This window comes from Aegilops tauschii, chromosome 6, assembly GCF_002575655.3.
Source record: "Aegilops tauschii subsp. strangulata cultivar AL8/78 chromosome 6, Aet v6.0, whole genome shotgun sequence".
NCBI classification, from domain to species: Eukaryota; Viridiplantae; Streptophyta; class Magnoliopsida; order Poales; family Poaceae; genus Aegilops; species Aegilops tauschii.
The window spans coordinates 452,692,194-452,764,282 of NC_053040.3; the positions used below are offsets into that span (position 1 = coordinate 452,692,194).

The 72,089-nt window shown below is 44.1% G+C and overlaps 1 protein-coding gene, 1 long non-coding RNA gene and 1 other non-coding gene across 3 annotated transcripts; 2 read left to right on the forward strand and 1 right to left on the reverse strand.

The window, feature by feature from the left end:
- Nucleotides 1–21,457: 21,457 nt before the first annotated feature.
- LOC120965929 (uncharacterized) lies at nucleotides 21,458–21,986 on the reverse strand. The gene is made up of 2 exons (XR_005758900.2): nucleotides 21,828–21,986; nucleotides 21,458–21,700 (listed from the first exon to the last, which is right to left on the reverse strand). It is a non-coding gene; the product is annotated as an uncharacterized lncRNA (long non-coding RNA).
- Nucleotides 21,987–51,620: 29,634 nt separating this feature from the next.
- Nucleotides 51,621–51,780, forward strand: LOC120967724 (U1 spliceosomal RNA). The gene has a single exon (XR_005761444.2). It is a non-coding gene; the product is annotated as a U1 spliceosomal RNA (small nuclear RNA).
- A 1,581-nt stretch (nucleotides 51,781–53,361) lies between these two features.
- Nucleotides 53,362–54,300, forward strand: LOC109751366 (uncharacterized). Its single transcript, XM_020310262.4, has one exon. It carries the CDS (start codon nucleotides 53,476–53,478, stop codon nucleotides 54,067–54,069), a length of 594 nt encoding a protein of 197 aa, XP_020165851.1. The 5' UTR covers nucleotides 53,362–53,475; the 3' UTR covers nucleotides 54,070–54,300.
- The last annotated feature ends 17,789 nt before the right edge of the window (nucleotides 54,301–72,089 follow it).

Sequence of the window (72,089 nt, forward strand, 5' to 3'; positions counted from 1 at the left end):
GAGCCCATCTGGGCCCGCGCGGACCCGAGTCGCCGCCGCCGCCCGAGGCGCCCGCCTCTGCCCGACCGCGCCCGAGCGCCGCCGCGTCGCGCCTCCCGCGTCCCGTCGCCGTCCTCCGGCCGCCGCCGCCCGCGCCGCCCCGGCACCTCGCCGCCCCGCCGCCATGGCGCCTCGCCGCCCGCCGCCGGCCGGATCCGGGCCGGGGTCGTCTCCCAGCGCCTCCCCGCGCCTCCCCGGCCGCCGCGCGTCCTTCTCCGGCGAGATCCGCCGCCACCTCGCCCGCGTTGACTTTGTCCCGAGGTTGATTTTTCTACTAAGTCCCCGTATCTGTAACATTACATGCATCTGTTCATCATGGCATAACTCTCTGCATGTAGCTCCGATTCGCGCGTGTAATATATCAAAATGTTCGTCTCGTGATGCTCTACATTTTGTTCCATTGCACCATGTTTATTTGAGTTCATCTTGATGCCCAAATCAGTAAGGGACTTTTGTCATATGCATTTAGTAGAATACTGCCATGCCTTGTTTTGCCATGTTAAGTTCCTGTAGCATGTTGATTTCGTGCTCTGAACTTTGCAACCTGATGTTATTTCTGTCATGTCCAGTAATTTCGGCCAAGTCTGTGAACCTGTTATTATTTGCAATCTTGTCATGTCCTTTTGAGCATGTTCTAGTGATTTCTGGAGATATCTCAGTGTTCATGTTTTGTTGTGCTTTACCTGTACATCATGCCCATGCCTTTTTTTCATGTTGAGTTGTGTAGCATGTTGTTTTGATGCTTGCTAGTTGCATAGTTGCTGTTTTGGACAGATTGTTGCTATGTCTTGTTTGGAGTGTATGTGTTGCACCGTTGCTCCGTTTTGAGCATGCTCTATATGAAACTTGCTTAGATTTGCATGTAGTTTCATATTATCATGTTGCATCCTTGTTTTGAGGTGTTTGCTTGATGTTTTTATGCATTTTGCATCAATACCATGTTTAACTTGTTTTGCTCATATCTTTTAAACCGTAGCTCCGAATCTAATGAACCTTATATGTAACTTGACTAGAATTTCGTGTAGATCATCATGATGCTCTTTAACTTGCTGTTTAATAACTTGAACATAAGGTTTATTCAGTTCTGGACTAATTTCGAAATTTGCATATGAGGTCTTACCGGATTTGTTATATGTTGTTTTCGGCCTCATTTAAACTTGCCTTGATGTGTTGTGCTTGTATGCATCATCTCTTGTCATGAGTAGCTTCATATAGTCTTGTCATGCATCATTCTTGGTTGTGCATCATTCCTTGTTCATGTGTGGTGTGTTTACCTTGTTGTGTGCTTCTTCTCGATAGTTCCCGTGTCGTTGCGATCGTGAGGATTCGTTCGTCTTCGTGGCTTCATCTTCTTCATGGACTCGTTCTTCTTCCTAGCGGGATTTCAGGCAAGATGACCGTCACCTTGGATCTCATTACTATCATTGCTATGCTAGTTACTTCGTTCTATCGCTATGTTGTGCTACCTATTCACTTGCTCCTCCAGCCTCCCAAATTGCCATGAACCTCTAACCCTTCTCACCCTTCCTAGCAAACCGTTGTTTGGCTATGTTACCGCTTTGCTCAGCCCCTCTTATAGCGTTGTTAGTTGCAGGTGAAGATGAAGATTTCTCCATGTTGGATTATGTTTATTTTGGGATATCACAATATCTCTTATATTATTGATGCATCTATATACTTGGTAAAGGGTGGAAGTCTTGGCCTTATGCCTGGTGTTCTGTTCCACTCTTGCCGCCCTAGCTTCCGTCATACCGGTGTTATGTTCCTTGATTTTGCGTCCCTTACGCGGTCGGGTGATTTATGGGACCCCCTTGACAGTTCGCTTTGAATAAAACTCTTCCAGCAAGGCCCAACCTTGGTTTTACCCATTTGCCCAGCCTATTTCTTTTCCCTAGGGAGTCGCTCTCTCGAGGGTCATCTTATTTTACCCCCCCCCCCCCCCCGGGGCCAGTGCTCCTCGGAGTGTTGGTCCAAACTAGAGCCACTTGCAGCGCCACCTCGGGGAAACTTGAGGTCTGGTTTTAGTTGTACGTAGTGTTCATCCGGTGTTGCCCTGAGAACGAGATATGTGCAGCTCCTATCAGGATGTCGGCGCATCGGGCGGTCTTGCTGGTTTTGTTTTACCATTGTCAAAATGTCTTGTAACCGGGATTCTGAGACGGATCGGGTCTTCCCGGGAGAAGGAATATCCTTCGTTGACCGTGAGAGCTTATAATGGGCTAAGTTGGGACACCCCTGTAGGGTATTATCTTTCGAAAGCCGTGCCCGCGGTTATGTGGCAGCTGGGAATTTGTTAATATTCGGTTGTAGAGAACTTGACACTGGACCTGATTAAAACGCATCAACCGCGTGTGTAGCCGTGATGGTCTCTTCTCGGCGGAGTCCGTGAAGTGAACACGGTTTCTGGGTTATGTTTGACGTAAGTAGGAGTTCAGGATCACTTCTTGATCATTGTTAGTTTCACGACCGTTCCTTTGCTTCTCTTCTCGCTCTCTTTTGCGTAAGTTAGCCACCATACATTGCTTAGACGCTGCTGCAACCTCACCACTTATCCTTTCCATACCCCTTAAGCTTTGCTAGTCTTGATACCCATGGTAATGGGATTGCTGAGTCCTCGTGGCTCACAGATTACTATAACACCAGTTGCAGGTACAGGTTATGCGATGATCATGACGCGAGAGCGATGTTTCTTGATTTGGAGTTCTTCTTCTGCTTCTTCGATCAGGGGATAGGTTCCAGGTCGGCAGCCTGGGCTAGCAGGGTGGATGTCGTTCGAGTTTCTGTTTATGTTTCATCCTTAGTCGGATGTTGAGCTTATGTATGATGTATTGTTGTATTCTTGCGGCATTTGTATGCCTTGTATGTATCCCCAAATATTATGTAATGTTGATGTAATGATATCCACCTTGCAAAAGCGTCTTCAAGATGCGCTTCTATCCTTGGTGGGACCTTCCTGTTCCTTTAGGATAGGGTCGCATCTTGGGCGTGACGCACGCGCACTCATCAATATGCCGCCGCCGCCGTTGCGCATGCCGACGCCCGCCTGCTCCGGCCAACAATTTCTCGCCCATCACCGCCGTGTCGCCGCCATCCCTGTGCCATGAAGCCGAAGGCTCGCCCGCTCACATCGTCTGCAGTCCCTCCTCGCGATGCCGCCGCGCTGCCAAGCACGCGAGCAGCTGGTGGAGCCGCGTCTATGCATGCAGCATACGAAGAGGAGGACGAGCGCGTGCTCCAGCACGCCGGCGAGGAGGAACTAGCATGTCATTGTCGTCTCCGCCCGCGCGGAGGAGGCGCGCATGGTGGCTGTCGGGGCGGAAGCCGGTCGCGCGCGCGTCGAGCCCGCAAACCGGGTGCGGACGCGGAATCTACCTTCGAGACCTTGAATGCCACGTGCATCCTGCAATCTGAAGGAGCAATTTGGGTCAGTCGACTCATGTGAGCCGTTTGATGCAACATGGATGGCTAGAAGGGCTTCTTCCACCTCTTCCGCCGTCTTCTTCCTTCGCTCCGTCGAACTTCTTTCACAAATCGGCTGACCCAAATTATACTACTAGTACGAACGTATTAAGTACAGTAGGAACACGAAGATACGAGCAGTAGTACCAACTGCAAGAAGAACAGTAGTAAGACATAGTACTAGTACTACTGTATGTACTAAAGAGTTCAAATAACGAGAAAGAACATAAACATAGTTCTGTTGGGGCCTCAGCACAACACACCCTTGAAAATAAACTAAGCAACTAGTCTGCTTGACACTGCAGTAGAACCAGCATGAGCGACAGCACTGCCACCTACTCGGAGTCCGAGTCCACGTCCTCGACTTCGTCCTCGTCCCTCTTCCTCTTCCTCTTTGCTGACGCTTCTTTGCTTGAACCGGACACTGGGCTCTGCTTCTTCATCCAACCCTTGTAGATATTTAAACAAAGGTAGGCATCCATTGCTGCGTACAGGATGTGATCTTCATCTAATGTCTTCGACTCCCATGCATGATGAAACTCGTGATGAGGTTTTTTCAGTTTAGCGTACGAAGGATCAATCATGGTTGCTGCCAGGGTCAGCATTGAAGGTTGAGAGGAGGACACCAGGCTTGCCTTCTGGAGATCGAAGGGCTGGCCTACAACGAGACCTATCCGACGCAGGACATCCCTGTCGTTCTTAAAGCCTACAGTAACGAATTTCACTCTTTTGTCCTTGAGGAAGTTCTTAAAATCCTGGCACTCAATGTCGGCATGGCATATGTGGTAGACCAAGCAAAAGTTATGTACGCAAACCTAGATCACGGCGGGCTTCTTCCTCTCTTCGTCCTTTAGATCCTTCTCTCGTCCCAGGACTGTGGTGTACTCAACATCTAGCCCAGCGACCCACTCATCCGTTGAACTATTGAACATGCGTAGGAAGCGAGCAAGCCATGCTTTCACCGTCTCGGATCCACGTGTGTAGATGACGATGAACTGATCGCCGGTGATGGCTCTAACCTGGTACTCAGCGGCGACCATGGAGATTTGGGAGGCCATGGATTTTGGAGGAGGGTTAGGAGAAGTTGAACTGTTGTACCTTGCAAAAAAACTGGGAGCGAACTAATGTGAAAGGACGGGATGACTGGGAGCGAACTGTTGTAAGGTAGAAGACGGGGACGAGTTGGGCGTGCGAACGGCGTGGGGTTGCTGGCTTGCCCGGTGGATAAACGGCTGCAAGCCCCCAAAGAGTTCTCGAGAACTATGCGGGACCCACTAGATGTCATGTCTACTAGACCCATATCGTAGGCCTGACGGTATAGCTTCTGCCTGTTCGCACGCCATGCCGGCGCGTGGATGTAACTTCACTTAATTCCGTCAACTGTCGCGCCTCCCACGACCTTTGCCTCCCTCGTGCGGTCGCGCCCTTTGAGACTTCGACCGGCTATAAATGAGCAAAAAAATTTGCCTTTTTTTAGACAAGCAATTTTTTTTGCCTACTCCGCATGCATGATACGCCCTCTGGTCCTTTTTACTCCCGTCAACCGTTTGCAAAGTGTTTGACCAAATTTACACTTTTTTTGAACACCACCTTATATTAATTAACCAGCCACACTAGTACACTCATTCGATACAATATTCACCACACAGGGCGGTATGTTATTTACAAGAATACCATCTAATCTATTGTCAAAGCTATACTTAGCGATTAAGTGTGCCACCTTATTGGCCGAACGGCTAATCTTTGACAATTGAAGATTGTTGATCAACTTCGAGATGCTCAACGCTTTCATCTTCAGGTCATGTATAGCAGACCTGTCATAGTCCCCCGATGCAAGAGACGCTACCACAAAAGCGCAATCAGTCTCTAAAATTACAGGATTATGAAGAGAAATACCTATGTAGAGACCGGCAATGCAAGCCCTAAGCTCCGCTTCCTCCACGCTTTGACAGGCATCAATGAAATCCCACGACCAAATTTATACTAAAAATATCAATATCTACAATACTGATTATAATGAGTATAAGAACTACATTTTATAATGAGTGTAAAAATATTGATTTGACATTGTGAATGTTGACACATTTTTCTATAAGTGGTGAAAGTAGAGGTATATTGACTTCAGACAAAACTTAAATGCACAATGCAGACTAGTTCCTCCGTCCAGGTGCGTGCCATGTCCTATCTTGTCATCACAACAAGGTTAGCTATTAGGCTGGCCATAGTGGGGGTAACATAAGTAGTATCATGCACTTGGGACTCACAAACATGCTAATGTGGTATGCAATTAAAGAAGAGAGAGATGGTTATAGTAACATAGGTAGATACCGTAACATAATAAATGTGATGCTACTATGTGTCATGCATGGCAATAAATGAGACCACCTATGATACTAATCTATGATACTATGCACTATAGAGGTAGTAACATAGACTAGTAACATATGCATGTTACTAGTCTAAGTTACTCCCCACTATGACCAGCCTTAGAGTACCAGTACCTCCCTTCTAGTTTAAAGGGCTCAATTCAAAAATTTCACCTACTCTTAGCAAGATAGTAGAGGCGGTGGAATAGTTTTTGAAGTCTGCAAAAGTACTCAACTAGTGATGTCGTTCTTCACAAAAAAATGTGTTTACCAATGCATGCATGAACACTAGTTACTCTAACCCCCTTTCTTCTTTAATTCTTTGCCACATCAGCATGTTTGCTATTCCCGTGTGCATGATACCAGCTAAGATACCACCATTATGGCCAGCCTTAATCATCGCATGCAATAATTTAGTGCACCTTGAAATATGAACATGTGTGGGGCGTGTATGTTTTTAATGACTTGAGACTATACCTAGCCCGGCATGCAAGATGACTTATTATGCACCGTTCCCCATACCTGCAGGAAGCCCGTTCGTCTCCAAATCTTTTCCTCTCCATGTGTGGAAACAATATGCCTACCAAACTCTCCTTCTCCCTCCTGCGGTCCCACCACTCCACCCCGTGTGAAAAAATCTGCATGCATGACTCTCCTCCCCCCACGCTCATCCAATCCGTTGTGACCAGCAATATTTCCACCCCTTCGTACGCATTTTGTAAGTACGTGCCTATAGCACAAACTTTACTATATACTATCGCACTACACGTCTCTCTCTCGATATATGCTTGCAGACTGTGCTACTCCCTCCGTCTAGGTCAATAAGTCATCTTTGGTTGTGCACCGTGATCAAGAAGGAGGGAAGACTTATACACCTAGACGGAGGGAGTACTACTATTACTTATGTACGTGCAAATGCACGTTTTAACATTATGATGCGGTTTTTGTAAAAGTAGAAAAACAACACTAGTCAAGCTTGTGAAACGATTCAATGCAAAACAAATGCAAAAATGCTCGTTTGATTGTTTACTTTTAGCTTCCTTCTCTGTGGTTATTTCTCTGTCGTACTTTGTACGGAGTATCTCACTGGTTGGAAAGGCATGCAAATTCCCAAACCGCTTCCTACACCATGTATTGATTTTTCTGCCTAACAAGTTGTGCCGTGCAATTGGAATTCCAACTTGAGTACTACTACTAGTAGGAGTACCAGGGGCCAGTTCTTTTAGGCTTCTAGATTAATAATCCCATAACTACTACCTCCGTCCTGGTTTATTGGTCCCCATTGTAATCTGTGTCAGATTTTGATCATAAATTTAACTAATGAAATGTTAGTGCATGTCACATGCACTACTCCATCCGTCTAGGTGAGTAAGTCATCTTAGGCTATGCACCGTGACCAAGGAGGAGGAGAAAATGAGAAACGTTAATGTTTATTTGCTAATTAATAGTATTGCATGCAATGAACTAACCACTGCATGTCGTGTTTGATATCTCAAGTCATTAAAAGCATGCACACTCTTTATCTCTTATTGGTTGATATGTCAAGAAACAAGAAACGAGGTACGGAGTAGAAGTTAATGCACCATGCCTAAGTGTTTTGGGATTATTTGGTTTTCGTAAGATGACTTACACACCTAGACGGAGGGATTACAATGGTGAGGAATAAACCAGTTAAATCTTTGGTCAAAATTTAGCACAAATTACAATGATGAGTAATAAACCAGGACGGAGTAGTAGTTTAGAAGCCCAAATAAATGAGTGAGGCGCCTTATTGTAACTCTCCACTGTGACTAGTCTTGTGGGAAAAGCTGGGGAAGCCGCCAAAAGAACTGGCCCTAGGAGTAGTAGCTAGGGATCGAGTGTGCGAGATGAACCGGAGAAAGTAAATGCAGAGAGATGAAGTGCAAAAAAGACGGAGGGATGTGATGGTTGCTTGTCCGTTTATTTTACCAGGCCACTTATTACTGGGAGTCGTTGGGTTTTGTGATATGACGGCTTTACTGCCGCGCCACGAGCGGGGTGAGAGGTGAGACTCCCGTGCAGCGCCGCCCTCTACACTTGTACTACATCGGTCATGGTTTATTAGTCCCCCATTGAATTTGACTGAAGATTTAACTGACAAAATGTTAGTGCATGTCAACAAAAACTATATCGTTGGATTTGTATTTGAACATAGTTTTGAATGATATAATTTTAGGTGACATGCATCAGCATTTATCGTACTATATATAATGTTAGTTCAATTTTTGGTCGTACTAATCTATAGTAGTAAGGTGCCCGTGCGTTGCACCGAAGAGTGAAATGCATTGATCGGGGAGTTGTTTATTTTGACAAAGGATGTGGGGGTCATCTCATGTGTAACGGGTATCGATAGGTTTCTTCGGATATTATTTCATCTCTAGAGCTCACAAACATCCGGGTGAAATATATAAAATGGTATCTTTTGCAAACAAAAGCGTTCAACTGTTCAACCTGCATCCAAAACTTGTGAAGAAATAACACTTATTGTGCTTTGCAAGAAATGATCTTTAAGAATTAGTTTTTGAGTATCGATTGTTATACATGTTGGCTATAGATGACATGGCACTTTCTTATAGTCAATAGTTGGCTATACTATTAAGTAATATTAACCATGCCCTTATACACCTAGACGGAGGGATTAAATCAGGATGACTTGCAAGCGGGCAGAGGAGATGTAAGAAATGGTTCATCGTAAGGCTTTCACCAGTACTGTAGAAAAATTCATACATGGAAGATTCTAGACTAAATCATAAACGGATACACTTTTATTCATGCGCGATACTCCAATAGAGCAAGATCCTGCATGGAAGTCTCCACATGCTTAGACAGTGGATTACATTGAGCGAAGACTAATGATCAACATTTAACTTGATAATGCGTATGTCCAGGTGAACCTCCTTGGAGTCCCCATGCACCGCGTCGGCGGGTAAAGGATGCCATGGGTTTTCCAAGTCCACATTGGCGGGATAGTCCCAGCTCCCTAGAGTCCAAGTCCGTTCGATGAGGCCGGTGTCGCCGCCCACGCGACCCGGAGGGGTAGTAACACTGACCACGCACCCGTACATCGGCCTCATGTCAGTGTCAGCGTCAGCGGCGTCGCCCCTGACGCACATTACAGAGACAGGGTGGCGTCCTGCGCGGGCCTCGCCGGTGCCCACGATCAAGAGGAAGACGCTGCCGTCCTCCTCCGAGACTAGCAGGCGGCGGTGATCCTCCAGCGTACTTGATGAACGGGTAGCACGTCTCGTACTTGATGTTCTCCGCCAAGGGCCAGCAGTGACCACTGCACGCATCCATGAGGTGATGCACCATGTCCGCCGGCGAGCCACAAAACGGCATCGGGCACTCATAGCAGTGGACGAAGGGCTCCTTGGAGGCATCGACCAGGCCGTCCATGAAACGGGAGTGGCTGTAGGGGACGTTGCGCCAGTTGAATATATGAGCTAGTTACTACGAGATTTAATCCAAATAAGCACAAAATAAATCATGACGGCTATAACAGAGATGAAACTAATCATGTCACTAGTAGAGAACAGGGCTTTGGTCACAGGGCAGTATTCACATTAGTCCCGGTTCAGTCACGAACCGGGACTAATGTGAGCATTCGTCCCGGTTCGTGTGGCTAAGGCATTAGTCCCGGTTCACCTGGGCCCTTTAGTCCCGGTTGGTGCCACGAACCGGGACTAAAGGGTGTGATGCCCATTAGTCCCGGTTGGTGCCACCAACCGGTACTAATGGGCTTTGAGGCATTAGTACCGGTTCATGGCATGAACCGGTACTAAAGGTCCCATTTTCAAACTCTACCCCCCCTGTGGACCGCCTTTTCAGTTTTAGAAAAAACAAAAGAAAATGATGGAAATGTCAAAAAAATAAAATAAAATAAGTTTCCCATGTGATATGTGGTCTAGTTGTTGGGAAAAATAACAAATATGAATTTCGACTTTATTTGCAAAATCTCTCTGGAATTTGTAAAATGGGCATAACTTTTGCATACGAACTCGGATGAAAAAGTTTTTTATATGAAAAATCATCTACTCGAAAAGTTAAACATTTTCGTTAAACATTTTCAAAATCCCGTTAAACATTTTCAAAATCCTCAAAAACCTAACAGAAAAAAGTTACGGGGCTTTTAAGATCTAGAGTGGAAAAAATCAAAAAAAATTCAAACTGTGGTCAAACAATGGTCAAACTAATTATTTTAGAATATTAGTGTTACTAAATAATTATTTTAGTTATTTTGAATTTTGGTCAAATCTGGTCAAACTGTGGTCAAACAATGGTCAAACTAATTATTCAAGAAATATTAGTGTTACTAAATAATTATTGTTTTTTAAAACAATAGTTTCAAACTCAAACAGTGAAATGTGTCACTTCATGCTCAAGCAAAATTCCTGAGGGTTAATAGGATTGACATCTTACTATTGTCAGGAAAACAACAAGTGCAGACTTGGAAACGAGGGAGAATAGAACCCGGAAGTTAAGCGTGCTCAGGCTGGGGGAGTGGGAGGATGGGTGACCGTTCGGAAAGTTAGATGATTTGAAATGATGAGGGGTGATTAGAGATTAGAGGATAAATTGAGCAGTGATGAGGGGTGATGATTAGAGATTAGAGGTTAAAATAATTCAGAAATTTGAAAATCCAAAAAAAAATTCAAAAAAAAATTTCAAAAAAAAAATTCATAAAATTTCCTTTAGTCCCGGTTGGTGTTACCAACCGGGACTAAAGGTGGAGCTCCACGTGGCCGCGGCCTTTAGTCCCGGTTCGTGTAAGAACCGGGACTAAAGGGGAGAGGCATTAGTAACGACCCTTTAGTCCCGGTTCAAAAACCGGGACTAAAGGGCCTTACCAACCGGGACAAAAGCCCCTTTTTCTACTAGTGTATGGACTAGCATAGTAGTAGGATACAGAGTAGAAACATGAATTCTACCATGATTTCGAACAGGAAGGACAGAAACACATACGGTGCAACGGGAGCAGCACCGTTGGCGTTGAGGTTGTCGCCCATGTCCAAACACCACGTAGACACGGTCTTTGAGCATGGTTCGTAGTCGTTCCACGCTCGGGCATTGAAGTTTGTAACTATTTTAGATTAGAATATACTACTCCTCCGGTGCTAGTAGTAGAGCAGAGTCCTACTCTACTACTCTACTCAAGCAAGTTAGGGCATAGCACTGTAGGGAGTACCAGTTCTGTGATCACTCAAGCAAGTTGTCTGGCATCGACATGACCCTACGCTGCTGGTATGTGTCTCGTAAGTCAAGCGGCGTGCTGTAGTCATCATCACCTGTCCACTTCCCGCAGCACATATTCGCTTCTCCATCTTTGTCCGCACATAATCTCGTCCAATCTTCCATCCCCGCTAAGGCGCCTCCCCCCCTCGTCCGAAACCCAAGCACTAACAATGGCAGAACCGAGCAGCGTCCGCCGAAAGAGTGGCTGGAATTTGCTCCCCACAGAGGTAATCAAGCTCATTGTTTCGCGTGTGGACAATCTCAGTACCATGCCGCTCGCCGCATGCTCGTCGGGGCTGTACCGTTTACTCAAAGCCCTCAGGCCGGAGCTTTTTAAGCTAGCTCCTTGCTTGCTGATGCTGCCTGATCTTCAGGAACGGCGTGTCACGCAGCATAACGATCGTAGGGTGGCGAGCATCAACCCCCTTGACTGCGATCCGATCCCCTTCAGCCTCAACTACATTAACGGTATGTACTGGGTCGGCATGAACACGTCTTGGATGGTGCTCGTCGACGGTCGCGGCAGCTGGATGCTCGTGGAGGTCTACACCCGACGATTGATCCCCCTTCCTTCGATTAACACTGCACTGCTTTGGCACCGCGGCCCAGAATACTCGGAATCTTAAGTAGCCAACATGATACCAAGTTTGATTTGCTCAAGGTTGTAATCTGCCAAGTGCCCACAAGATCTGCGAATTATAAAGACTTCAGGCTAATTGCGTTCTTCAACCGCGGTCTCGCCTATCTGACAGGTCACTGCGGTAAGTGGATAAATCTGCACGTCCATCGCAGGATCATACATCCTCCATGGTTCTCTGATGCCATTGAACACAAGGGCTTCATTTATGCTGTCGACTCCTTCTATGGCTGGACGTATTGCTGGCCTACTCCAGTCATCGCTACAAACGGCTGTTACAGCAGTATGTTACTTTCCTATGATATCATGATGGCTTGCTTATATTACTATCAACATTTGCTGAAAAAATATTCATGCTCATAACATGCTGTTCTTAAGATTGACTAAATCAAGAGGCCTTTTTTATTTGACTCCAACTTGATATGATGTTGTAGGCCGCCTGGTGTCCCTACCCTTCCTAATCCCAGAACCTTTCAAAGAAAAGCGGCATGGCAATTGCAGGTGGTTCCTGGCTCGATCAGACAACGGCGAAAGATCACTGCAAGGTCTTTGAGCAGGATCCCAGCTTCTCTGGGCCTTCAGGAATTTTTGACTGGAGGCTGGTAAGTAGCCTTGGTACACGCTCTCTGTTTGTCGGACTGAATTATCCGATTAACCAGGAGATAACCGACGGCAAGGATCATGATGGCAGCGCGGTTTCGTTCATCAGGCAAAATTGTGTGTACACAGCGTACCATGCGTCTCTGCATGCACCATACCCTGATATGTGCCGCCATGCTCTGCAGCCCAAAGTAGGAGAGAGGGTCGCAAGTATCAGACTTCGACCTGCTGGCTGGAGTTTCCCCCGTCAGGCACCCATCTGGTTCAAGCCGTCAGCCAATCTCCACAGCTTAATAAATAGTAACGTCTAACTGAGCCAGTTAGTTAGATGCGTACACTTGGTGTAGTAGGATCTTTATTTAGTTTGATGCATACACTTGTTCTTTTTTGGTAGCCCTTTTGTAATGATGGCTGATGTTTGGTTTGGAAGAGAGAGCTGCGTCTTCACTCTTCTGGCCTACTTACTGCTTCTGTTGCACCCCCAGCCCTGGTTGCTGCTGCTGCTGTTTTCAATGTACAATCAGTAGTATATTTCGTTTGTTGGTTGAATAAATGTGTTGTTAGAACGACAGACACAATGTTTTGGAAGTCGTTGCACGGTTCGATCCTTTAGTGCCCCGTACCGTACGTAGCGCATACTATTTTTCGTACGGAACACATTTTCCACTTGTTGATAACATGCAGCCCACTGATGAAGGCCCAATAGAAAAGCCCATAGTTAACTGCAAGGGAGGCTCTCACATGAATCCGGCCCAAGTACATGCTCATGGTCCCCTAAACATAAATAAGTAAATAAATAAATAAATAAAGCTAAATGCTCAATAAATAAATAAATAAATAAAGCTAAATGCTCATGCACCAGTTCTTTGGGAAAATAGGTAGCCCGGTATTTCTTTTTGAAGAATACCCAAGCTAGGCCTATTTGTTTTCTCCGAATTACTGGGCTGCAAATGTTTCAAGACGAGGAGGGATGCATTCGGCCTGGCTTAAGAGTATGGTCAATGTCTGTTAAAAGTAATATCAAAAGGGTTGAAAATTCCAAAAAAATTATAGCAAATGGGATATAAGTTTCTTTTTTTTGTTTTTGTTCTTCACTGATATCTTATACGTATTTCATTGGATTTAACATGACATAGTACTAATTTATTTTTAAATTTGTTTTAGTATGGCTATTAATTTTTGGATTAAGAATATTTCGTTCCCCAGCAAAAATTTGCGAATATTCAAAATTTCCCACATATTTAGTTAATTTTTTGACCCTGGTACTGACCAGAAAATGGCCAGCAATTCTAAAAATGGAAAACGGGCTGCAATAAATTCTATATGAATTAGAAAATGAGTAAAAATTATAAAAATAATAGCAAATGGGTTGTACACGCCACAGATTTTGAGGCTGACTTGTTTACGCAAGGCTTTGTCAGTGCACACGATTCTAGCAGCAGTGACTGTTGGATGTCCATCCAACAGCCGACGTGCTTCTTCAATCTCTGATCTTCCTGCTCCAGCCGCCTAAACTAGCGCCGGCTGGACTGCCTACTCCCTCCTCTTGTGGCCCGCTGTGATGCCGCGCAGGCTTCCCCGGCCCACCCTACTCCCTCCGCTGGTCTGGCGGCACGCAATCAACTGCCTCCTTCTTACGCGAAAAAAATGATTCCTCCCACTGACATCTGGGGCGCACCGGTTGGGAGGTTGACCTGTGGGCCTACTAAGTTGACGCGTACGCAGGGCTTGTCAACTTAGTCAACAAACAATTCTAGCAGCAGTAACCGTTGGATTTGAATCGAACGGTCCTGCTGCTTCTTCAATCGCTGCTCTTCTTGCACCAGCCGCCCAAACCAGCACCGGGGAGACCGCCTGTTCCTGCCTCCAGTGGCCGGCTGTACTGCCATTGAGGCCTCATCGCCCCCTACTACTCCCACCGCTAGCCAGGCCCTGCGGTGACGGCAGCCTCACACCGCAGCCGAACCAGTGAACCCTCGTACTCCTCTCCGCGTGGGCATCCACTGCCGCGTCTTCCCCGGCTCCGCGTCGTCCCCTTCCCCGGCCTCGCCGTCGTCCACCGCCTTGGTGCTCTCGGTGCGGCGTGGTCAACGTGGTCAACGACATTCCATCAGAAGAGTACTGTACGTGGAGAGGCTGACGGATGGGCCCACGGCCACAGCCCAGTTTTTTTGTGATTTGCCAAGTAAGTCGCTTTGCCAGGCCTGTTGGGCTGCAAATCTTTCAGGACGAGGAGAGCTTTCATTCGTCTGGCCGAGAAAATAGCCCATCAGTAATGAGAAATGGGTTGTACATTTTTAAAACACATCAAACTGGCAATTAGTTTCAAATATCTTTTTTTTCATTTCGAGATTTTAAATTACATTAATTTTTATGCGTGGAGAATTTGTTGGATTTTATATTGATATACATTTATTTTTAAAATTAGTTTGAATGTGAGTCAAAATTTCGGGATTAAAAACAGTTCGGACCGCACCGAAATATGCAAAATTTCGTATAATTTTTTAACCGTGGCCACAATATGGGCTGTAATGCTAACAAAAAGAATATGGGCTCCAAAAAAACCTTAATAATTAGCAAATGGGCTGTAAATTATTAGAAATAATGGCAGATGGGTTGTATGCTGTTTTCCATAGATTTGAGGTTTTCCTAAAAAAAGGTTGACGCACAAGCAGTGACTGTTGGATGGCCATCCAACGGCCGTCGTGCTTCTTCAATCTCCGCTCTTCCTGCTCCAGCCGCTCAAACAAGCGCCGGCGGGACTGCCTGCTCCCTCCTCCCCGCGGCCGGCTTTGCTGCCGCGCAGGCCTCACCGCCCCACCGTACTCCCATCGCTGGCCTAGCCATCCCTCTACTCACCCACACCTGCTGTTATTCTCCGGCGATGGCAGATGAACCAGTAAACCCTCGTATAGTCGTACTCCCCTCCGCGTGAGAAAAAACTGCCGAGTCTTCCCTGCCTCCGTGTCGTTCCCTTCCTAGGCCTCGCCGTCGTCCACCGCCCTGGTGCTCTCGGCGCGGCCTGGTCAACGTGGTCAACGATCGACATGCATCTGAAGTGGAGTGTACATGGAGAGGCCGACAGCTGGGTCCACGGCCGCACGCAAGGAAATGCCTCCTTATTACGCGCAAAATAATGATTCCTCCACCTCACATCAGGCACCCACCAAAAGGGCCTCTGTATTTCGCGAAAAAAACGTTACCGCCGCTGACAGCTCGAACCCACCAGCTATATCTTCGCACGCAAGGAAGTGCCTCCTTATTACGCACAAAAAAATGAATACTCCCCTTGTTAGCTAGGACCCAGTATAGTGGCAGGCTGACTTGTGGGCCTACTAAGTTGACGGGGACGGAGGGCTTTGTCAACTTAGTCAATATGCACGATTCTAGCTCCAGTGACCGTACGATGTCCATCCAATGGCCGTAGTGCTTCTTCAACCTCTGGTCTTCTTGCTCCAGCCGCCCAAACCAGCGCCGGTCGTGCCACGTGCTCCTGCCTCCCGTGGCCGGCTGCGATGCGGCGGAGGCCTCACCGCCCCTACTACTCCCACCGCTGGCCAGGCCATCCCTCTACTCACCCACACCCCCTGTTATTCTGCGGCGACGACAGCCTCACACCGCAGCGAACCAGTGAACCCTCGTACTCCTCTACGCGTGGGCATCCACTGCCGCGTCTTCCCCGGCTCCGCGTCGTCCCCTTCCTAGGCCTCGCCGTCGTCCACCGCCCTGGTGCTCTCGGCGCGGCGTGGTCAACGTGGTCAAGGAACGGCTTCCATCGGACGTGGACTCTACGTGGAGAGGCTGACAGCTGGGTCCACGGCCGCAGCAAGGAAGTGCCTCCTTATTACGTGCAAAATAATTATTCCTCCACTTGACAGCGGGGACCCACCGGACGGACCACCGTATTTCGCGAAAAAAACGTTTCCCCCAGACTATTGGGACCCACCAACTACATCTTCGCACGCAAGGAAGTGCCTGACAGTTGGGACCCACCTGGTCGAAGCGTACGTAGCGTTGTCATTCTGGTCGCGAACGTGTACATACATATATACTGGTGGATGTAGAGGCGCGCACGTGTCGTAGTAGAGGCGCGCACGTAGCATGTACACGTACGTACAGCGGCCAGGGTGCAAGAAAGAAAATACGGCCACATATGTGTACATACGGGCGGGGTCTCGAACGCCTACTCGCGCATACGTACGGCTAGGGCTCGTGTACATGGCTGGGTCGGAACGGAGAAACATCGTCGTCGTCGTGTTCATGGGGAGGCAACGGAATGCGTCGTGTTCATGGGGAGGCAACGGAATGCGTTGTGTTCATGGGGAGGCAACGGAATGCGTCGTGTTCATGGGGAGGCAATGGAATGCGTCGTGTTCATCGGGAGGCAACGGAACGCGTGGGAGCCAACCGGCTGGGTCGGAACGGAATGTGTGGTCATGTTCATCGGGAGGGCTTGGACGGAACAGGCGATGGAAACGAGGCCTGGCGTACCGCAAAACGGAGGAAACGGACCTCCTACGTTCGGAACGGGGTCCTGTTGATCGGGAGGGGTGTGGCGTACCACAAAACGGAGGAAACGGACCTCCTACAGTCGAAACGGGGGTCCTGTTGATCGGGAGGGCTGTGGCGTACCGCACAACGGACGAAACGAACCTCCTACGGTCGAAACGGGGGTCCTGTTGATCAGGAGGGGTGTGGCGTACCGCAAAACGGACGAAACGGACCTCCTATGGTCGAAACGAGGGTCTTGTTCATCGGGAGGGGTGTGGCGTACCGCAAAAGGGACTCCACGGGATACTGTTCATCTCCACCGTCGACCTCCTCCAGCCTCCACGGGCTCCTGTTCATCCAGCCTCCACCGCGCGCAACTCCACTGGCTACTGTTCAACCACCCCTCCACGGGCACCCCTCTACCGTCTACTGTTCATCCAGCCCTCCACACCACGGGGTCCTGTTCAACCACCCCTCCACGGGCACCCCTCCACCGTCTACTGTTCATCCGGCCCTCCACACCACGGGATCCTGTTCATCCAGAGGCAACGCCACCGCTCACTGTTCATCCAAACCCCCCCCCCACCCCCGCAACGCTCACTGTTCATCCAATCGATCGGCTTCAGTTAGCAGCAGTAGCGAAGGAATCGCTCGATCGGGTTCAGTTAACAGCCATCGATCGATCGCTCGGGTTCAGTAACTCGTAGCCTGCAGTGCAATCGCTCGGGTTCAGTTAGAGCCCAACGCCTCGCTCGGGTTCAGTTAGAGCCAATGCCTCGCACACACGCGCATACGTGTATGAGAGAAACGCGCATCGCTCGGTCCCCGACCTCCCACCGTAACCGGGAACTCCCCGAAATTTTCCTCCCCCTCGCTTCTACCACGGTTTTTCCATCATGGACGGCCCAAAGAATGTCATGCAGCTGCGTCTCCGGCCCGCCCAGGACGAAAAGCCCATTTTCTGTCATGATTTTTTGTCATAGAAGTAGGAGCCCACCACATCTATGATGATACCGGGTTTTGTCACAATTATCGTCATAGAAGTGTCATATGTATGACAGAAAAAAAAATTCGTTCGGCCCAAAATGTCACGAATGTCTTTTTTTTCTAGTGTCAGGGTAGCCGCCGCGTGCTACGGGGCAAGGGAGTCCCGCCGCCGCCGGCTGCCGCAAAGGCTTTGCCTGGTGGCGTCACCCGACGGCGGCGAGGGGGACGAGGGATGAGCGAGGGGTTGCGGCGACAACGCGGTAGGTTTCGGCTGAGCCGCCCCCTGGAGAGCGACTATCGTTCAATTCTCATTTCTGAACAGTACTCTATCTGACGGTGCATTGCCCGCAACTTTGGAACCTGACGTGACCCAAAATACTAAACAAAAGTTTAAATTGCCATTTCCTGATACACATGGTGAGGTTTATTTACACATTCCCCTGTCAAAAGGCTAGCACCTTCTGCTCTTGTATAGAATTAAACTCTGCAAGCGATGGAATTATTAGTTATTGAGGATTTATTGTGGCAGAATCTGATTGTGGAAGTCGCTGGCACCTGTCAGGTTGGAATAATAAGATATTGGGGGAAAAATTAAATATGAATTAGCAATCATGCATTTGATCGAGCCGAGTGTGAATGATTTCTTTGATCAACCATGGATGCGCAAAGAGAGCCTCTTAATAAGTTGAGAAAGTATCATTTCAAACAGGACACAGTAAGACAGAATGCCAAGCAATTGGAAGATTACGTGATCAAAATTAAAGCCTAGTTGATGAAACATGTGACCTTTTGTACGTACAGAAGGCAAACAATATGCATTGCAATAGGAAAAAGAGGGTGCCATCTTCCTATTTAGGACAATGTATGTGCATTGCCTATATACAGAAGAACAAATGTTGTCTTTTGTTTCTTGTGCATTTTACAGGTGATATTTTTTGCCTGGTATAGTTTCAGTGCTGAACCCGCAAAAAAAGTTTCAATGCTGAATTGTTGGTTCTATTGTTTTTGGCACATTCTGATAGTATAGTACTTTTTTGCGTGTGAGCCAGTGTCGCTACTGAACTGTATTATGTAGTTTCTGTCCTGAACATTCTATTACGGAGTGCTTTGTTTGGTATCTTCCAGAGTCTCCTATACTGAACTGTTTGTTCTGTTGTTCATTGCAGGATTTGACATAACATGCTAAAATTTTGAAGAGAAGAACAAGCAGTGGGATGGTGACAAGTGCATCATTTTCACCTTTCATTGAACATCTTTTGTCAGTGGTTATGCTTGCGGCAACAAAAAAATCTATCATGGTCAGTGGTCATCGCTTGTCAAACTGAATCGTTATCGCCAAGCGGATGTTTTGCTTGGTGTTATCATCCTTGCCACGATGATGCTTTGTGATTTGAGCTTCTTTGTTGAAACATCTAGTTGGTCTTGTTCTAAAGATTGGACTCGTTGCAGATTTATGTTGCTAGATGGATTACTTAAAGATTTTTTAGAGCAAATCAATTGTTCTGGGCCAAGTCAATCCGCTATTGCTTGAGCGAGTTCTGGGATGGTGGCACCTTGAAGAGTGTGGTCAAAGCGAGCCAGGACATCACCATCATGGATACGTAATCACCACCGCCACACCCATCATTTGATCATCAATAGAACACTGTAGCATCAACATTACTTTTAACCATCTTGGCACTGACGATGATGCCTCACATGATGGATCGTATCAATATGAGCCTCCGTCAACCTTCCTGATCTTATGCACGATCATTCACAGTACAAGACTGACTTTGTTGTTTCGAGCCTCGTTGCGCGCGTGCGTCCCATGGAAACCGACACCTGACAGCAATAGCAGTTGTTTTCACAGTAACTTGGATTATGACTTATGGGCAACAGGTTATAATCCAACTTGGTTTCTAAGCTAAGTTATTTGTGTGACATACTGACATCAAGCCTTAGCAGCACATCTCTACTGCTGTTTTCGCCTGAATCATCAATTCTGTTGTACGTACTTGAAGTATTTGTGTGGGATTATAATATCTGAAGCTCTGGACATTTTAGGACAGTAAAACTGCACCAAATCCCTGCCCTCTCATGCCATCAGTCCTCTCAGCCATTCGATTCGCTTCTGGGTGATCTATGTCCGTCAGATCTGCTCTCATGGCACGATTTGCAGGCTGTCCTAAGTGGACGCTACTCTAGGAGAAAAAAACAAAGCAATATGGTTGATTGGGCCTCCCGGTCGAAGGCCAGCTCATCGAGAAACAATATGCGACTCCGCGGTCCGCATCGAAACTCTGGGTGAAGAGTTGGTTGTTCATGTGATTAGATCTATGACGTTTGAGTAGTCCCGTATTGGAATTATATGATATATTTTTGGCGTATACAACTTTCAGGATTTTGGATGTAGAATTTTGGGTTATTGTTTAGCTTAAGAAGAAAATAGGACTGTGGGTATCTTGCGTAGGCGTCCACATGTGATTCGCGGGTGTGGGGAAACCTCTTAGGCAGCAGCACCGCTTTTGGCACATATTGGACCTGCCCAATAAATATTTCAGAAATTCATAATAAATCTTAGAGGCCATCTTGGCCCATTCACGCATGTCAAGAGGTGGGACTAAAGTTTAGTCCCACATTGCTAGTTGAGAGAGAGTTACACCTCCTCATAAGGTGAGCTCTTTCCCCATTTGTATGAGCATGATAAGAAGAGAGGTTCTCACACGCTCCTCCTCTGCCGCCCGCCCAGCCACGCCTTGCCTCGCCTCATCACGACACACCGCGTCGCGCCACGGGTTGCGGGAATGCCTAGAGCATGCATGAAGCTGAAGCGTTTTGCTGCTGCTGTTAGTGAAGATTGGTTACGAGGTTTGTTCGCCTTTGGCTGCCACCTCTTCGTCTCCCGTCTCTTCGTTTCATTTCCCGTCGTAGCCTATTTGCCTCAGCTTTCCGTGCTTATAAAATAGAGGTCTCTCCTCTCCATAGACACACAGAAAGAGAGCACCACTTGCCTCCTGCTACCAAGTTCCAGTGCACTGCGCTACCAGGTTCTTCCCCATCCCGGCTTACGGCGTGCACCGCCGACAGGGACAGTAGGCCTCCGGAACCACGCGACATTGAGTCATTTACGGGTAAAGGGAAATAAGGTGTTTGCGGAGCGCTCTGTGCGACTACTGGCTTCTCCACCCCAGATGTCGCTACGGACGTCGAAGACACTTTCCCCAATGATGACTTCTTCCAGGACATAGGCAACCTCTTCGGTAACAAGGGCGATAGCATCACGAATGGCGCCGCCCTGCTCCTGTCAAGGACGTGTTCACGTCTCCTCTATTTAATATGTTTTTTCCTAATTTTAGTTCAATTTCTTGTTCTAGCAATTGGACTAGATATGCCATGTTCAAATTCACTACTACATATGTTATTTTCTCACTCTCTGATAGACTACATGACTAGTTTAATCTTTACTATTATGGTCATGTTTTATCTACTATTTTTATGGATTAAATCATATGGTAAACTGCTCATATTTCCAACACGCCCCATGTACATGTATGGGTGTAACAAACACATCCTATGTGGTCAGTCTTCCTTCATCAAAATGTTCCATGGCAATCCAATGAGATTGATGCCTCTAATACCTATGTTTATAAGAAAATATAAGTTCATTCAATTATTGGCATCAGTATACAGCATTGCATTGCATAAGCTGAGAAACTTTGTGGCTCTCATTTTAATATGGAACCGAACTGTCTACAGCAGCACTGAAGATGATGGTGGTTGGTTTCGCATTCCAATTGATAAGGTGGGCGAAAGCCTCTTTCTAAGCAGTCACTCTGGCACGACACATCAGTGCAACCCGCTAAATCTCTGCATAAGCGTCGTTGAACTACAATGCAATACATCACATAAGAAAAAATTTATTAATACAGTCCATAAAACTAAAATATTTGCTGACAGATTAATTAATTTCAACATTTGGAAACTGCATGAAAAATATAAATAATGTTGCTTACTTGCTTGGCAGGACGGCAACGTTGAGAACATGAACACAATGACCAATAAAGCAACAACTATGTTGTACATGACCATCCTTGTGTTTCTCTTGATGAGTGCCATGAGGAAAAATGTGACTTATGTTTGGTCTTTGTTTTTCTCTTCCAAGCTCCTTTACAGGTGTTTATATAGACGCACAACAAAATCTTAGATATCAATTGGTTGATTTCATGCATTTATGTACCTCCCCTAATTAGTATCAGAGTATCTTGCTAGTTTTACATAAATACCAATGACTTTATTTTACATAAAATTATATATTTCATCATTATGGTATTTAATGTTGAAGATAACATATTGAGCCAAAATAAAATCTTTAGGTATCGACACTGCATTTATGTCTCCATTCTAAAATAGTACCCATATCGATCTTGTTGGCTATTTTGTATCATCCACACTTATGTAAGTATATCTTACATTTATTTCGCATTATTTTTTGTGTGGTATATTGTTGTAGCTTATACAGAGGCTTGCACAATCAAATCTTGTGAATTGATGAATCTTGCATATACATGATCTCAAAAATAAATATTGCTGGAGTACCCCATACTCATGAATATTAGGTATCAGTATTGCACTTTTTCTGCTAAATTAATGTTGATGTGTCTTACTGAATCTTAATAAATATCATGCAATCGTTTGTATATGTTATAATTATTGATGTTGCTTTTTTGCGGCATTTATTGACCTCTATTACATGGTGGCATGCATAATTATTGATATTGCTTCTTTTCGCTTCATTTGTATTATACATTGTTATAAACTTTGCATTTATATGCTATCAACAATAAATAAATGCTTGGACAAACGTAAGCTTGTACTTACAGACGAGTATGCAGCCCGTTAGTGGTATACTAGTGGTTCTTAAAACCATCATGTTGGGGAATGGGTAGGCTACGCTAGTACGTAGTATGAAATGATTGTAAATTGCTTATTTGACCTTTTTTCATAAGATAATTGAGTACTTCGGATTCAGAAATATTGGTTCTTAATGTCTTTATTTGTCTTGACAGATTTGGCAGATCAGTGGAAGGTAGTAGGTATGTTTTCTTTCTTGGATTCATAATTTTGTTTACTTGACTGAATCAATCAAATGAAGTTTTAAATTGTCGTTTTTTTAAACGCGGTCCCCTAGGGCCCGATTCATTAAAAAGGCCAAGGAGGGTTGTCCAGTTAATTAACGAAAAACCGAACGAAAACCGTCACATCATGCCTGCAAAAGCAAGGCACACATGGCGACCTGGCAACCCACACAAGAACGCACACAAGACGTCGAGGAGAAAAGCACCTTCGACGTTGCAGCCCACTGTCATCGTCATCACGCCTCCGCTAGGGCGACTCCGACTCCACCATCGATGTCCACCGATTAGCTCTCACCACAAACATGCATGCGAAGAGGCCTGCGTCGCCGATGCCAAACAGTGAACCGACGTGCCGACGACCAGGCAACTCAGATTTGTCAACGAGCATTGTAGGATAAAAGCGTTGGGCTTGCGCCGAGCTAGTGCCGGAACTGACCACCCGTCTCGTCTCATCGTCACCGCAAGGGCCCCGCTACCTCTTGAGCATGCGTTGGTTTTCCCTTGAAGAGCAAAGGGTGATGCAGCAAAGTAGCGTAAGTATTTCCCTCAGTTTTTGAGAACCAAGGTATCAATCCAGTAGGAGATTACACGCAAGTCGCCTAGTAACTGCACAAACAATCAAGAACCTTGCTAAAACGTGATAAAGGGGTTGGCAATCCCTTCACGGCCAGTAGCAAAACTGAGGTCTGATAAAGATAATAAGATAAATATTTTTGGTACTTTTGTTGTATAGATTGGAAAGTAAAGATTGCAAAATAAACAGCGACAGAAATAGCTAGTTGACGGGAAACTAATATGATGTAAAATAGACCCGGGGGCCATAGGTTTCACTAGTGGCTTCTCTCATGATAGCAAATATTACGTTGGGTGAACAAATTACTGCTGAGCAATTGATAGAAAAGCGCATATATAGTTATGAGAATATCTAGGCATGATCATGAACACAGGCATCACGTCCGTGTCAAGTAGATCGAAACGATTCTGCATCTACTACTATTACTCCACACATCGACTGATATCCAGCATGCATCTAGAGTATTAAGTTCATAAGAACATAGTAACGCATTAGGCAAGATGACGTGATGTAGAGGGATAAACTCAAGCAATATGATATAAACCCCATCCTTTTATCCTCAATGGCAACAATACAATACGTGTCGGTTCCCTTTCTGTCACTGGGATCGAGCACCGCCAGATTGAACCCAAAGCTAAGCACTTCTCCCATTGCAAGAAAGATCAATCTAGTAGGCCAAACTAAACTGATAATTCGAAGAGACTTGCAAAGATATCAAATCATGCATATAAGAATTCAGAGAAGAATCAAATATTGTTCATAGATAATCTTGATCATAAACCCACAATTCATCGGATCTCGGCAAACACACTGCAAAAAGTATTGCACCGAATAGATATCCAAGAACATCAAGGAGAACTTTGTATTGAGAACCAAAGAGAGAGAAGAAGCCATCTAGCTAATAACTATGGACCCGAAGGTCTGTGGTAAATTACTCACACATCATCGGAGAGGCTATGGTGTTGATGTAGAAGCCCTCCGTGATCGAATCCCCCTCCGGCAGATCACCAGAAAAGGCCCCAAGATGGGATCTCATGGGTACGGAAGGTTGCGGTGGTGGAAAAGTGGTTTCGTGGCTCCCCTGGATGTCTTCATGGTATAAGAGTATATATAGGCGAAAGAAGTAGGTCGGTGGAGCTACGAGGGGCCCACGAGGGTGGGGGGCTGCTACCTCTTGAGCATGCGTCAGTTTTCTCTTGAAGAGGAAAGGGTGATGCAGCAAAGTAGCGTAAGTATTTCCCTCAGTTTTTGAGAACCACGGTATCAATCCAGTAGGAGGCCACACGCAAGTCCCTCGTACCTACACAAACAAATAAGAACCTTGCAACCAACGCGATAAAGGGGTTGTCAATCCCTTCACGGACACTTGCAAAAGTGAGATCTGATAGAGATGATAAGATAAATATTTTTGGTATTTTTATGATATATATTGAAAAGTAAAGATTGCAAAATAAACGGCAACAGAAATAGCTAGTTGTTGGGAGATTAATATGATGGAAGATAGACCCGGGAGCCATAGGTTTCACTAGTGGCTTCTCTCAAGATAGCATAAGTATTACGGTGGGTGAACAAATTACTGTCGAGCAATTGATAGAATAGTGCATAGTTATGAGAATATCTAGGCATGATCATATATATAGGCATCACGTCCGCAACAAGTAGACCGACTCCTGCCTGCATCTAGAGTATTATGTTCATAAGAACAGAGTAACGCATTAGGCAAGATGACATGATGTAGAGGGATAAACTCAAGCAATATGATATAAACCCCATCTTTTTATCCTCGATGGCAACAATACAATACGTGTCGTTTCCCCTTCTGTCACTGGGATCGAGCAATGCAAGATTGACCCCAAAGCAAGCACTTCTCCCATTGCAAGAAAGATCAATCTAGTAGGCCAAATCAAACTGATAATTCGAAGAGACTTGCAATGATAACCAATCATACATAAAAGAATTCAGAGGAGATTCAAATATTGTTCATAGATAATCTTGATCATAAAACCACAATTCATCAGATCTCGACAAACACACAGCAAAAAGATTTACATCGAATAGATCCCCAAGAAGATCAAGGAGAACTTTGTATTGAGATCCAAAGAGAGAGAAGAAGCCATCTAGCTAATAACTATGGACCCGAAGGTCTGAGGTAAACTACTCACACACCATCGGAGAGGCTACGGTGTTGATGTAGAAGCCCTCCGTGATCGATGCCCCCTCCGGCGGAGCGCCGGAAAAGGCCCCAAGATGGGATCTCATGGGTACAGAAGGTTGCGGCGGTGGAAATAGGGTTTCGTGGTGCTCCTGGTTGGTTTCGGGGTATATGAATATATATAGGAGGAAGAAGTAGTTCGGTGGAGCTACGAGGGGCCCACGAGGGTGGGGGTGCGCCCAGGGGGCAGGCGCACCTCCCTGCCTCGTGGTCTCCTTGTTCGTTTCTTAACGTCCACTCCAAGTACTCTGGATCACGTTTGTTCCAAAAATAACTCTCCCGAAGGTTTTATTCCGTTTGGACTCCGTTTGATATTCCTTTTTTGCGAAACACTGAAATAGGAAAAAAAACAGCAATTTGCACTGGGCCTTGGGTTAGTAGGTTAGTCCCAAAAATAATATAAAAGTGCTTAGTAAAGCCCATTAAACATCCAAAACAGATAATATAATAGCATGGAACAATCAAAAATTATAGATACGTTGGAGACGTATCAAGCATCCCCAAGCTTAATTCCAGCTCGTCCTCGAGTAGGTAAATGATAAAAACAGAATTTTTGATGTGGAATGCTACCTAGCATATCTTTCAATGTAATTTTCTTTATTGTGGCATCAATGTTCAGATCCGAAAGATTCAAGACAAAAGTTTAATATTGACATGAAAATAATAATACTTCAAGCATACTAATTGAGCAATCATGTCTTCTGAAAATAATATGGCCAAAGAAAGTTATGCCTGCAAAATCATATAGTCTGGCTATGCTCTATCTTCACCACACAAAATATTTAAATCATGCACAACCCCGATGACAAGCCAAGCAATTGTTTCATACTTTTGATGTTCTCAAACAATCTTCACGCAATACATCAGCGTGAGCCATGGACATAGCACTATATGTGGAATAGAATGGTAGTTGTGGAGAAGACAAAAAGGAGAAGATAGTCTCACATCAACTAGGCGTACCAACGGGCTATGGAGATGCCCATTAATAGATATCAATGTGAGTGAGTAGGGATTGTCATGCAACGGATGCACTAGAGCTATAAGTGTATGAAAGCTCAACAAAACAAATTAAGTGTGTGTGCATCCAACTCGCTTGCTCACGAAGACCTAGGGCATTTTTGAGGAAGCCCATCATTGGAATATACAAGCCAAGTTCTACAATATAAAATTCCCACTAGTATATAAAAATGACAACATAGGAGACTCTCTATCATGAAGATCATGGTGCTACTTTGAAGCACAAGTGTGGTAAAAGGATAGTAACATTGTCCCTTCTCTCTTTTTCTCTCATTTTTTTATTTGGGCCTTTTCTCTTTTTTTTATGGCCTCTTTTTTTCTCTTTTTTCTCTTTTTTTCTCTTTTTTTGTCCGAAGTCTCATCCCGACTTGTGGGGGAATCATAGTCTCCATGATCCTTTCCTCGCTTGGGACAATGCTCTAATAATGATGGTCATCACACTTTTATTTACTTACAACTCAAAAATTACAACTCAATACTTAGAACAAAATATGACTCTATGTGAATGCCTCCGGCGGTGTACCGGGATATGCTATGAATCAAGAGTGACATGTATGAAAGAATTATGAATAGTGGATTTTCCACGAATACGATGTCAACTACATGATCATGCAAAGCAATATGACAATGATGGAGCGTGTCATAATAAATGGAACGGTGGAAAGTTGCATGGCAATATATCTCGAATGGCTATGGAAATGCCATAATAGGTAGGTGTGGTGGCTGTTTTGAGGAAGGTATATGGTGGGTGTATGATACCGATGAATGGTGCGCGGTATTAGAGAGGCTAGCAAAGGTGGAAGGGTGAGAGTGTGTATAATCCATGGACTCAACATTAGTCATAAAGAACTCACATACTTATTGCAAAAATCTATTAGTTATCGAAACGAAGTACTACGCGCATGCTCCTAGGGGGATAGATTGGTAGGAAAATACCATCGCTCGTCCCCGAACGCCACACATAAGGAAGACCATCAATAAATAAATCATGCTCCGACTTCATCACATAACGGTTCACCATACGTGCATGCTACGGGAATCACAAACTTTAACACAAGTATTTCTCAAATTCACAACTACCCAACTAGCATGACTCTAATATCATCATCTTCATATCTCAAAACAATTATCAAGTATCAAACTTCTCATAGTATTCAATGCACTTTATATGATAGTTTTTATTATACCTATCTTGGATGTTCATCATATTAGGACTAATTTTATAGCCAAAGCAAACTACCATGCTTTTCTAAAAGACTCTCAAAATAATATAAGTGAAGCATGAGAGATCAATAGTTTCTATAAAATAAATCCACCACCGTGCTCTAAAAGATATAAGTGAAGCACTAGAGCAAAATTATTTAGCTCAAAAGATATAAGTGAAGCACATAGAGTATTCTAAAAAATTATGATTAATGTGTGTCTCCCCCAAAAGGTGTGTAAAGCAAGGATGATTGTGGTGAACTAAAAAGCAAGACTCAAATCATACAAGACGCTCCAAGCAAAACACATATCATGTGGTGACTAAAAATATAGCTCCAAGTAAAGTTACCGATGGACGAAGACGAAAGAGGGGATGCTCCGCCTTCCGGAGCATCCCCAAGCTTAGGATTTTGGTTTTCCTTGGATTTTACCTTGGTGTGCCTTGGGAATCCCCAACCTTAGGCTCTTGCCACTCCTTGTTCCATAATCCATCAAATCTTTACCCAAAAACTTGAAAACTTCACAACACAAAACTCAACAGAAAATCTCATGAGCTCCGTTAGCGAAATAAAACAAACCACCACTTTAAGGTACTGTAATGAACTCATTATTTATTTATATTGGTGTTAAACCTACTGTATTCCAACTTATCTATGGTTCATAACCTCCGATACTAGCCATAGACTCATCAAAATAAGCAAACATCACACGAAAAACAGAATCTGTCAAAAACAGAACAGTCTGTAGTAATCTGTATCGAACGCAAACTTCTGTAACTCAGAAAAATCTACCAAAATAGGATGACCTAGATAATTTGTTTGATGATCCACTGCAATTGGAATCAGTATTTTATCTCGTTCTGGTGATTTGTAACAATTGTTTTCGTGAGCAGAAAGTTTCTGACTTTTTCAGCAAGATCAAATAACTATCATCCAAGAAGATCCTATAGGTTTTACTTGGCTCAAACACTAATTAAAACATAAAACCACATCTAACCAGAGGCTAGATGAATTATTTATTACTAAACAGAACCAAAAAGTAAGAAACAAAAATAAAATTGGGTTGCCTCCCAACAAGCGCTATCGTTTAACGACCCTAGCTAGGCATAAAGGCAAGGATAGATCTAGGTATTATCATCTTTGGTATTGGGAAAGAAAAGAGAAAACTTATTATCTATAGCATTTATCTTTCTATTTTGATAAAGCACATGGCCATTAATGGTAGAAGAAAGATTAAGCATGTTACGGAAATTTGCATCTAAGCTAGCCTTCATTTCTTTGATAGTTTCGTTTTGATAAAAGCACAAAAGAGAGGTAGATTCTACCTTCTCATTCATGGGATGCCCAAATATGGTTTTCATCTTTTCATAGGTATCTACGGAATCCCCCTCAAGAAAACCTTCCTCAAAAATACAATCTAAGGCGTGCTTAAACGAAGAGGGTCAGGCAACATAAAAGCTTTTTAAGTATATCTCAATTTGATATTGGGGTACATAGCTAGCCCGGATTCTTAATAGCCTATCCCACGCATCTTTCAAAGGTTCATCAAGTAAATAACGAAAAATTCCGGGATCATCTTCATCAAAATTATTCAGACTCTCATAGATGACCCCGGTAGGTATTTCTATAGCATCATTATTTATGAGCTTAGAGAGGACAGAGGGACTATCCAAGGTACTAAAACCCGGGAGAGAACCCTTAACCCTTTTTGATTCGGCCATGGCGAAAGAAAGGCAAACGGAAAAGAGGGCGAATAAAACGGTAAGGGTGAAGTGGGGGAGAGGAAAACGAGAGGCAAATGGCAAAAAAATGTAAGGCGAGGGATAAGAGTTTGTGATGGTACTTGGTATGTCTTGACTTGTGCGTAGACTCCCCGGCAATGGCGCCAGAAATCCTTCTTGCTACCTCTTGAGCATGCATTGGTTTTCCCTTGAAGAGGAAAGGGTGTTGCAGCAAAGTAGCGTAAGTATTTCCCTCAGTTTTTGGGAACCAAGGTATCAATCCAGTAGGAGGCCACACGCAAGTCCCTCGTACCTACACAAACAAATAAGAACCTTGCAACCAACGCGATAAAGGGGTTGTCAATCCCTTCACAGCCACTTGCAAAAGTGAGATCTAATAGAGATGATAAGATAAATATTTTTCGTATTTTTATGATATAGATTGAAAATAAAGATTTCAAAATAAACGGCAACAGAAATAGCTAGTTGTTGGGAGATTAATATGATGGAAGATAGACCCGGGAGCCATAGGTTTCACTAGTGGCTTCTCTCAAGATAGCATAAGTATTACGGTGGGTGAATAAATTACTGTCGAGCAATTGATAGAATAGTGCATAGTTATGAGACTATCTGGGCATGATCATGTATATAGGCATCATGTCCGCGACAAGTAGACCGACTCCTGCCTGCATCTACTACTATTACTCCACACATCGCTATCCAGCATGCATCTAGAGTATTAAGTTCATAAGAACAAAGTAACGCATTAGGCAAGATGACATGATGTAGAGGGATAAACTCAAGCAATATGATATAAACCCCATCTTTTTATCCTCGATGGCAACAATACAATACGTGTCGGTTCCCTTTCTGTCACTGGGATCGAGCACCGCAAGATTGAACCCAAAGCTAAGCACTTCTCCCATTGCAAGAAAGATCAATCTAGTAGGCCAAACTAAACCGATAATTCGAAGAGACTTGCAAAGATATCAAATCATGCATATAAGAATTTAGAGAAGAATCAAATATTGTTCATAGTTAATCTTGATCATAAACCCATAATTCATCGGATCTCGGCAAACACACCGCAAAAAGTATTACATTGAATAGATCTCCAAGAACATCGAGGAGAACTTTGTATTGCGAACCAAAGAGAGAGAAGAAGCCATCTAGCTAATAACTATGGACCCGAAGGTCTGTGGTAAACTACTCACACATCATTGGAGAGGCTATGGTGTGGATGTAGAAGCCCTCCATGATCGAATCCCCCTCCGGCAGATCGCCGGAAAAGGCCCCAAGATGGGATCTCATGGGTACAGAAGGTTGCGGCGGTGGAAAAGTGGTTTCATGGCTCCACTGGATGTTTTCAGGGTATAAGAGTATATATAGGCGAAAGAAGTAGGTCGGTGGAGCTACAAGGGGCCCACGAGGGCGGGGGGCGCGCCTACCCCCTGGGCGCGCCCTCCTACCTCGTGGCCGCCTCGTTGCATCTCTGACTTCCACTCCAAGTCTCCTGGATTGCGTTTGTTCCGAGAAAGATCCTCGCGAAGGTTTCGTTCCATTTGGATTCCGTTTGATATTCCTTTTCCGCGAAACACTGAAATAGGCAAAAAATAGCAACTGGCACTGGGCCTTTGGTTAATACGTTAGTCCCAAAAATAATATAAAAGAGCATATTAAAGCCCATTAAACATCCAAAACAGATAATATAATAGCATGAAACAATCAAAAATTATAGATACGTTGGAGACGTATCAGGCCCCTCCTCAGCAACTCTGTATTCAGAAAAACAAAGTGAGGCACGATGGCCCCTCGAACACGCTAGAAGAGACCAACTACCAAGACCCATCTCCAAACCAACTCCACCCGAAGCCGCCATTGTTGCCACACAAGAAGCCGCCCAGAACTACCACATCACCGGACGGACACCTGCCGACCGCAATGTCGGGAGCGTCCAGCACATGGAGCACGCGAACGAGATCCAAAGCCCTTCAAGACGATGCCCCAAAGAGGGAATCAACGATGCCGATGCCGTCGCCCGACCCCGACCGGGCCAGGCTTTCACCTGAAGAACAGGCTGCGGGCAGGGGGTGGACTCCACGGCGACGCCTCCAAGGAGGTGACCTGAAGTTCACGGACACCTATGCCGTCGGCCGACAAAAGCTTGACAAGCTTTCGCCTGGAGCACCGCCCAACACCACACCCTCATGCAAAGCACCTCCCCGGCGTTGTGGCAGCGCCCCCGGCGTTGTGGCAGCGCCACCACCATGCCGAAGCTATCCACCTCATCGCCGGCACACTGACGAGCCAGAACTGGCGCCCATCCACAAGAACCGCATGAAGGAGGCAGCACCCACCGCACCATCGATCCGCAACCAGCCCGCACAGGGAGGAGGGGCCGCCACCCCACTCCATCTCGTTGGATTGAGACGCCACATCCAAATCTCGCTGGATCCCCGACATCGGCCGCCGGCGCCACGTGGCCGGACCGGAGAGGCACCGCACGGGCCGCCAAGACGAGGTCACTGGGAAGCCGCCAACACACTCGTACAGCGCTAGTAGAAGGGCCGAGCCTGCCATAGCCGAGGACGCCCGCCGCAGCTGCCCAAGCGCAAATCACCTTCGAGCTAGAAGCATTAGATCCACGCCGCTTGGGCACCACTGTGCTTACACGCCCACCACCCCGCGCCAACCGAGCATTGGCGCCCCACCACAGCCTTCCACCGCCGGAGTGAGAGCCTGGGACCGCCTCCCCGATGCCCAGTCTCACATCACAAACCACGTCGTCTAGGGTCAGCCGCCGCGCGCTAAGGGGCGAGGAAGTCCCGCCGGCGGTGGCTGTCACAAAGGCTTTGCCTGGTGGCGTCACCCGACAGCGGTGAGGGGGACGGGGGATGAGTGGGGGGTTGCGGCGGCGGCGCAGTAGGTTTCGCCCGAGCCGCCCCCTGGAGAGCGACTGTCGTTAAATTATCATTTCTAAATAGTACGCTATCTGACGGTGCATTGCGTGCAACTTTGGAACCTGTTGTTACCCAAAATACTAAACAAAAGTTTAAATTGCCATTTCCTAATACACATGGTGAGGTTTATTTACACATTCCCCTGTCAAAAGGCTAGCACCTTCTGCTCTTGCATAGAATTAAACTCTGCAAGCAATGGAACTATTAGTAATTGAGGATTTAGTGTTACAGAATCTGATTGTGGAAGTCGCTGGCACTTGTCAGGTTGGAATAATAAGATATTGGGGGGAAAACTTAAACATGAATTAGCAATCATGCATTTGATCCAGCCGAGTGTGCATGATTTCTTTGATCAACCATGGATATGTAAAGAGAGCCTCTTAATAAGTTGAGAAAGTATCATTTCAAACAGGACACAGTACGACAGAATGCCAAGCAATTGGAAGATTACGTGATCAAAATTAAAGCCTAGTTGATGAAACATGTGACCTTTTGTACGTACAGAAGGCAAACAATATGCATTGCAATAGGAAAAATAGGGTGCCATCTTCCTATTTATGACAATGTATGTGCATCGCCTATATTATGAAGTTGTATACAGAAGAACAAATGTTGTCTTTTGTTTCTTGTGCATTTTACAGGTGATTTTTTTTCCCTGGTATAGTTTCAGTGCTGAACCCGCAAAAGAAAGTTTCAATGCTGAATTGTTGGTTCTGTTGTTTTTGGCACATTCTAATAGTATAGTCCTTTTTTGCATGTGAGCCAGTGTCGCTACTGAACTGTATTATGTACTCCCTCCGTAAACTATTATAAGAGCGTTTAGATCACTATTTTAGTACTCTAAATGCTCTTATATTAGTTTACGGAGGGAGTAGTTTCTGTCTTGCACATTCTATTAAGGAGTGCTTTTTTTGGTATGATCCAGAGTCTCATATACTAATTAAACTGTTCGTTCTGTTGTTCATTGCAGGATTTGACATCACATGCTAAAAAATTTTGAAGAGAAGAACAAGCAGTGGGATGGTGACAAGTGCATCATTTTCACCTGTTGGTGAACATCTTCGGTCAGTGGTTATGTTTGCGGCAACAAAAAAACCTATCGTGATCAGTGGTCATCGCTTGTCAAACTGAATCGTTATCGTCAAGCGGATGTTTTGCTTGGTGTTATCATCCTTGCCACGTTGATGCTTTGTGATTTGAGCTTCTTTGATGAAGCATCTGGTTGCTCTTCTTCTAAAGATTGGACTCGTTGTAGATTTATGTTGCTAGATGGATTACTTGCAGATTTTTTAGAGCAAATCAATTGTTCTAGGCCTGGTCAATCCCCTATTCCTTGAGCCAGTTCTGGGATGGTGACGCCTTGAAGAATGTGGTCATCACCATCATGGATACGTAATCACCACCCCCACGCCCATCATTTGATCATCAATAGAACACTGCAGCATCAACATTACTTTTAACCATCTTGGCTCTGACGATGATGCCTCACACCTAGAGATAGACACATGGAAATAAGACCGTTGTTGGATCATATCAATATGAGCCTCCTTCAACCTTCCTGGTCTTATGCACAATCCTTCACAGTACAGGACTGCCTTTGCTGTTCTGAGCCTCGTTGCGTGTGTGCGTCCCATGGAAACCGACACCTGACAGCACTAGCAGTTGTTTTCACAGTAACTTGGATTATGACTTATGAGGCAACAGGTTATAATCCAACTTGGTTTTTAAGCTATGTTATTTGTGTGACTTACTGACATCAAGCCATAGCAGCACATCTCTACTGTTGGTTTGGCCTGAATCATCAATTCTGTTGTACATACTTGCAGCATTTGTGTCGGATTATAATATCTGAAGCTCTGGACATTTTAGGACAGTAAAACTGCACCAAAACCCTGCCCTCTCACACCATCAGTCCTCTCAGCCATTCGATCTCACTTCTGGGTGATCGATGTCCGTCAGATCTGCTCTCATGGCACGATTTGCGGGCTGTCCTAAGTGGACGCTACTCCAGGAGAAAAAAACAGAGCAATATGGTTGATTGGGCCTCCCGGCCCGAAGGCCAGCTCATCGAGAAACAATACGCGATTCCGCGGTCCGCATCGAAACTCTAGGTGAAGAGTTGGTCGTTCGTGTGATTAGATCTATGCCGTTTGAGTAGTCCCGTATTGGAATTATATGATATATTTTTTGCGTATACAACTTTCAGGACTTCGGATGGAGAATTCTGGATAACTATTTAGCTTAAGTAGAAAATGGGACTGTGGGTACCTTGCGTAGGCGTCCACATGTGGTTCGTGGGTGTGGGGCAACCGCTTAGGCAGCAGCACCGCTTTTGGCCCATATTGGACCTGCCCAATAAATATTTCAGAAATTCATAATAAGTCCTAGACGCCAGCTTGGCCCATTCATGCATGTCAAGAGGTGGGACTAAAGTTTAGTCCCACATTGCTAGTTGAGAGAAAGTTACACCTCCTCATAAGGTGAGCTCTTTCCCCACTTGTATGAGCATGAAGAAAGGTTCTCACACGCTCCTCCTCTGCCGCCCGCCCCGCCACGCCTTGCCTCGCCTCATCACGACACACTGCGTCGCGCCACGGGCTGCGGGAGTGCCTAGAGCATGCATGAAGCTGAAGTGCTTTGCTGCTGCAGTTAGTGGAGATTGGTTACGAGGTTTGTTCTCCTTTGGCTACTACCTACTCGTCTCCCGTCTCTTCATTTCATTTCCCGTCGCAGCCTATTTGCCTCCTCTTTCCGTGCTTATAAAATAGAGGTCTCTCCTCTCCATAGACACACAGAAACAGAGCACCACCTGCCTCCTGCTACCAAGTTCCAGAGCACTGCGCTACCAGGTTCTTCCCCATCCTGTCTTACGGTGTGCACCGCCGATAGGGACAGTAAGCCTCCGGAACCACGCAACATTGAGTCGTGTACGGGTGAAGGTCAATAAGGTGTTTGGGGAGCGTTCTGTGCACGATCATAAAGAGTAGCTTGAATCTATGTCAAGATTAATTCAGACTTATTATTGAAGTCACCATGGGATGGCTCTCTTCGAGAAGATCAAGATGGTTATGAAGATGGTCTAAAACGAAGCCCGGATGCAAAAATTATGACAAGTTCAAAGATGCTCATGTTGACACCAGATTAAAGAATGGACTGAGACCCAATTAAGATAGCCTCAAATGGAAAAAGTTTCAACATGAAAGTTGTGCGTCTCGTAGAAACGGATGATTTTGATATAAAAACTGTCTCAATCCGAGATTGTATGCAAATGTTAGAGCCATTTGAATACGGCTTTGTCACGAGGCAAAACTAGCTCGTCCCGTCACACATGGTGTCTGATGGGTAGCGCGAGTGACAGTCCGTTTTTCGCGAGCGATTCGGCTCTAAAGATGGCCTCGAATCAAAAAAAATTCAACATGAGAGTTGTTCGTCTCATCGAAACGAGTAAATATGTTTTTCAGCGCATTTTCATCCGAGGTCGTCTACTGCAACAAAAAAGACCCGCAAGGTGCAGCCAGTTTAAACCGAACAGTTTTGGAAAGTTCGGACAAAACCAATCCGAATTTGACTAGGGTTTTGAGCGTGAATCCAAGACTTTTCGTTGCACGGGAAGTCAAGCCGCATCTTATATACCTAAGGGGTGACGGCCGATTCAACAACACACAATCGAACAAATACAACGATGGTCATAAGTGTGCTACTTCAGATTTGATATCAAATAACAAAGAGCCAATTAAAATGTTGACATTGGCTAAAAAAGGCAAAGAAGTGGAGCAATCAATTGTTAAAAATAAAATTGCCAAATATGAAGAAAATAAGTTGAGGGTGCACAGAGACAAACAAGAATTGCCATTGGTCAAAACAGAATCATAGCCGAAATGCCCCCTCGGCTTATCATATTGGCAAAAGAAGAAATTACAAAAACTTAGTGCACAAGAACTTGAAGAAAGGAACATGGCATGGGTTCCCAAAGGAGGTACTCATAAAAAGAATTATGTGCAAGCTTCCATTACAAGAAGTGCGGCAAAGGTGAAGAGGGAAAAGAGTGAAAACTATGAAGGACCAAGCCGAAGGTTTCAACATCTTCGGTCCACACATTATCCATATTCTTCAACTATACCATTAATGCCTATTCCATGGAATTCGTCATCAGGTATGCTTGGTTACCCTCAATGGGCTTATAATGATCCATGGTTGCAATATAATTTCTTACATCATGAAAGGGTATTACCAAATCACTATACATTTGATTAGCTACAAGTTTGTTACTGATCCAAAGGGCCGAAATACTTCATTTGTCATTGCATTTGTTTATTTCGGCTGTATGTGCTTTGAATGAAGTTTACATGGTAATGGACGATATTTATCTGTCATCCTAAGAGTATGTCAATGCATGGCCGGTGTAGTATTCTAACATCGTCCTTAGTTCGATTGGAGAGCGAGACAAGGTACATGCTCATGGAAATTTATATATATGCCTATATTATGATTGAATGGAGTTGAGACATCATGACCGATGTCATTGAATATATGCCGCATAGACCAATTCATAGTTGCAGAATTGGCTAATGGGCTTATACTTTGTTTGGATATGATTTGGCTTATGCATCTTTGAGATCTATAAGAGGCCAAATCATAGCTGATTTTATTACTGATCATCGGATTAATGACATGCATAATGTTGATATTAGCCTTGTCTTTCTAGTACTATGGAGATTATGTTTTGATGGTTCAATTTGTAGCGATGGCCAAAGTGTAGGTGTTGTTTATATATTTCTTTATGGTACGGTTTTTGAAGCCTCATGCCGCTTAGAATATTCTTATGCACGATTAATCAAAGCCGAATATGCATTGTTATTCGGATTGAATATTTTACTTGCTATAGGTGCTATACATATTGAGGCTTTCGGTGATTCGTTATGAGTAGTTCAACAAATATCCAGGGGTTATCAATGTTTTGACGAATCACTTATAGTTTATCTTGGGGTATGTCTAGATGCAAAATTTACCTTGGGTTGCTTTAAAATTGTTCATATATTTAGACATGACAATTCAAAAGAGTTGGCACAGCAAGCATCCGGCTACTATGTTAATCATGGTGTATATATTGCATTTCTCTCAATAGCAGATGCTTCGTCTCGTCAACATAGGTAAGGCCGAAGCGAAGTCCACAACTTCGGACACTAATGAAATTTTTATGTAGGCGAAAGTAAGGATTAGAGAATTTTTGTTGTTGATTATCTACAAAATCCCAACAAAAGGGTGAACAATATGGTTCGGAGGATGACCTTGAGATACATATCTATGGAACTTTATCATCGGATTGTTAATGAAGTTGAGAAGGTTTCGCCCAAGTTTGCATCAAGGATTCAAAAATAACAATGGCCGATATATAATTATCTCCCTAAGCATATAAATGGCCAATGGAGTGTTGACATCGTCCTTAGAACCAACATGGTACAAGTTATTTTTCGGCACGCTAGCTTTGCCGAAAAACAGGGGGGGCATGTGTTGACGCTGAAAAGTGGCACGATCATAAAGAGTAGCTTGAAGCTATGTCAAGATTAATTCATACTTATTATTGAAGTCACCATGGGATGGCTCTCTTCGCGAAGATCAAGATGGATATGAAGATGGTCTAAAACGGAGCCCGGATGCAAAAGTTATGACAAGTTCAAAGATGTTCATGTTGACACCGGATTAAAGATTGGGTTGAAACCCAGTTAAAATGGCCTCAACTGGAAAAGGTTTCAACATGGAAGTTGTGCGTCTCGTTGAAACGGATGATTCTTATACAAAAATCATCTCAATCCGAGATCGTATGCAAAAGTTAGAGACATTTGAATACGGCTTTGTCACGAGGCAAAACTGGTAGCGCGAGTGACGGTCCATTTTGCACGAGCGATTCAGCCCTGAACATGGCCTCGAATCAAAAAACATTCAACATGAAAATTGTTCGTCTCGTTGAATCGAGTAAATATGCTTTTGGGCGCATTTTCATCTAAGGTCGTTTACTATCACAAAAAAGACCCGCAAGGTGCAGCCAGTTTAAACCGAATAGTTTTGGAAAGTTCGGACAAAACCAATCTGAATTTGATTAGGGCTTTGGGCGTGAATCGAAGCTTTTTCTTTGCACGGGAAGTCCAGCCGCCTCTTATATACCTAAGGGGTGACGGCCGATTCAACAACACACAATCGAACAAATACATCTACTACTTTTTCGTGTTCATCTATCTCCTATCCTTGTTCTTCTTCTTCCTCGTTCTTCGTTCGTTCTTCTTGTTGCAGGGCGGCGAACCTCGGGGCCCTAGGGGCGGTCAGGCCGATCTAGGGCAGCCCATAGCCGTCGCGCGCCCTGACGGGGTCCCTCTCAGGCGTGTGGGGTTTTGGGTCCTCAAAAGCACCCACCGGATTGCTTGCGTACCGCGCTTCCGGACGGGTTTCCTTCGACGTGAGCTGCGATGCATCACCCTCGGCGTTGGAGGTACACGGTGACATGTTCGTGTGTGAACATAACCATCTATTGATACTTCATTTATGATTAATAATTCTGAAAAATCCAATTATTCTAGTGCAAAATAGACAGGCGCCGCGACGCGCGCTGATACGTCTCCAACGTATCTATAATTTTTGATTGTATCATGCTATATTATATTCTTTTTTGCATATTTAATGGGATTTATTATACACTTTTATATTATTTTTGGGACTAACCTATTAACCGGAGGCCCAGCCCAGATTGTTGTTTTTTTGCCTATTTCAGTGTTTATCAAACGGAGTCCAAACGAAATGAAACCTTCGGGAACGTGATTTTCAAAACAAACGTGATCCAGAGTACTTGGAGTCTACGTAAAGCAATCAACGAGGAGAGCACGAGGCAGGGGGCGCGCCTACCCCCCCCCCCCCCCCCCCAGGCGCGCCCTCCACCCTCGTGGGGCCCACGTTGCTCCACCGATGTACTTCTTCCTCCTATATATACCTACGTACCCCCAAACCATCAGAACAAGAGCCAAAACCCTATTTTCATCGCTGCAACCTTCTGTACCCGTGAGATCCCATCTTGGGGCCTTTTCCGGCGCTCCGCCGGAGGGGGCATTGATCACGGAGGGCTTCTACATCAACACCATAGCCTCTCCGATGATGTGTGAGTAATTTACTTCAGACCTTTGGGTCCATAGTTATTAGCTAGATGGCTTCTTCTCTCTCTTTGGATCTCAATACAAAGTTCTCCTCGATCTTCTTGGAGATCTATTCGATGTAATCTTCTTTTGCGGTGTGTTTGTCGAGATCCGATGAATTGTGGGTTTATGATCAAGTTTATCTATGATCAATATTTGAATCTCCTCTGAATTCTTTTATGTATGATTGGTTATCTTTGCAAGTCTCTTCGAATTATCAGTTTGGTTTGGCCTACTAGATTGATCTTTCTTGCAATGGGAGAAGTGCTTAGCTTTGGGTTCAATCTTGCGGTGTCCTTTCCCAGTGACAGCAGGGGCAGCAAGGCACGTATTGTATTGTTGCCATCGAGGATAAAAAGATGGGGTTTATATCATATTGCATGAGTTTATCCCTCTACATCATGTCATCTTACTTAAAGCATTACTCCGTTCTTATGAACTTAATACTCTAGATGCATGCTGGATAGCGGTCGATGTGTGGAGTAATAGTAGTAGATGCAGAATCGTTTCGGTCTACTTGTCACGGACGTGATGCCTATATACATGATCATACCTAGATATTCTCATAACTATGCTCAATTCTATCAATTGCTCGACAGTAATTCGTTTACCCACCGTAATACTTATGCTCTTGAGAGAAGCCACTAGTGAAACCTATGGCCCCCGGGTCTATCTTCTATCATATTAATCTTCCAACACTTAGTTATTTTTATTGCCGTTTATTTTACTTTGCACCTTTATCATAAAAATACCAAAAATAGTATCTTATCATATCTATCAGATCTCACTCTCGTAAGTGACCGTGAAGGGATTGACAACCCCTTTATCGTGCTGGTTGCGAGGTTCTTATTTGTTTGTGTAGGTGCGTGGGACTCGTGTGTGATCTCCTACTGGATTGATACCTTGGTTCTCAAAAACTGAGAGAAATACTTATGCTACTTTGCTGCATCACCCTTTCCTCTTCAAGGGAAAACCAACGCAGTGCTCAAGAGGTAGCAAGAAGGATTTCTGGCGCCGTTGCCGGGGAGTCTACGCACAAGTCAAGACATACCAAGTACCCATCACAAACTCTTATGCCTCGCATTACATTATTTGCCATTTGCCTCTCATTTTCCTCTCCCCCACTTCACCTTTGCCGTTTTCTTCGCTTCTTTCTCGTTTGCCTTGATGTCTTACTTGGCTCGTTTGCTTCTTTGGTTGGAATAGTTGTGTATTTATTGCTAAACAGAGAACCTAAGATCTATGAATCCTCATCCTCTTGCTAATCTTTTTAAGAGATCCAATTATGATGAACCAATTGCTAGTGAGTTTTGTGCACTAGATTATCTTTATGAAGTTTTGCTTGAAATTCGTGAATCCGAAAATTGTGATGAAGTACTTTATGAAGTGAATCACGATAGATCTTTGAATAAAAAGCATGATTGCAATGATGATATTATAAATTCTATTAATGTCAATTGTGCTAATAATATGCAAAACCCTAAGCTTGGGGATGCTAGTTTTGCTATGTCCACTACTTGTTGCAATGATCATGATTGGGGTGATTCTTCTTACGATCTTGAAAATTTATTTAAGCCCCATGATGAATATGAGATTGATAATAATGTTTGCAATAATATTGAAAGTGAGTTTGGAAGAGTGTCGACTTTAGATCCCACATATTTGGAGAATGTTCAATCTTATGAAGTTTTTGATAAAGGTGGGTTTGGAGAGGTCTTGACTTTAGTTAATGTTAATCCCACTATTTTGGAAGAGTGTCAACTTTGCATGCATGTGGATCGTGTTGAGAATATGTTATGTGATAGCTATATTGTTGAATTTTCTTATGATCCTACATGTAATTATTATGAGAGAGGAAAATATGGTTGTAGAAATTTTCATGTTACTAAATTACCTCTCTTCATGTTGAGATTGCTATCGTCTCTTTCTTCTTCCTTGCATATGCTAGTTTTTGCTTGCCTTGATAATTTGTTTGCTTATAAAAAGCCTATGCATCGGAAGTATGTTAGACTTAGATGTGTTTGTCACATGCTATTTGATGCTCTCTTTGTGCTTCAATTCTTGTCTCTCATGCGAGCATCATTAAAATTATCAATTCCTAGCTAAAAGGCTTTAAAGAAAAGCGCTTGTTGGGAGACAACCCAATATATTTCCTTTCTGTTGTTGAATAAATCTTTGATCTAGCCTCTGGTTAGATGTGTTTTTATGTTTTAATTAGTGTTTGTGCCAAGTTAAACCTATAGCATCTTCTTGGATGATAGTTATTTGATCTTGCTGAAAATTCCAGAAACTTTCTGTTCACGAAAACAATTGTTAAAAATCACCAGAACATGATAAAATACTGATTCCAGTTGCAGCAGATCAATAAACAAATTTTTTAGGTCTTCCTATTTTGGAATATTTTTCTGAGTTCCAGAAGTTTGCGTTAGTTACAGATTACTACAGACTGTTCTGTTTTTGACAGATTCTGTTTTTCGTGTGTTGTTTGCTTATTTTGATGAATCTATGGCTAATAAAAGAGTTTATAAACCATAGAGAAGTTGGAATACAGTAGGTTTAACACCAATATAAATAAATAATGAGTTCATTACAGTACCTTGAAGTGGTGTTTTGTTTTCTTTCGCTAACGGAGCTCACGAGATTTTCTGTTGAGTTTTGTGTTGTGAAGTTTTCAAGTTTTGGGTAAAAGATTTGATGGATTATGGAACAAGGAGTGGCAAGAGCCTAAGATTGGGGATTCCCATGGCACCCCAAGGTAATCTAAGGACACCAAAAAGCCAAAGCTTGGGGATGCCCCGGAAGGCATCCCCTCTTTTGTCTTCGTCCATCGGTAACTTTACTTGGAGCTATATTTTTATTCACCACATGATATGTGTTTTGCTTGGAGCGTCTTGTATGATTTGAGTCTTTGCTTTTTAGTTTACCACAATCATCCTTGCTGTACACACCTTTTGAGAGAGACACACATGATTCGAAATTTATTAGAATACTCTATGTGCTTCACTTATATCTTTTGAGCTATATAGTTTTTGCTCTAGTGCTTCACTTATATCTCTTAGAGCACGGTGGTGGATTTGTTTTATAGAAACTATTGTTCTCTCATGCTTCACTTATATTAGTTTGAGAGTCCTACAAAACAGCATGGTAATTTGCTTTAATTATGATAGGCATCCAAGATTAGTAAAAAAATCTTATGAGTGTATTGAATACTATGAGAAGTTTGATGCTTGATAATTGTTTTGAGATATGAAGATGGTGATATTAGAGTCATGCTAGTTGAGTAGTTGTGAATTTGAGAAATACTTGTGTTAAAGTTTGTGATTCCCGTAGCATGCACGTATGGTGAACCGTTAGGTGATGAAGTCGGAGCATGATTTATTTATTGATTGTCTTCCTTATGAGTGGCGGTCAGGGACGAGCGATGGTCTTTTCCTACCAATCTATCCCCCTAGGAGCATGCGCGTAATACTTTGCTTTGATAACTTGTAGATTTTTGCAACAAGTATATGAGTTCTTTATGACTAATGTTGAGTCCATGGATCATACTCACTTTTCATCCTTCCACCATTGCTAGACTCTCTAATACCGCGCACTTTTCGCCGGTATCATACACCCACCATATACCTTCCTCAAAACAGCCAACATACCTACCTATCATGGCATTTCCATAGCCATTCCGAGATATATTGCCATGCAACTTACCACCGTTCCGTTAACTATGACACGCTTCATCATTGTCATATTGCTTTGCATGATCATGTAGTTGACATCATATTTGTGGCAAAGCCACTGTTCATAATTCTTTCATACATGTCACTCTTGATTCATTGCATATCCCGGTACACCGCCGGAGGCATCCACATAGAGTCATATTATGTTCTAAGTTTTGAGTTGTAATTCTTGAGTTGTAAAGTAAATAAAAGTGTGATGATCATCATTATTAGAGCATTGTCCCAAGTGAGGAAAGGATGATGGAGACTATGATTCCCCCACAAGTCGAGATGAGACTTTGAATTATCAGTTTGGTTTGGCCTACTAGATTGATCTTTCTTGCAATGGGAGAAGTGCTTAGCTTTGGGTTCAATCTTGCGGTGTCCTTTTCCAGTGACAGCAGGGGCAGCAAGGCACGTATTGTATTGTTGCCATCGAGGATAAAAAGATGGGGTTTATATCATATTGCATGAGTTTATCCCTCTACATCATGTCATCTTACTTAAGGCATTACTCCGTTCTTATGAACTTAATACTCTAGATGCATGCTGGATAACGGCCGATGTGTGGAGTAATAGTGATGCAGAATCGTTTCGGTCTACTTGTCACGGACGTGATGCTTATATACATGATCATACCTAGATATTCTCATAACTATGCTCAATTCTATCAATTGCTCGACAGTAATTCGTTTATCCACCGTAATACTTATGCTCTTGAGAGAAGCCACTAGTGAAACCTATGGCCCCCGGGTCTATCTTCTATCATATTAATCTTCCAACACTTAGTTATTTTTATTGCCGTTTATTTTACTTTGCACCTTTATCATAAAAATACCAAAAATATTATCTTATCATATCTATCAGATCTCACTCTCGTAAGTGACCGTGAAGGGATTGACAACCCCTTTATCGCATTGGTTGCGAGGTTCTTATTTGTTTGTGTAGGTGCGTGGGACTCGTGCGTGATCTCCTACTGGATTGATACCTTGGTTCTCAAAAACTGAGGAAAATACTTATGCTAGTTTACTGCATCACCCTTTCCTCTTCAAGGGAAAACCAATGCAGTGCTCAAGAGGTAGCACGCGCCATCAACGATCTAGTGTACAAAAAATGAGGCACCTGCTTGGCGAGAAGCCAGCGCCTATGACGAAAGTCTAAATTCAGAATATATGCATGGACTACTTGAGCCTTTTGCATAGTTTTTTACTGGGAGTAGTTCAACAATTTACAGTTAGCATTTTAAGAAAGAGTATTTGTATGTGTGCATCTTCAGCCATGTTTCTTCTCTTTTATGTCAATGCAAGATCTTATACGATTTTAAATGAGGTAATTGATGCATGCTTCCCGATATCCTTAATATTTGTCATGTCTGAGTTGAAGCAATGCCTTTCAGTTAGCTGTATCTGTTTGTCAATATGCTAGGTGCTCGTTCAGATTCTTGCCCATCAAAGAGTCATTCAAACCAAATGCTGAATCTTGATAATGCCTTTTAGTGCTATGGTTACTTGTTCTAGGATTTGTTCATTTACTTGTCGCAGCCAACAACTCTCTAATATATTGTGTAAGAAGGGATAGAGAGGGGATTGGTGGAGTATGATGGATGTATTATTGAGACTTGAGGGCGAGTATATATTGAGTACAAGACTTGGAGGACAAGACGTTTCTCCTGGAGATAAGGTAGGAGACGGATTATAAATCCTAGACTACCAAATACATGTATCCCAAACATATCTCTAACATCCCCCTGCAGTCGTGGCGGTAGCGTTGTGAACAACAGGAGCGTCGCGGATGGAAAGACTGGAGAGAATAGCAACCGATGGGCTGACATCCCCCCACAATCGTAGCGGGAGCGTCATGGAGGGTGTCGCGTCGCGGTCTCGTTGACTGTAGAGGAATCCGACGAGTTGCTCAAGAGAGGTGATAGCCCTTTGTGCTGATGTCGAGGTAGCCGAGAGCGTAGGATGGTGTAGCCGTGGTCGAGGTAGCCGTGCGAAGAACGCCGTGGTCGATGTCAAGTCGGCGTAGCCGGTGTCAAGGAAGTCGCGGTGGAGCCGTGGGCGCAAGGAGGCGCCGAGTTAGTCATGGGCGCAGTGGTGTCGAAGTAGTGGTGCGCCGGGGAGAAGACGTTGTTGACGAGGCGTCGCGCCGGGTTTGCCAAACCCGGGGACACATCGTAGATGAAGGCATGCGTCGGTGTTGCCAGCACCGGGCATGCGTAGACGGACGAAGACAAAGTTGACAAAGCGCCACTCCAGACTTGCCAGGCTCGGGGACACGTCGTGGACGAAGGCACGCATCTGTGTTGCCAGCATCGGACATGCGTAGACGGGGACCTGCACGAGATGTACGCCATGTCGCGGAAGTCGGAGGGGCCAGCAGAGAAGGACTCAATGACGGTTGCGGCGCCAATCGGCGAGGGGCGATGTCACCAGTCGTGCTAAACTATGTCAAAATGGCCAAAATAGTGAATTTGCCCGTCCATGGTCGGCTATACTGTTGTCATGGTGAGCTGAGTTGAGGAGCTGAGAGCATCTACAATCGAGCGCCCCCAAACCGGCCTCAAACGACTGGGAGGCTTGCCCGGTCACTGACCGGTCACGAAAATATGACCTATACGGGCGCCTCAAACGGGCTTCAAACGCCCAGGCTTACCGGCACCCCTCATATCCAGCCCAAATATGGGGCGGATATGCGGGCGCTCGAGCGCATCCGTCGCGTAGGACTAACGATGGGGTCCCATGCGGAATCGCCCAGAAACCCGACGGTCCGACGAAGGCCTCCTCCGTCGCCGCGGTGTGTCTGCGTGCCGCCGTTCCGGCTCGCCGCCCGAGGCCAAATCCGGCTATTCAAGCCGGCCGGTGTCCCCAACCCTAGCCCATCCACCTCCTCCCTCTTCGCGCCGCCACCCGAGCCAGTCTGCCTCCTCTCACCCGCTCTCCCATGCTCTCCGGCATCGCCATGGTCCGGCACAAGATCACGACGTACACTATGCTAATGCCGGAGCACCGGAGGCAGACCACGGAGGAGATCCAAGTGAGGCACGCTGCCCGCATCGCTGCCAAGCTGCCTCCAGACTCACCGGAGCCAGAGGTGGAGGAGCAGGAGTAGCCGGAGGAGGAGGAGGGAGAGCAGCTACCGAGGCCGATGGAGGTGACGGATCCGGAGAAGGAGGCGGAGCAGTGATACATCCCAAATGTATCTATTTTTTCAAACACCTGTGCTCTTGTTTTGGACTCTAATTTTCATGATTTGAATGGAACTAACCCAGACTGATGTTGTTTTCAGCAGAATTGACATGGTGTTATTTTTGTGCCGAAATAAAAGATCTCGGATCGAGCTGAAAATTTACGGAGAATATTTTCAGAACATATAAAAAAATATTGGAGAAGAGGACTACCAAAGGGGAGCCACCCAGGAGCCACAAGCCCAGGGCGCGCCCCCCAGGCTTGTGGGCCCCTAATTCCAACTCCATAAATACCTATTCGCCGAGAGAAACAACAGAGAGAAATTTTTATTGCATTTTACAATACGGAGCCATCGACACCTCATGTTCTTCATCGGGAAGGCTGATCTGGAGTCCATTCGGGGCACCGAAGAGGGGGGATTCAACGCCGTCGTCATCCTCAACCATCCTCTATCAACAATTCCATGATGCTCATCATCGGGAGTGAATAATTTCTTCATAAGCTCGCTGGATGGTGATGGGTTGAATGAGATTTGTCGTGTAATCGAGTCAATTTGTTAGGGCTTTGATCCCTAGTAACCACTATGTTCTGAGATTGATGTTGCTATGATTTTGCTATGCTTAATAATGCTTGTCACTAGGGCCCGAGTGCCACGATTTCACATTTGATCCCTTTATATTTTCATGAATATTTTTGAGTTCTCGATCCTATCTTGCAAGATATATGCATCTATTACGTGTTATGATCCACATACCCCAAGGTGACAATAATTGGGATTCTTTTCGGTGATTACCGTAGTTTGCGGAGTTCATGTATTCACTATGTGCTAATGATTTGTTCCGGTTCTCTATTAAAAAGATGCCTTAATACCCCTTAGATTTCCTTATAGACCCCGCTGCCACGGGAGGGTAGGACAAAAGATGTCATGCAAGTTCTTATTACAAGCACGTATGACTATATACGGAATACATGCCTACATTACATTTATGAATTGGAGCTATTGTGTATCGCTCTAGGTTGTGACTATTACATGATGAATATCATCCAACACAAATATCATCACTGATCCAATGTCTATGCTTTTCATATATTGATCTTTGCCAAGTTACTGTCGTTGTTGCTGCTGTTACAATCACAACAAACTGCTATTGTTACTGTTCCTGTTACTGTTGTTATTGTTACCACTGCTATCAAACTATCATACTACTGTGCTACTAAACACTTTGCTACAGATATTTAGTTCTCTAGGTGTGGCTGAATTGACAACTCAATTGTTAATACTTGCAAATATTCTTTGGCTCCCCTTGTGTTGAATCAATAAATTTGGATGAAATACTACCCTCGAAGACTGTTGCGAACCCCTATACTTGTGGCTTATGAAGACCTTTTCCTGGCGCCGTTGCCGGGGAGGATAGCTCTGTTTGTTGAGTCACTTGGAATTTATATTTGTTGATCATTGTGAATAATCTGAAAGATACTAGAACCAAGATCGTACCCTCTAAGACGAGAGGAGGTAAGGAAGTGTCATCAGACTTTGCACTTGATTCACCTTCCGTTTTGAGTAGGCTTGTGACACCACCACTTGTTATTCATTCAGATATGTCGCAAGTAATTGATGATGCTACTTCTGCTATAAATGAAACTTGTGATGATGCTAGTATTCTGCTTCATGATACTGTGCCACTGGGTGAATTTCTTGATGAACAACTTGCTAAATTTAAAGAACTTGAAATTGTTGAAACTGATGAAAATTATGATTCTCCTATTATGCCTAGCTCTCCTACTAGAGTTGAAATACCTGAGGGTTATATTATTGACGGGGAGATAGCTAGAAATTTTCTTTTTTTTCTAATGATAGAGATGGTGTTAAGAAATTACTGAGTAGGCTTAAAGAAAAATCTATGATGGAGGAAATGAAATATGATACTAAATTTGTTACTTCTCCTATTTTTGTTACGGATAAGGATTATGAATTCTCTATCGATCCCGAGTAAATTACTTTGGTTGAATCTGATCATTTTCATGGTTATGACACTGAAACTGTTGTGACACACCTTACTAAATTAAATGATATAGCCATCCTATTTGCTCATGATGAAAAAAATCGCTATTACTATATTCTTAAGTTGTTTTCTTTTCCACTAAAAGGTGATGCTAAGAAGTTATTTAATACTCTTGCTCCTGGTTCTTTGCACAGTCCTCAGGATATGATATATTACTTCTCTGAAAAATATTTTTCTGCTCATAAGAAACAAGTTGCCTTATAGGAAATATTTAACTTTTTGCAAATTAAAAAAGATAATCTCCCTCAAGCTTGGTTGAGGCTTCTCCAATTACTTAACGCTTTGCCTGATCATCCTCTCAAGAAAAATTAAATACGTGATATCTTTTATAATGGACTAATTGATGCTTCTAGGGACTAACTAGATAGTTGTGCTGGTTGTTTTTTCAATGAATGAACTATTGGACAGACTGAAGAACTATTGAATAATATATTGAGAAATGATAATGATTGGACACTTTCTGAATTACCACCTAAGCCTAGGCTTGGGAGTTCAGTTTATATGGTTAATACGGTTCGGTTTATCCGATTTTTCATAATTTCGGTTTTGGAGAAATGGAAACCGAAATAATCACACAAAATTTAGAAACCAAACCATATGCACCAAAATATATCGGTTCGGTTTGCTCGGTTAACTGAAAAACCGAAGTACATGCACCCATCAGTATAAGTGTAAGAATTATTGAGTGGTGATTTGCATTGTATGGAATGCACAAAATAATTACATGAGCTAGTAACCTTAATATCAATCATAAACTGAGCTTGGAATCCTATAACTACTTGTTTGAAGAATACAACTATTGATTACGTTGCATGCAAACAATAGTAAAATAATCTAAGCAGATTAAATTATTCATGCTAGCATGGGGACGCGGTGTTTTGGCTCCTAGGCACAGAATTAAATTGGCGAACAACTTTTCAAAATGTGTATTTAGACAATGGGTGCATATGCACCTAGGATCCATTGCCAATTTCCGCTAGCATGGTCTTATTTATAGTAGTGCTACTTCGATCCAAAGATTAGAACCTCAGAGCACCGGTCCAAGTACCTATGATCGACCGACTAGCCGGACAGCCAACACAACCAACAAGGATTGCCGGTGATTGCTGGCTCGCCGAAGCCGGCTGGACGATGAGTTGTTCGCCAAAGGCTGGAGAGGGGGCCGGCTGATGGTGTCACTATTGACGGCTAGGTTTTCATACGAGGGAAGTGGGAGCATGGGGTGATTACATTAGTTATTCCTAAGTTACAACTGGGATGGGCCGATCAGCAAAACGACCCTGTATCAAACGGCCCTATGTAACACACCAGATCGAAGGGGGAAAGGGGATCGGAGATGAGAACGAAGGAGGCAGGTGAGGAATACTTGCAGAGGAGGAAGGAGGTGAGATTGCAGTGGAAAGGTTCACGTACAGAGTAGTTTACACACGCATGCCTCGCTCAACCACAGGCGGCCTCTGTTAACTCTACACGCACGGGCCAGCTGGCCGGATCCACCCGTCAGGTTCCTTGCCACACTAAGCTAGAGATTAGGTGTGACATTCTCCCCTCCTTAAGGTGCCTCTTCTTCCTCTCCGACCAGAGCGCGGCGGTCGGAATCGCTTGCGGAGGACGTTGTAATCTTCCCACATTGCTGGTGCCTTGTCTCCTGCTCCCCGCTGGACCTTGATCTACACCATCGGCTCGTCTCCGTGCTTCATCATGCGCCGAGTCCGACGGCGATGCCGAGCCCTCGACGGTCTTGCGCGTCGCATCGACATCAGCCTGGGTCAGATCGATCTTCTTGACGAGACCACGCACCTCCTGCGAGATCTGCGTGTTGAACGCAGCTTGCATCCTGATCTGCTTGTCGTGGGTTGCCTTTTGCTCGTCCACCTTGGAGAGGAGGGACTTGAGCAGCTTGGTGATGTTGTTGTTGCTCTCATCCATGGCGGCCAGCACCTGTCGCGTGGCCGTCGAAGCTTTCAGGGGCGCCGTCACCTCGCTCTGGAGAGATTGAACCCCGCGATGAATTTCGGGTGTGCTTGCCGGATCAGCTCACACTGGCGCGATGGATGTTACCGATCTACAACCTGCACGGAGGAAAAAAATTGGCGGCGAAATTGGCTCTGATATCAATTGTAACACACCAGATCGAAGGGGAAAGGGGATCGGGGATGAGAACGAAGGAGGCAGGTGAGGAATACTTGGAGAGGAAGAAGGAGGTGAGATTGCAGTGGAAAGGTTCAGGTACAGAGTAGTTTACACACGCATGCCTCGCTCAGCCACAGGCGGCCTCTTTTAACTCCACACGCACGGGCCAGCTGGCGGCCAATTGGCCGGACCCACCCATCAGGTTCCTTGTCACACTAAGCTAGATATTAGGTGCGACACCCTGTTGCGCATACGTAAACAAGGTATTACACGAGGCATCGTACATATCGGTTTCTTCGATCTATACGGTTTCTGAGCAATTGAAGCCGAACAAACACCAAACAATGAACAACCATAGAGTTTGCCACCGAACCAAAAAGAGGACCACTAAATTAACCGGCAAACCGGTTAATACGGTTCGGTTCGGTTCTGTTTGGTTTTCCGGTTTTCGGTTTAACAGTGCCCACCCCTACCTAAGGCAACTCCGAAGAAGAGAGGTATTCTATTCCTCAGTCCTGAATATGTGCAACAGGCAAAGAAATCTATGAAAGAAAATGATATTAAATCTGAAGATGTTAAGAATTTATCACCTATTGAAGAAATACATGGCTCGACACCCCGACACAGGTAGTAAAGATAAATTCTCTTTATATATTCGATGAAAGTGATACTCTTTATAATAAATCTGCTAGTCAATGCCTGGATGAATTTGATAACTTACCTGGACGGGGTCGACGACTGATCATGAAGAGTCGTGGCCTAGGCTAGTGGTCCACATTGCATTTGGTGGATGCGCTGGCTTACCATCTCCTCAAATGGGAGAGTGGATGTCATAATTTATGATAGAGGGGGTACGCGTTTGCGCGGCCCCTATCAATTCTCTAATTAAAAACTTTAATCTTAATTTGCTACGTTGAACACTTGAACACTTAAATTTGAATTTGCTGGTCTTTCAAAAACAATCTTGTTTGTCAGTTTCAATGCAAGGTGGGCATATGGACGTGTGCCATGTGTTCACCCGTCCTCCTATGGTGCCGCGCACATTGTTCAGATTTCCTTGCTTGCCTTGATGTATTATTGAGCAATATGTTTAGCTGACAAAATGATGAATTACAAAAACAAACGAGGAAACAGAACAGTCTACAAAAAAGTTGAACAAGACTGGCAACGTTAGTGAGTTCTCTTTTTCTATCCAAAAAAGCCTTAAAGATACAGAACAGAACATGAGTCAAGCAACATCAGTAAGTTCCTGGGCTGGTACAGTAGTATTATTTCTTGAAGTGATCGGGAAATTAATCACAGGCGGAAATACACACAAAGGTAATGCACTGGCATATACAGAAGACAAGAAGTAATTCATAATATTTACCTTCTCAGTAGCAGCGATTTCGAGGTTGAATAGAAAACAATGCCACAAGTGAGCAATTTCTGTTTGCCACAAGTTGTTGCCTTCCTGGACAGATTATCCAAAGAATCTCCCTGTGCAATCGGGCCTTTTACTGGAACCTGAAAAGAAAAACATTAGTGCAAACAGAGTTCAGCTGCGCAGTCCTATTCCCCATTGCTTTGCTCCTCATTCGCCAACACAAAATATCAACCTGATTTCGCCAGCTTCCTGGCAGCAAAGTTAACAACAACAAACAACACACTGCTAAAGGCCTAAAGCCTAAAGCACCTGACCAACGGTTTCAGCTGACTGACTGAAACCGGAGTCCTACAACATGCTTCATCAATCAAACTACACAAAAGGGCAAAGAAGACATGAGATGGACGATTCTGAATTGCTTCCCGAACACATCGAACATACTTGAGATACTACTTGCAGAGAAAGGATATGCTGCAAAACAGAACCCACCACCCCAAAAGGGACAAAGAAGACATGAGACGAACAATGCTGAAGTGCTTCCCCAACAGCAAACATACTCCAGATACTACTTGCAGAGAAAGGATATGCTACAAAACAGAACCCACCACCCCAAAAGGGACAAAGAAGACATGAGACGAACACTGCTGAATTGCTTCATCTTCATTGCAGAAGCAACACCTTTTGTTCCTCTACCATTTGCATCTCGATAGATTGGATCTTATTTGGAATAATCCCTCGATAGATACACTGAACAAATATCTTCATCTAAATTTGGGTTTTCAGTTTCCCACATGGTATTATCAAATGAAGCCTTCAAAATATAAAAATAAATTCCACCGAGTCCAGCGTCGAGAATGATGTAGAGCCACCATAGCAAGACACCTTGCAATCAGCCCATATTCCCCAAGCACCACCAGACCATCACGTCCCACTGCTTTTTGCAAAGATGGGAAAAGCAGAGAACAGCATAAGGCAGGGAATCAAGTGATTGATTTCAACCGGGAATAACTTAGCCGGCGGGGTAAAGACCAACTGACTTTTGGCCACTACTCTCCAGCTATAAATAGACCACACCCGCATGCGTTAGGTGCCGTGCATCCATCAGGTTCCTTGTGTTTTTTCATGCATATGCTCGTTCTTCTTTTCGCTATTGCAAAGCCAAGAGTGCAACGCAACATCGCCCCTTTACCACGAAAACCACCATGGCTAGAGGCTACGCAGGCCGGATCCAGGCCTTCTCCAAAGCCGCTCTTCTTGGTTTGGTCCTCTTATCCATGGTGACCTGGGTACCGCATGCGTGTTCTTGCCTGAGGGCCTTCCTCTTTGTGTCACTTCCTTCTGCTGCTTCAGCGATCGCCACACCCAAGTGCCTCTTCATCTTCTCCAACATCATCGTCCTCTTCCTCGCCACCGAGTGCAGGCTCTCGCGGAACGGTGCTCGATCCACGAGCACTAATGAGGATGACATAGATGCTGTGGTCCGTGAGCTTGTGGCTTTTACACACGCAATCAAAGAGACACATGCTGCACAAGAGATCGTCAAAGCAGAACAAGAAGTTAGTGTACGCATGACCACGCAGCAGCTAGATCAATGTGAAAAGGAAGAAGAGAGCGACGTCGCACTGGTTAACAATAATGTTGGTGATGACCTGCAAGAAGAGGTGATGAAGGAAGAAGACTGTGAAGAGGCAACGGAGCTGCCTACCGAGGAGCTGAATAGGAGAGTGGAAGACTTCATTGCAAGATTCAACATGGAGAGGCAGCTCGAGGCAAGGATGGTCGTGTGTTGCTGCTGAGGAAAGTGGCTTAATCATGTTTGTCTTTGTGTAATTAAGGTATTTGCCAAAACTGGTACTAGTACCTTATCAAGTCACCTGTGTTTGTGTAATTAAGGTATTTGCCAAAGTTGGTACTGGTACCTTATCAAGTCACTTGTGTGTGTGTGTGTGTTTTTTTTTTTTGAGAACAAGTCACTTGTGTTTGTGTAATTAATTAAGGTATTTGCCAAAGCTGGTACTGGTACCTTATCAAGTCAACTGTGCAGCAAGCTGAAATAATATGCTTGTGATGTATATTCCACGTTTGCTATTATGCAAGCAACAAAGTCACATCTTCCTTTTTTTTATTTCCGACTTTCGATGCAGATCCGTGGTTGAGATTAAAAACTTGCCTCTTCAGCTAAAGAGCAAGTTATCCTTCTAGTTTTTTATAAGTAAAGCTGGACAAATTACTCCTTTCAAGTAAATTTAGCGCGGGGGGGGGGGGGGGGGGGGGGGGGTGCTTTATGGATTTGTATAGCATGGTTTGAGTCAAGTTCAAGCTCATCTTCTTCTTTAAGTTCTTACTCAATCTCAGTATTTGTGGAAATTGACAGATTTGTATACCTCTACGAGTATCAACAAAAGTTCTTTATGGGAGGTAGTATGTTATATATAGCAATGAAATTTCAGGAAGAAACTCGAATGAACTATAATATGAAATTTATAAGCCGCAAACTGAATAGTGGCAAAATCACTCGTGGTACATAATTTGTATGATGTAAATGTGATAGATCAATACGAAGGTAGCATCGTGTACGCAGCACGCAACGAAGATTCTCTCGCGCCTGCACCTATCGGTAACGCGTGGCAAGTTAACCTATCATGTTGTGTCCTGATCATGGTAACAGTCAAGAGAGAACATTCGGCAGTGCAGAATGGAGCACTGCTCTGCCTTTACCATGTGATAATTTGACATGGAATCCGAGTACCTGGAGCTCTCCAAGCCATGAAACAATGTGCATCATTCAGTGGGTTTCCTTACTTGCAAGGGCGTGTGGTTTCTGGCGATGGAAGAATAGATAAGAAGACGGAAAGATAAATATTCCCTGCGTGTCAACAACTTCTTGCCCACAGAGTACTCAAATGCATAAAGGCGTATATTCTTTGCCCTCTATAATTGAAGGCTTTTAGAATATTTTGGATGTTCATGGTCAAAGAATTAGGCCTCCTGCTTTCCCAGGGAATCATGAAGGACTACCACATATGATTCTTTCAAAAGAATCAATAATGGAAGGTGCCTCTGTGCGTATTAAATACTGACATAGATATTAGTAAAATTCAGGTCTTGACGCTTAAGAGCATGGCTAATAATAAAGCATGTTGCTGGCTATATACTAGTGTGTCACATATAGCCTTTGTAAAAGTACACGCATATAATAAGCCAGCTATTAGGTTGGTTATAGTATTTAATATATGCATGTGAAGACACACAAAGAAACATACTTAATTGGGAGAAAAGAAGGCTGCACTTGTTCACACGCTGCATGCAAGCACTTTTCCTAGTAACCTGTGCTAGCGCCCGGCGACTGATCAAGCGCCCGCTGCGCTCTCTCTCCTTCTTTCTCACCCTTCCCGCTAGGATTTCAATGACCTGGCATGCGTTATAGCCAGTTGACTAGGCTTATTATACTTGCTCTAAATAGCAGAGGAAGTTTTTCTTGACAAGAATCATAATGAGAGTTTGGCTAGGCATACTAAAGTCAGACTGGCAAGAGAATAAGATACCAGTGGTGTCACTCTTATTTGCACTAGATTACATATACCTCAGTTGCCATCTAACATCAGATTTCAAAGCGGATCAATCTTGCTGGCAGACTGTATTCTAGTACTTCCTCCGTTCACAAATATAAGATGTTTTGGATATTTTAATATGGACTAACATACATACTAAAATGAGTGAACAAACACACTAAAACGTGTCTATATACTCCCTCCGTAAAGAAATATAAGAGCGTTTAGATCACTACTTTAGTGATCTAAACGCTCTTATATTTCTTTACATAGGGAGTACATCGGATTCACAAAAAAGTTAAAATATCTTATATTTGTGAACAGAGGGTGTACCAATTATGAGGACAAGGATAGTAGTGCACCGCCATTGCATCTTTGGACAAACTGTGGACAGTGAATCCTCTTAAGAAGGCTCTACTCAAATCCAACCATTAAAGCAGGTTCGTTGCTTCCTCGAGATGATTTGAGCCGTCCCTTTCTACAGCTCCGTATATACTAGATGCTCTATGCAGAGAAGAACGACATGGTACTGAAGCAATAATCATGCTTGGGGTTGGGAGTCGATTATTATCGGAAGTTGTGTGCTAGTCTGACCGCTCGGTGTAGCTAAGCTACGAACCTCGAACCTGGAATGACGCGGGGGGTACGCACTCTCTTGGTCGGCGAGCCAGTGCAGTGCAGCTTCTCCTGCAACGGCGCCTCCGGGCCGGGGCGGCTGCGGCTGCGGCGGTGGCGGCGGGGGCCGCTCGCCGCTTCCTCCTCGGCGGCGTCCTCTCTTCGGGAGGATTTTTTTTTTTTTTGAGAAAATGTGTCGGGTGATCTCGGGGAGGGGAAGGGGACTGGGCTGATCAGGCCCAGTGTTTTTAGCGGTCATTGGGCCTAGTTTGTGCCACGTTTTTCCTGAGCGGCACCCTAGAGCGGGCCCATGTACGGGTCTGCGCCGTTTTAGAAACATATTTTTAATTTCACAAATTTTGTAAAAAATGATGTTAACCTATTTAAAAAGAACCCCAATATACATATGATTCAAGATTTCTAGCGTTAAAGATCTGATGCCCTCAGCTACGTCGGATCCCGTTCAAACACGTGTCAATTAATCATTGCACCCTGCAGCATGGGAATTTTTCTATTAAAAGTTTTACACTATATGGACTAAATAGAACATGGAAAATCTTACAAGACAGCATGACATTTATCTGTTGCATGGGAAATCTGAAGGTTGGCTGGCAATGCTAAAAATCCGACGTCAGATTTTCAGCATTCGCATTTAAAAATGGGAAACAACCGCATTGCTGAAAATAAATAAAACCATGCTCATGCATATATTTTTATCACATATTTTCGAAATTAATGTACAGAAAAAGACATATATACAATAAAAAAGGTTTATGGATTAAAAAAGAGCATCCAGGCACGTTTGCACGAAATTTCATATAGCATGGGAAAATGTTTAAAGTATAAAATGACAAGACAAAAAGCGTAAAATTGATAGAAAGTAAAAAAGAAAGATTTTTTTGCAAAAAAGGAATAAAATTAAAAGATTGAAAAAACAAAAATCTTGAAACTAAAATTTGAATATAAAGTTAAAGGAACAAAAGAAAAAAAAATGAAAATAAAAACTGAAAACCATAAGGAACCAAAAAACTTAAACCAAAGCTTGAAAGAAAGGAAAAAAATAAAACAATAGAAAATAAAAAAAACAAAAGTAAACCGGTCCTAGCTTCGAAATGGGCCATGCCAGCGCGACCATGTGCGTGGTTCCTCGGCTATACCTCGAAACCTTATGTGGTGATTATTATTTGAACCTCATTGTGTCAAATTTCTGGGATAACCTTTTCTCTTTTTTTCTATTTCACTTTATTTTATTTTAATTTTTTGTTTCCACTTTTAAATTATACTACCTTTGTACCAAAATATAAGACAGTTTTGTAGGTTAAACTAGCTTACAAAAGGGTCTTATATTTTGGTACAGAGGGAGTATAATTAAATTTATATTTTATAAACACATGTGGAAACATTTGAAATGGCAGAAATTTTTTAAATATGTGAATATTTTTTTGTATCACGTGTATATTTTAAAGAAGTGCATGAATATCTTTATAAAGGCTTGAACAATTCACAAAATTGCATGCTCATTTTTTTTAAAGTTTTCATGCCTTTTTTAAAATGTTCATATAATTTTAAAAATAATCGAACATTTTCTAAAATGTAAATATATTTCATGAACTTTGATAATAGAACTTAATATAAAAAAAATCACCCACAAAAAAAAACTTGGTCGGGCGGCTAGCGGGATTGGAGCAGTGGGCCTGTCTGAGGGGGAAACTATGCATTTACACGTGTCGTATATTCCAATTGGGCCAAATATTTGACGGATACCCAAATGAAAATCAGTCGACTATTTATTAGACACTCCCATTGTTAGGGCAATTGTTGTGATTTTCAGTTAATTTGGATGAAATGCAAATCTCACCAACGAAAATCTTCCCTTAGTCTTCATTTTCCTTTTGCTACGTGCCGCACTATGATGGGTTTGGTTCGATTTGGCGATGTCACTAATGGCATCAAGGACAACAACAGTGACGGGACGACATGACGAACGACACCGAGGATGCCGAAGAGGTAATCACCATGGTGGCAATGGCATCAAGGATAACAGTGGTGATGGGGGGTGACATATCGAACGATACCGAGGAAGCCAAAGAGATAGCCACCACTGTGGCAATTCACCTGCTTGGGGGTGTACTGTGTGCGGGGAAGTAGTGCTCTAATCGACATGGCAGTGTTTCTAGCCCTCAAACATTGGGGTATTAGGGCATCTCCAATGCCGACCCGCAAAAGTCTATGGTATATGTCTGTTTTTATGTCCGAACGTGCTTCGAAGGACACGATACCAAAGTGAGCCATCCAATGCTTTTTTTGCGAGTGAGTCATCCAATGCTAATCATAAAGTATCCGATTGGGAGGAGAAAAAGTAGGTGAGGACCATGCATGTGGTGGGCTATTTGTAGTGTGATGTGCGGTTGGGAGGAGAGAGAGAGGAGAGGGGGACCATGCATGTGAAGAGAGAGAGAAAGACAGAGAGAGAGAGAGAAGAGAGAGGGCACGCAGAGGCTTTTGGTTGGTCAAGTGGATGTCCGGACTCCGGTATAGCTCCCCTATATTTGTCTTCGCTTTGCCGGAAAATGAACTTCCGGATCACTTTGCGGACCGATGTAGAACCATGTTGTATTGTAAAAGTGAACAAAAGTGTCCGGTCAAACATATACTGAAGGTTTGCGGATCGCCCTTGAAGATGCCCTTAGTGGCGATTGATGGCACGGTTGGGTGCATCAAAGGCGCTTGGAGGGATAGCAGGACGCGTTGGGAGGCTTATTCACATAGAACAAAATTACGCCTGAAATGGCACCGGTGCCATGTGAAGAGAATGATGTAGAGGAGCAATGGGAGCGCGTATATTTTGTAGGTGGCACGGTGAAGCGGTGGCGTTTTAATATGTGCAAATAAAACTAAAAAACTTATGGAAAGGCAATGCAACTCCCAATTAGATAGGGTGCATACACGCACATGTACCGGGTGTAGCCCACGGCCTCAACTCTATAAGGAAACATGAGGTGGGGTTTGTTAGGAAACGATCCTAACCATACATGCGATGATTCAACTCCCCTCACAGTCGATGCGTCACCTGTGACGCATAGACTAGACCGGAACTCCGCAAATGTATGCGTCGGTAACCCCTTTGTAATGACATCGGCGAATTGCTGAGCAGTGGGGAGATGCAATACACGAAAATGTCCGAGAGCCATCTGCTCACGCACGAAATGAATGTCGAGCTCAATATGCTTCGTGCGGCGATGATGAACGGGGTTGGCGGAGAGACGTTGTCGCAGTAGACAACAGTAGCCTTAGCCACGCCAAGGTGCAGCTCCTGGAAGTTGTTGGAGCCATGAAGATTTGGCGATGGCGTTAGCCACAACCCGATACTCGGCCTCAACACTGAATCGGGACACCATGGGTTGTCGTTTGGACGACCACGATATGAGTGACGGCCCAATGTAGACACAGTAACCAGAGGTGGCGATCGGGAGGAGGAGAGAGTAGGGTAGGGTGGGCTGCAGCGGCTAGGGGAAGGAGTGGCGGCAGGTCAGCGGCGGCGACCTAGGTGGTGCGGCGGCGGCGACCTAGATGGTGCGGCGGCGACAGGAGCGGAAGACTTAGGTTTAGGATCGGGGTAGGGAAACTGATACCATATCGGAAGGCAATGCAACTCTCAATTAGATTGGATACATACACGCACGTATATATGTACAGGATGTAGCCCATGGCCTCAATTATACAAGGAAACAGGAGGCGGGGTTTATTAGAAAAAGATCTTAATACATATATTCAACAAAACTAATTAACTCGTAAAGAACATTGATATATAACTTATCAACTATTGTAAAGCAAATATTAGGATATTATTTATTATAATAAATGATTCATGAGCACATCCGGCATCATCCTTCAAAAGCCATATGACTAGATTAGATAGGATGGTGATGGAGAACGATTCATCGCTGCCGCTGGGTCTAACGGAGAAGTTTTTGGACAGTCGGCCAGGCATTCATCAAATGAATCATAGCAGGAATCCTTTACTAAACAACATATGCATACGTCTTTGCAGCCCCGAACACGGGCGCACAGACCACCTGGTATATTGACCCTAATTGATTTCATGTCTTCCAAGATTCTGCCGCCTATAGAACATAAAACAGTTTCACGTTAATCTCTGCTTATCAACTACTCCCTCTGTCTCATAATATAAGACGTTTTCTGACACTAGCGTAGTATCAAAAGACATCTTACATTATGGGACGGAGGGAGTAACAAGTAACTGATACAACAGCAAACAAATACACAAGCACTCAGAAAAACCATAAGAACTTCGGAAGAAATAAAAGTTATAAACAACTCAAAAAAAGTTATACGTAGCATATGCATTAACTCAACGATAATGGAAGATCAGTAATGAAAAGACTAATCATCTGAGGTATAACAGTAAGTGGATCGGTTGGTTTTCGAAACTTACATTGTGCATGGGTAGCAAAGCATATGAGAAGAAGCATCGAGAGTATGATTGATGTATGGAAGCAGTTGCTATAGTTGTCCGTGGAGAAAATTAGAGGTAAATACACCGTTGGTGCTTGAACTTGTCATGGATGTTCACTTTAGTGCCTAAACTTGAAAAATACATTGAACTAGTTCCATAACTTGGCATGAGCGTGCAAATACAGTTCAAATCTCTTCAGCATACGCACACGATGCTGACAAGGCATTCCGGCGTGGCATGGGGCCCGCTGTCAGCTACTGAATGGCAGGGCGTGCGGCCTATTTTTTGGAAAACCCCTTAAAACTATTTTCTTAGAAATAGGACCTCACAGATAAAGGGCTGAAATAAAACTGAAAGCTAGACTGGCAGGGAATCGAACCAGTGAACTACTGTTAGCTCGCGGCTAGCCAGTCGACCGCAGCACAGTTGTATAGTCAAAACTGGATTCATGACCATTATGTACACTAGGCGAAACAACATAAATTAAAGGAATTTAATAATCCAGCAAAAAATAGTGTCGGGTTTGTGATCCAAACATCTGACAAAATGTTATATATCAGCCTTGGATACCACTTCTACCAAAAAGGTCTCATGTTTCTAAAGTATAATTAATATTTATGACTATATAACAAACATGATTTCAAAAAGAATTTAAATTTTACATGTCATTTTAAAAATAATTCATGTGTTATTTTAAAACATATACATACAATTTAAATATTTATGAATTATAAAAATGTCTATTTTATTCAAATATTATTCATGTGAGGATCTGCAATCTGAGGGTGCACTAGGTTCGCTTTTTTTTAAAACACACAAACTTTTATATATTATATAAACTTTTTAAAACAACACTTTTTTTCTTAAAGTATGAACACTTTAATGTACTACATAAATATTTTATTTATAACGTGGAAATGTTTAGAATTATATGGGAATCTATTTAAATATACAAAACTTTCTTAAATTATTTTAATATTTCATTAAAAATGTGAGCACTTTTAAAAATTGTAAAATTAATTTAATTTAATATTTAATATTTTTATTTTTTAAATTATTTGTGGAGATATTTTATTAAATCATATGAATTTTTAATGTACTTTAATTTAATTATATATATCATTTATAACACACAATTATAATTTACATAGTTTTACAAAAACCGGAAAAAACTGAAATGTTGAAAATGATCCATTTTACCCACACGAGCGCATTGTGTTATATAAAGAGAAATTTATCCTTTGTAAAATTACATGTTCTTGGTTGGAGTGGTATTTGTGGCCGCTATATAATATTAGGGTGCAGGTTCAAATAATTGACCCGGCACTATTTTTGATCGAATAAATTAATTTGTTTACGTTGTTCAACCTGCTGTATAAAAAGCGTGTGAATATATATATATATATGACAACAAATTTCACCTTGTCTGCTGGTTAGCCACTCCCACATGAAGGTACAGGTAACATGTTCGATCCCTCACCACAAGCGTGTGAATATATATTTGTTTCTCACCGAGGTCTTTTATGTAAGGAGAAAACAATTTCAGGGATTTTTCCACATAAACCAGGACACTTGGGGTGCCTCGTCAGGGCCGTGGACGTATACATATAAGATGTGAACCGTATTTGCACGTCCATGCCAAGTTATAGAACCAGTTCAATGTATTTTTCAAGTTCAGGCACTAAAGTGCACATTCATGGCAAGTTCAAGCACCAATGGTGTAATTACCTCAGAAAATTACTATCTAGGCTTGTCCGATACGCGTCTATAACACAGTAACTTTGTTGTGGAGGGGAGGGGTGTTCTAATATACCCACCAATCAACATGAGGTAAAGAGGAAAGAAGTAAAGCGTGCAATCAAAACAGATCGTTAAAATCATTGTGTATTCTATGTATAGATAAATAGCATGCCTGCTAACATATATTTGTGTGATATGGTTTGGCATTCCTTATACAATATCTAGTGAAATGAGAGCATCCAAAATCGGATACACCAAATCCGGCACTTCAAACGTCCGTAGAAGCGCCCGGTCGCGACCGCGGACATCGCCGAACGGACCCTACAAACTGTTGGGGAACGTAGCAGAAATTCAAAATTTTCTATGCATCATCAAGATCAATCTATGGAGTACTCTAGCAACGAGGGGAAGGGGAGTGGATCTACATACCCTTGTAGATCGCGATGCGGAAGCGTTGCAAGAACGCGGATGAAGGAGTCGTACTCGTAGCGATTCAGATCGCGGTTGATTCCGATCTAAGCATCGAAGAACGGTGCCTCCGCGTTCAACACACGTGCAGCCCGGTGACGTCTCCCACGCCTTGATCCAGCAAGGAGAGAGGGAGAGGTTGGGGAAGATTCCATCCAGCAGCAGCACGACGGCGTGGTGGTGATGGAGGAGCGTGGCAATCCCGCAGGGCTTCGCCAAGCACTGCGGGAGAGGAGGAGGAGGGAGAGGGGTAGGGCTGCGCCGAAAGAGAGACGTTCTCCTGTGTCTTGGGCAGCCCAACCTCAACTATATATAGGGGGGGAGGGGGCTGCGCCCCCCTCTAGGGTTCCCACCCCAAGAGGAGGCGGCCAGCCCTAGATCCCATCCAAGGGGGGCGGCCAAGGGGAGGAGAGGGGGGGCGCCACTAGGGTGGGCCTCAAGGCCCATCTGGACCTAGGGTTTGCCCCCTCCCACTCTCCCATGCGCTTGGGCCTTGGTGGGGGGGCGCACCAGCCCACCTGGGGCTGGTCCCCTCCCACACTTGGCCCACGCAGCCTCCTGGGGCTGGTGGCCCCACTTGGTGGACCCCCGGGACCCTCCCGGTGGTCCCGGTACATTACCGATATCACCCGAAACTTTTCCGGTGACCAAAACAGGACTTCCCATATATAAATCTTTACCTCCGGACCATTCCGGAACTCCTCGTGACGTCCGGGATCTCATCCGGGACTCCGAACAACATTCGGTAACCACGTACATACTTTCCCTATAACCCTAGTGTCATCGAACCTTAAGCGTGTAGACCCTACGGGTTCGGGAACCATGCAGACATGACCGAGACGTTCTCCAGTCAATAACCAACAGCGGGATCTGGATACCCATGTTGGCTCCCACATGTTCCACGATGATCTCATCGGATGAACCACGATGTCGGGGATTCAATCAATCCCGTATTCAATTCCCTTTGTCTATCGATATGTTACTTGCCCGAGATTCGATCGTCGGTATCCCTATACCTTGTTCAATCTCGTTACCGGCAAGTCTCTTTACTCGTTCCGTAACTCACATCATCCCGTGATCAACTCCTTGGTCACATTGTGCACATAATGATGATGTCCTACCGAGTGGGCCCAGAGGTACCTCTCCGTTTACACGGAGTGACAAATCCCAGTCTCGATTCGTGCCAACCCAACAGACACTTTCGGAGATACCTGTAGTGCACCTTTATAGCCACCCAGTTACGTTGTGACGTTTGGTACACCCAAAGCATTCCTACGGTATCCGGGAGTTGCACAATCTCATGGTCTAAGGAACTGATACTTGACATTAGAAAAGCTCTGAGCAAACGAACTACACGATCTTGTGCTAGGCTTAGGATTGGGTCTTGTCCATCACATCATTCTCCTAATGATGTGATCCCGTTATCAACGACATCCAATGTCCATGGTCAGAAAACCGTAACCATCTATTGATCAACGAGCTAGTCAACTAGAGGCTTACTAGGGACATGGTGTTGTCTATGTATCCACACATGTATCTGAGTTTCCTATCAATACAATTCTAGCATGGATAATAAACGGTTATCATGAACAAGGAAATATAATAATAACCTATTTATTATTGCCTCTAGGGCATATTTCCAACAGTCTCCCACTTGCACTAGAGTCAATAATCTAGTTCACATCGCCATGTGATTAACACTCATAGGTCACATCACCATGTGACCAACATCAAAGAGTTCACTAGAGTCAACAATCTAGTTCACATCACTATGTGATTAACACTCAATGTGTTCTGGTTTGATCATGTTATGCTTGTGAGAGAGGTTATTAGTCAACGGGTCTGAACCTTTCAGATCCGTGTGTGCTTTACGAATATCTATATCATCTTGTGGATGCTACCACGCGCTATTTGGAGTCATTTCAAATAATTGCTCTACTATACGAATCCGGTTTACTACTCAGAGTCATCCGGATTAGTGTCAAAGTTCGCATCGACGTAACCCTTTACGACGAACTCCCTTTCACCTCCATAATCGAGAAAATTCCTTAGTCCACTAGGTACTAAGGATAAGTTCGACCGCTGTCGCGTGATCCATTCCCGGATCACTATTGTACCCCTTGACCAACTCATGGCAAGGCACACTCCATGTGCGGTACACAGCATAGCATACTGTAGAGCCTACGTCTGAAGCATAGGGGACGACCTTCTTCCTTTCTTTCTCTTCTGCTGTGGTCAGGTCTTGAGTCTTACTCAATACTCACACCTTGTAACACAGCCAAGAACTCCTTCTTTGCTGATCTATTTTGAACTCTTTCAAAATCATGTCAAGGTGTGCGTTCTTTGAAAGTATCATCAGGCGTCTTGATCTATCTCTATAGATCTTGATGCCCAATATGTAAGCAGCTTTATCCAGGTCTTCCTTTGAAAAACTCCTTTCAAACAACCCTTTATGCTTTCCAGAAATTTTACATCATTTCGGATCAACAATATGTCATTCACATATACTTATCAGAAATGTTGTAGCGCTCCCACTCACTTTATTGTAAATACAAGTTTCTAACAAACTTTGTAAACCCAAAAACTTTGATCGCTCCATCAAAGCTTATATTCTGACTCCAAGATGCTTGCTCTAGTCCATGGAAGGATCGCTGGAGCTAGCATACCTTTTAGCATCCTTAGGATCGACAAAACCTTTCTGATTGTATCACATACAACCTTTCCTTACGAAAACTGGTAAGGAAACTTGTTTTGACATCCATCTGCCAGATTTCATAAATGCAGCTAATGCTAACATGATTCCGACGGACTTAAGCATCGCTACGGATGAGAAAATCTCATCGTAGTCAACTCCTTGAACTTGTGGAAGTACTCTTTGCCACAAGTCGAGCTTCATAGACGGTAACATTACCGTCCACGTCCGTCTTCTTGTCAAAGATCCATTTATCTCGAATTTCATGGCTTCTAACCATTTGTCGAAATATGGGCCCACCATCGCTTCTCCATAGCTCGTAGGTTCAGTATTGTCCAACAACATGATATCTCAGACAGGATCACGTACCACTCTGAAGTAGCACGCATCCTCGTCGTCCTACGAGGTTTGGTAGTGACTTGATCCGAAGTTTCATGATCACTATCATAAGCTTCCACTTCAATTGGTGTAGGTGCCACAGGAACAACTTCCTGTTCCCTGCTACACACTAGTTGAAGTGATGGTTCAATAACCTTATCAAGTCTCCACCATCCTCCCACTCAATTCTTTCGAGAGAAACTTTTCCTCGAGAAAGGACTCATTTCTAGAAGCAATTACTTTTGCTTCCAGACCTGAAATAGGAGGTACACCAAACTGTTTTGGGTATTCTATGAAGATGCATTTATCCGTTTTGGGTTCGAGCTTATCAGCCTGAAACTTTTTCACATAAGCATCGCAGCCCCAAACTTTTAAGAAACGACAACTTAGGTTTCTCTAAACGGTGTCGTCTTAACGGAATTGCGTGGTACCCTATTTAAAGTGAATGCGGTTGTCTCTAATGCCTAACCCATAAACGATAGTGGTAATTCGATAAGAGACATCATGGTATGCACCATATCCAATAGGGTGCAGTTATGATGTTCGGACACACCATCACACTATGGTGCTCCAAGCGGTATTAGTCGTGAAACAATTTCCACAATGTCTTAATTGTGTGCCAAACTCGTAACTCAGATACTCATCTCTATGATCATATCACAGACATTTTATCCTCTTGTCACGACGATCTTCAACTTCACTCTGAAATTACTTGAACCTTTCAATAATTCAGACTTGTGTTTCATCAAGTAAATACACTCAGCATCTACTCAAATCATCTGTGAAGTAAGAACATAACGATATCCACTGCATGCCTCAGCACTCATTGGACTGCATACATCAAATGTATTACTTCCAACAAGTTGCTCTCTTACTGAAAACGAGGCCTTTCAGTCATCTTGCCCATGTGGTATGATTTGCATGTCTCAAGTGATTCAAAATCAAGTGAGTCCAAACAATCCATCTGCATGGAGTTTCTTCATGCATATATACCAATAGACATGGTTCGCATGTCTCATTCTTTTCAAAAAACGAGTGAGTCCAAAGATCCATCTACATGGAGCTTCTTCATGCGTTCTATACCAATATGACTCAAGTGGCAGTGCCACAAGTATGTGGTACTATCATTACTATCTTATATCTTTTGGCATGAACATGTGTATCACTACGATCGAGATTCATTTTAGGTGCAAGACCATTGAAGGTATTATTCAAATAAACAGAGTAACCATTATTCTCCTTAAATGAATAACCGTATTGCGATAAACATAATCCAATCATGTTTGTGCTCAACGCAAACACCAATCTCGATGGTAGAGGGAGCATGCGATGCTTGATCACATCAACCTTGGAAACACTTCCAACACACATCGTCATCTCACCTTTAGCTAGTCTCCATTTATTCCGCAGCTTTTATTTCGAGTTACTAACACTTAGCAACCGAACCGGTATCTAATACCCTGGTGCTGCTAGGAGTACTAGTAAAGTAGACATTCATATAACGTATATCCAATATACTTCTGTCGACCTTGCCTGCCTTCTCATCTACCAAGTATCTAGGGTAGTACTGCTTCAGTGACCGTTCCCCTCATTACAGAAGCACTTAGTCTCGGGTTTGGGTTCAATCTTGGGATTCTTCACTAGAGCAGCAAATGATTTGCTGTTTCATGAAGTATCCCTTTTGCCCTTGCCCTTCTAGAAACTAGTGGTTTTACTAACCATCAACTATTGATGCTCCTTCTTGATTTCTACTCTCGCGGTGTCAAACATCGCGAATAGCTCAAGGATCATCATAACTATCCCTGATATGTTATAGTTCATCACGAAGCTCTACTAGCTTGGTGGCAGTGACTATGGAGAACTATCACTATCTCATCTGGGAAATTAACTCCCACTCGATTCAAGCGATTGTGGTACTCAGACAATCTGAGCACATGCTCAACGATTGAGCTTTTCTCCCTTAGTTTGCAGGCTTAAGAAACTTGTCAGAGGTCTCATACCTCTTGACGTGGGCACTAGTCTGAAATCCCAATTTCAGTCTTCGGAACATCTCATATGTTCTGCGACGTTTCAAAACGTCTTTGGTGCCACAATTCTAAACCGTTAGCATTACTCACTGAACTATCACGTAGTCATCAAAACGTGTATGTCAGATGTTTCGCAACATCTACAGACGACGCTGAGGTTCAGCACACGGAGCGGTGCATTAAGGACATAAGCCTTCTATGCAGCAATGAGGACAATCCTCAGTTCACGGACCCAGTCCGCATAATTGCTACTACCAACTTTCAACTAAATTTTCTCTAGGAACATTTCTTAAACAGTAGAACTAAAGCGCAAGCTATGACATAATTTGCAAAGACCTTTTTGACTATGTTCATGATAATTAAGTTCATCTGATTAATGAACTCCCACTCAGATAGACATCCCTCTAGTCATCTAAGTGATACATGATCCGAGTCAAACTAGGCCGTGTCCGATCATCACGTGAGACGGACTAGTCATCATCGGTGAACATCTCCATGTTGATCGTATCTGCTATACGACTCATGTTCGACCTTTCGGTCTCTTGTGTTCCGAGGCCATGTCTGTACATGCTAGGCTCGTCAAGTCAACCTAAGTGTTTTGCATGTGTTCCTAGGCCATGTCTGTACATGCTAGGCTCGTCAACACCCGTTGTATTCGAACGTTAGAATCTATCACACCCGATCATCACGTGGTGCTTCGAAACAACGAACCTTCGCAACGGTGCACAGTTAGGAGGAACACTTTCTTGAAATTATTATAAGGGATCATCTTACTTACTACCGTCGTTCTAAGCAAATAAGATGCATAACATGATAAACATCACATGCAATCAAATAGTGACATGATATGGCCAATATCATTTTGCTCCTTTGATCTGCATCTTCGGGGCACCATGATCATCTTTGTCACCGGCATGACACCATGATCTCCATCATCATGACACCATGATCTCCATCATCATGATCTCCATCATTGTGTCTTCATGAAGTTGTCACGCCAACGATTACTTCTACTTCTATGGCTAACGCGCTTAGCAATAAAGTAAAGTAATTTACATGGCGTTATTCAATGACACGCAGGTCATACAAAAATAAAGACAACTCCTATGGCTCCTGCCGGTTGTCATACTCATCGACATGCAAGTCGTGATTCCTATTACAAGAATATGATCAATCTCATACATCACATATATCATTCATCACATCTTCTGGCCATATCACATCACATAGCACATGCTGCAAAAACAAGTTAGACGTCCTCTAATTGTTGTTGCAAGTTTTTACGTGGCTTGTATAGGTTTCTAGCAAGAACGTTTCTTACCTACGTAAAACCACAACGTGATATGCCAATTTCTATTTACCCTTCATAAGGACCCTTTTCATCGAATCCGTTCCGACTAAAGTGGGAGAGACAGACACCCGCTAGCCACCTTATGCAACTAGTGCATGTCAGTCGGTGGAACCTGTCTCACGTAAGCGTACGTGTAAGGTCGGTCCGGGCCGCTTCATCCCACAATGCCGCCGAAACAAGATAAGACTAGTAGCGGCAAGAAGAATTGGCAACATCTACGCCCACAACTACTTTGTGTGCTACTCGTGCATAGAAACTACGCATAGACCTAGCTCATGATGCCACTGTTGGGGAACGTAGCAGAAATTCAAAATTTTCTACGCATCACCAAGATCAATCTATGGAGTACTCTAGCAACGAGGGGAAGGGGAGTGGATCTACATACCCTTGTAGATCGCGATGCGGAAGCGTTGCAAGAACGCGGATGAAGGAGTCGTACTCGTAGCGATTCAGATCGCGGTTGATTTCGATCTAAGCACCGAAGAACGGTGCCTCCGCGTTCAACACACGTGCAGCCCGGTGACATCTCCCACGCCTTGATCCAGCAAGGAGAGAGGGAGAGGTTGGGGAAGACTCCATCCAGCAGCAGCACGACGGCGTGGTGGTGATGGAGGAGCGTGGCAATCCCGCAGGGCTTCGCCAAGCACCGCGGGAGAGGAGGAGGGGGGAGAGGGGTAGGGCTGCGCCGAAAGAGAGACGTTCTCCTATGTCTTGGGCAGCCCAAACCTCAACTATATATAGGGGGGAGGGGGCTGCGCCCCCCTCTAGGGTTCCCACCCCAAGAGGAGGCGGCCAGCCCTAGATCCCATCCAAGGGGGGCGGCCAAGGGGAGGAGAGGGGGGCGCCACTAGGGTGGGCCTCAAGGCCCATCTGGACCTAGGGTTTGCCCCCTCCCACTCTCCCATGCGCTTGGGCCTTGGTGGGGGGCGCACCAGCCCACCTGGGGCTGGTCCCCTCCCACACTTGGCCCACGCAGCCTCCTGGGGCTGGTGGCCCCACTTGGTGGACCCCCGGGACCCTCCCGGTGGTCCCGGTACATTACCGATATCACTCGAAACTTTTCCGCTGACCAAAACAGGACTTCCCATATATAAATCTTTACCTCCGGACCATTCCGGAACTCCTCGTGACGTCCGGGATCTCATCCGGGACTCCGAACAACATTCGGTAACCACGTACATACTTTCCCTATAACCCTAGCGTCATCGAACCTTAAGCGTGTAGACCCTACGGGTTCGGGAACCATGCAGACATGACCGAGACGTTCTCCGGTCAATAACCAACAGCGGGATCTGGATACCCATGTTGGCTCTCACATGTTCCACGATGATCTCATCAGATGAACCACGATGTCGGGGATTCAATCAATCCCGTATTCAATTCCCTTTGTCTATCGATATGTTACTTGCCCGAGATTCGATCGTCGGTATCCCTATACCTAGTTCAATCTCGTTATCGGCAAGTCTCTTTACTCGTTCCGTAACTCACATCATCCCGTGATCAACTCCTTGGTCACATTGTGCACATAATGATGATGTCCTACCGAGTGGGCCCAGAGGTACCTCTCCGTTTACACGGAGTGACAAATCCCAGTCTCGATTCGTGCCAACCCAACAGACACTTTCAGAGATACCTGTAGTGCACCTTTATAGCCACCCAGTTACGTTGTGACGTTTGGTACACCCAAAGCATTCCTACGGTATCCGGGAGTTGCACAATCTCATGGTCTAAGGAACTGATACTTGACATTAAAAAGCTCTGAGCAAACGAACTACACGATCTTGTGCTAGGCTTAGGATTGGGTCTTGTCCATCACATCATTCTCCTAATGATGTGATCCCGTTATCAACGACATCCAATGTCCATGGTCAGGAAACCGTAACCATCTATTGATCAACGAGCTAGTCAACTAGAGGCTTACTAGGGACATGGTGTTGTCTATGTATCCACACATGTATCTGAGTTTCCTATCAATACAATTCTAGCATGGATAATAAACGATTATCATGAACAAGGAAATATAATAATAACCTATTTATTATTGCCTCTAGGGCATATTTCCAACAGTCTCCCACTTGCACTAGAGTCAATAATCTAGTTCACATCGCCATGTGATTAACACTCATAGGTCACATCACCATGTGACCAACATCAAAGAGTTCACTAGAGTCAACAATCTAGTTCACATCACTATGTGATTAACACTCAATGTGTTCTGGTTTGATCATGTTATGCTTGTGAGAGAGGTTATTAGTCAACGGGTCTGAACCTTTCAGATCCGTGTGTGCTTTACGAATATCTATATCATCTTGTGGATGCTACCACGCGCTATTTGGAGCCATTTCAAATAATTGCTCTACTATACGAATCCGGTTTACTACTCAGAGTCATCCGGATTAGTGTCAAAGTTCGCATCGACGTAACCTTTACGACGAACTCCCTTTCACCTCCATAATCGAGAAAATTCCTTAGTCCACTAGGTACTAAGGATAAGTGCAACTATTCCTGGGTGGTTTT

Excerpts from the sequence above, each read along its gene's own strand:
- LOC109751366 (XM_020310262.4), top strand. The coding sequence starts at position 53,476 with ATGGCTAGAGGCTACGCAGGCCGGATCCAGGCCTTCTCCAAAGCCGCT.